This window comes from Podarcis cretensis (genome assembly GCF_951804945.1).
Source record: "Podarcis cretensis genome assembly, chromosome: 12".
Classification (NCBI taxonomy): domain Eukaryota; kingdom Metazoa; phylum Chordata; class Lepidosauria; order Squamata; family Lacertidae; genus Podarcis; species Podarcis cretensis.
In genome coordinates, this window is record NC_137181.1 from 20,969,519 (window position 1) to 21,041,607 (window position 72,089).

At 41.9% G+C, this 72,089-nt stretch overlaps 1 protein-coding gene across 4 annotated transcripts; it reads right to left on the reverse strand.

The window, feature by feature from the left end:
- Positions 1 to 4,674: 4,674 nt before the first annotated feature.
- WAC (WW domain containing adaptor with coiled-coil) lies at positions 4,675 to 51,894 on the reverse strand. 4 transcript variants are annotated; one of them, XM_079946764.1, is made up of 14 exons: positions 51,656 to 51,894; positions 50,999 to 51,035; positions 49,136 to 49,331; positions 22,883 to 22,989; positions 22,033 to 22,148; positions 21,844 to 21,956; positions 19,836 to 20,153; positions 18,288 to 18,533; positions 16,590 to 16,712; positions 14,630 to 14,778; positions 12,922 to 13,040; positions 9,668 to 9,848; positions 6,182 to 6,309; positions 4,675 to 5,694 (listed from the first exon to the last, which is right to left on the reverse strand). In XM_079946764.1, exons 1-14 carry the CDS (start codon positions 51,757 to 51,759, stop codon positions 5,625 to 5,627), a joined length of 2,007 nt encoding a protein of 668 aa, XP_079802890.1. In that variant the 5' UTR covers positions 51,760 to 51,894; the 3' UTR covers positions 4,675 to 5,624. The 4 variants fall into 4 exon arrangements, with proteins under 4 accessions (XP_079802890.1, XP_079802889.1, XP_079802892.1 ...); XM_079946763.1 differs by having other exon boundaries at positions 9,668 to 9,851; XM_079946766.1 differs by lacking the exon at positions 51,656 to 51,894 and adding an exon at positions 51,222 to 51,588 and having other exon boundaries at positions 9,668 to 9,851.
- Between the last annotated feature and the right edge of the window lie 20,195 nt (positions 51,895 to 72,089).

Sequence of the window (72,089 nt, forward strand, 5' to 3'; positions counted from 1 at the left end):
CAGGGAAACCAGGATAATCTCCAGTCATCTCATTTCTACTACACAGATGGCTGGAAAGGTAGTTAAACGAATTTTCATCTTGTGGGCTTCCTATTTGGAATCCCAGTTCACTGACCATTGAATCCTTATGGGATATCTTGCTGTGACGGCCAGTAGATGGCGCAACAACACACACAATCTGTTTAGGCAGAGACCTCATTCATGGATCTGCAACTGGATCACCTCCCACAGGCTTCTTGATAGGACCTGCTCTTGCAGAAGCCACGCTAGCTCTGCTTCAGCAAGGTTTGTTTTTCAATATGCTTGGTTAGTTTATCTTTAACAACATTTTCCACTAGTCTTTCTGGAACAGACATTACGCTAACTGGCCTGTTATTTCCAGGATCCCCCAGATTGGAGTTACATTGTCTGCTTTCCAGTATGGAGGCAGAACTGAGGGACAAGTTACATATTTTAGATAAGCAATTTTACATTTGAGTCCGGTAACTTTTGGATGGATGCCAGCCAGACCTGGTGTTTGTTAGCTTTCATTTTGTCTAGGAGGCCTAGAATGTCATCTCGTCAGATGGCGCTGTGGTCTAAACCACTGAGCTTGGGGGATTGCAGATCAGAAGGTCGGCCGCGCAATGGGGTGAGCTCCCGTTGCTCTGTCCCAGCTTCTGCAAACCTAGCAGTTTGAAAGCATACCAGTGCAATTATTAAATAGGAACAGCTGCTCTTCCCCTGCCCAGAAGGCTGTCTGCCATTCTGAACTCTTAAGCCTTGCAGCCAAAGGCTGGGGTGGGTGGGAATCTATACTGGCACATGCCCCACAGATGTACCTTAACCAGACACTCTGGGAGAAGGGCAGGTGCCATGCTGGACATTCAGCTTCTTTTACCTGTGAGAGAATTTTTCTTCTTTGGAACTAAGGGAAGGGGAAGAGAAAAATAATAATTGGGGATTCTGTTTTTATGAGCTGAACAAAACCCCTTTACTGGGCATCAGGGTGCTTGGTATCCTAGCAACATGACCCTGGATACAGCTACGAGGAGATGCTCATCTTCTGGCACCCTCCTCTCCTTGCTCTTTCATGTCTTAGGGCATCCTTCATGTTTCTTGCTGACAAACTTTCAACTTTGTACTTCACTGGCCTAACAGGTGTTAGCTCACTAAAAACAAACATAAAAAGGAGCATTCTAGTGTATGCAGCGCTGACTGCTTCACATAGGCCAGTTGATTACTCAGCAACCTTTGAATGCACATCACAACATGCACAGCACCAAGCTGCCAGTTAGATTCATGTGTTTTTAAAGCTATGCTACCAAGCAAAGGCTACAAGTCTACTGCAGGGGTGGGGAGCCTTTTCCCATTGAGGACCGGATTCTCTTGGGAATAATATTCTGGGAGGCACATGCTGGCAGTGGACAGGGCACCCCTTTCTTTGCCACTTTTCTCCCGCTCTCCCCCCCCCAACAACATGAAATTAAGTTGGAAGGCCTCAGTTCCCTACTCCTTGTCTACTGATGCTACATTTACCAAACTTCCATCCGTAGCCAGCTAAGTGGTTTCCAAGACTGAAATGTCTCCCAGGTCAAAAGGTCACAATTCCCCTAAAAATAATTGATTGAATTTGCCTCTCAATGACTAGGGAGCACTAACAAAAAAAAATGAAGTGCCCCATTCATTTGTAGGATGAAAATGGGAAATAAAATGAATACTTCATTTATTTGATTTGCTTTCTATTAATTTCTATTGGAATGAGAAACTGAAACTGAAACTGCATGAACAGGTTCTGGGGTTGGAAGCCGGGGAGCACACAAGGAAATTGACAGGCTGGAAAGCTCAGCTGAGTAATAGCTATGCATTTGCTTTTTTCCATTGCCCCTACAAGGGGGAATCCCTCCCCAGAAGTCTGGTTTCTTGAATGACTAGTTTAATACCTGAATATCTCATGCCCATAGGATTAACAAAGGACTTAAGCAGGTAAAACAAAGCCATGTATCCCAATGAAGTCAACAGGAAGCTTATAGGATGAGCACCTTTTTAAATTGCCTATAAAATGGAAATGGGTTTAATCTGTCTGAGATTTGGAAAGTCTTATGCCTTGTGGGAGTAAAATGCCTGAAAAGGACATGCTATTTGGATGGAACGCCACACACCTCAGTGTCAGGTAGTAATATATTGAACAAAACTTGAAACAAATGCAATTCAAACTCATGAAAAACCAAGCGTCTGTAATTTCAGTTTGGTTCGACTTGGCTAATGCAACCATTATTATGGTAGCTTATTGTAATATAATTGTTGCCTGGCCAAGTAGTAAGCATTCTGAAGCTAGGAAAAAGAACAAGTAGAACTCTTTACAAAAAAAATATGTGCTGATTAAAAGGTAAAGGGACCCCTGACAGTTAGGTCCAGTCGTGGACGACTCTGGGGTTGCGGCGCTCATCTCGCTTTATTGGCCGAGGGAGCCGGCATACAGCTTCCGGGTCATGTGGCCAGCATGACTAAGCTGCTTCTGGCAAACCAGAGCAGCACATGGAAACGCCGTTTACCTTACCGCTGGAGCGGTACCTATTTATCTACTTGCACTTTGAGGTGCTTTTGAACAGCTAGGTTGGCAGGAGCAGGGACCAAGCAACGGGAGCTCACCCCATCGCGGGGATTCGAACCGCCGACCTTCTGATCAGCAAGCCCTAGGCTCTGTGGTTACCCTCATAGCCCTTATCCTCTAGGAACAACAGATGAGAGAGAATGCTACATTAGACTCTCCCCCCCTTCCAGTTAAGAGAAAGACAAGGAGATATTTCCAATGTTTTCTACACAAACATCTAGAATGCTTGCTTTCCCCCCAAAACACACACACGCACACACACACACACACACACACACACACATTCAAAACAGGTTATCTGGACAATGTTACTGTCAGTGATGATTCAGTGCTTGCACAGCAAATGTGTGTTTACACAGAATCAGCAAGCGTGCATACACAGACTTAGCTCAGCTGACTACTTTGACATGCATATAACTGCCCTCCCATACATCTGTTTTTGTTAAATTTCCTCCCAACAGTATATAAAAAGCTCCAGCGAACTTTTAACCTGATGATTTGACAAAGCTCATTTCTTCAAGAAACTCATTCAGTGTACCAAAATAAAGCATTGAGTGGCTTACAAGCAGCTCGGAAGCTTTTTAGTACAAGAATATTATCCATGGGTCATGCCAAAGATTCATATAGTCCATGAACACCTGGTATTGGATATTATACAAAGATAGCAGGGAACCCCAAGTTAGACCAGCATTGAGAAAAGCACTGTTAGGTGGAGTACTGTATAAATTCATAGTATTTCTTGGGGGTGACATTTTAAATGTCAATTGCTTTTTAAAAAATGTTTCACCTACAAAACTGAGTTCGTTCAGAGAAAGTGGACAGGTTGGTGAAAGGAGTAACAAAAGGCAAGTCATCAACCCTTGTGGATGTGTAGCCAGCAGCTACTGAAACCAATGGAAGGAAGTTCAACTTCATTTCCTTTGAAACACATGGAGGTTGAGTAGATGCAAAGTGAGGTCTTACACAAATTAAAAATTCCTCACCAATTTCTCAATACAAAACTCTTTTATTATAGGCAGATAAAGGCAAGTTAACAGCATTTAAGCAAGTCACTTACCTGGTTGCCAATGGACAAGTAGTCAGATAGCCAGACAAAATAATTTGGCAGAGTTGGTTCTTTTTCCCCAGGCTCGCAATGTGTCACAAATGATTCAACGTAATGAACTTCCACAATACTAGGCTTATGCTGTAATCTTACTATGTAATGCTAGTATACCACCTTTACCATACAATGCTAAAACTTAGAGGGTGGACATGATTCCTGCATATGGCAGACAACACAAACAAGAATGGGCAGTCCCTAGTTTATCCAGAGGCCTCAAAAGAGAAAACAAAATTGAAATTTATTATAAAATGACAAAAGCAAAGATGTAAGCAGAGATTACTGAAGATAAAAGGCAACAGCATCACAAATCAGGAGGCAAACATATGTATCAAAGCCAGGATTCTAACAAACCTATTAATGAGGTTTCAGCACTTTTGAAGGAGTTTGAAGCAACACATGAACATTAGCAAAGTTTGCAATTCCTTCATCTTTCAGCATTAACAAGAATTCTAAACGGACAAGTTTGGGAATGTACAAAGATTTGTGGCAGTATATTATGACTAACAGTTTTTTGCAAAGAAAACCCAAGTTTATTTTGTAGTAGCAATAGTTTCTTTTTTATTTTTAATATACTTTAGGAAACAATATACAAAGCTGAGCCTTCCCACCATTTTCAAATAGTGAGAAACTCCAATTACACAAAGTCAGCGTTTTGTGATGGCTAAGAACAGCAGTCAGCACCAGACTTGAACAGTTAGCTACAACACAAACATCCTTCGAAATGAAATGTCATAATAGCAAGACAGGTAAAACCAGGAGTTAACATATGACAACTGTTGGGGAGGTGTCAATGATCCTTGCTGAATGTCATTAAATATTTTATACACAATTTTCTGTTTACAATTTTTAAAATAAAGCCTCCCTTGAGGACTTATTTTCAGGTAAGTAAAAAAGTATTCAACAAGAATAGCTTCAGTAAACAAATCCCCAAAGAGGCCAAATTGAATGTTTCGACCAAAGGAAATGAAAACCAGTGTTTCTTTGTTTTAAACATGTTTATTACAACAGATACAATTCACATCTGACTAGTTTTTTTTCCTTCTTTCCCTCCCACAACCATGTTGACATGTTCATTGGGCTGTTTCCTTATAATTTGAAAAAGGGATGTACTTTCAGCACACATGCCCAGCAGTACTACCAGTCCATTCTTACAGGGTGCAAATGGAAATACATTTCAATAATTTATACAAACAAGTGGGTTATGCTCAATCACTGCAATTTTAAGCTACTGTACACAGGAATGAAAAGATTATAGAAAAGTGCCATAGCAACAGTGCTTTAGGAAAGGAGGAAATTAGAATTAAAAAAAACCTGATAAAATCAGATCTAGGATTTTAAGGGGGAAATGAACACAGAAAATGAAAAACACTGCTCTGTAAAACAGAAATGGAGAAGCACTGCTCTTGATTCGGTGCAAGTGTGGAAACAGTTGTTTCATGATATTTTGTACATTACCCAAACTGTTTCAAACTGTTGCAGCCTTGAGACACAGATCGCCTGGCGCTTGCATTGAATTTTAGGAAATGCAAGATTTCTGAATGATAAATTAACTAAAAAAGAGAGAGAGCTAATTTTGCAGACAGGTTTACATGTAAAGGCTAGGTATTTAGCCACCTCAGCATTGATTAGTTTTGGATGTCTAAGCTCTGATACACATGGCTTCCCATGGCTTCACTCTACAAAACATATTTACAACGTGAAGAATACATCTACAAGAAATCTACATTTCAAGGGTTTTACAAATCATCCTCATTTCCTTCCCCTGAATGACACCCCTCCTGTCCCCTTTCCCATGTTATCTTTTTTTATTTTTGCCCAACTCAACGGTCCAAAGTCTACTCAAATGCAGCTCAAAAATGTTAAGACTGGGCAATCAGTTTTACAGTTCCTGTACTCAAAACCCATGTGCAATTATTCACAACTTTTTCACACCATGAAGGAATTCTGATTCTTTAGTTTTTCAAGTTCTTTAATTTGTTGTCTCAAAAATAGTATCCTACAAAGGGAAAAGAAAGCAATTAGTACTGGCATGTCAAATCCATTCTTAGATGAGTAATTTACTCCATGAATTAGTACTTTAATAATGACATGCACATTCTTAAAGTTAGTTATTCAATCTACAATAGGTTGAAGGGATAATACTGTGATAAACACAGTTTTGTATGCGTTTTATTTTTAAAAAGGACAAAATTGCTGGGCCTAGAAATAGTTGACCTACCTTAATGGTACACATAATGGACTAAATAATTGTTCAAGATCCAGGAACACACAAGGGCACCTTCAGTAGTTCAATGGCTGTGGAGGGAGGTATTATTCCTGTTTAAGTCAATATCATCCTATATGTTAAGCTATAACAGTTTTTAGCCCCTGACTGTAAGCTAGGGAAAGTTGCTCAGTAGCTCTTAAGTTTATAAAACATTATGAAACAAAAACACTGATGAAAAGGATTTGGGAAATCAAGATGAGAAACCCAGAATTCTTACCTTTGCTCGCGCAAAGTTGCTTGAATTTCACATACTCGAACTAAAGATCTTAAGTTTTTTAATTCAGTACAAATTTCTGACATGTGGACACTTCCCATGTTATGAGCTTCTTCACGTAATCTTGATGCCTAAAAGAGTTAAGAGGAGGAGTTGGAAAGTGTGTTGCAGCTTTTGGAGTAACTTCTGGACATAAACACAAAGTATGGTATTGGTGTCAAAAGAATCTCAAACCCTCAGTTTCTTGCCATTCATTCAAAATGGTAAAATCCCAGTCCTGTTATATGCCAGCAACATGGTGCTTCTCCTACTTAATTCAAATGGGTATTTAAAGTGTGGTGCTGTCTGTCAGCAAGAACCCAGAACTGTCCATTACAGCAAGTAGTCTGAATGTAAGAAGAGCCCAACAGATCAGGCCAAACAGTCTGTTTGTCCAACACTGTTCTCAAAGTGGCCAACCATATACACATGGGAAGCCCATGGCAGAACCCAAGTTCAACAGCATGTTCCCCACCTGCACTTAAGACATTTAAGACATCTTTTTTAAATACCTAGGTATTTAATGAATTTGTCTGTCTAGGCAAAGTAGCTATACAAAATGTTGTGTCTAAAACTGTCTTTTCACAGGGAATGGGTAAAAATTTACTGGCCTCAACAATTGTAATTTTTATTTATCAGATCTTTGCCCAAATACAGTGTGAGGTAAAAATTTGGAGTTAAAATGCCTTGGAGCAATCCAAAACCAATTATTAAAAGTCCATCTGTGCCTACCAAATGGTACACTGGCTGCAATGTTGCATGTGGAAGTTGGGTTTCCTTCCATCAGAGTGCATAAAGCACTTCTCCTGTACTGGTTACAACTGCAAAAGATGGGCGAGAATCGGTACCCTAAAAGTAGAGCCATCAAATGTGGATTAGGCAACATGAAGAACTGCTATCCTACTAAGATTTAACGGAGTACGCTGACTGAAATTGATTCTGGGATTGGAAAGAGATTGACTGAAAAGTCAAGGATCTGGGCAAGCATTTTCCCGAATATGGAAACTAGAAGAATGAAGTGGGAGCTGCCACAAAACACTACAGCATGGAGTACTCCTGTGATCAAGACCCCAGCCAGTGATGGTCTCTTCTAAACCTCCACTACCTTGTGGCTATACTCATCAGTGAGAAAGGCTTCGGCAGTAAACCTGAGGAAAACCCAGTGCCTTGTGGAACATCTTCAGGAGAAGAAAAGGCTAAGGATCAAATCCTACACAAATCAGGAGTGCAGTGCCTAAGATGGTTTTATGGTGTATTGGACGCCTCCTTCTGTCAACTCCTGCAGCCAAGCCGGGGCCATATGTATTGCTCTGCTTTCCTTTGGACCACATCAGAGAGGCTGAGGAGAGAGTGGGTGTTGTCGTCTGGGCAGCCCAGGACCTCCAAACATACTGCCCAGGCTTGGGAGGCAGCAGTTATGAGTTACCAGTCTTTGCAGCCACAGCAGGTACTGTGATTCTCCAATGGTTTGACTTCACTCCTAGAGGCGCATTCCATTGTCTCTCAAGACAGACTGATACCAACAATGCTCTCTTTCAGCATACGCCATTCCGTATTCCACCACACCGACAAAAAACATTCATTAGCATTCTTACCCCCCTGAGCATATTCAGTCCTCACTGGATTGTTTTTAGAACGCTTCCCTATCCCCTTTCATGGTGTTTTCATCATGTTTTCATACCAACTTTTGCACAAAGCATCTAGATCAGAGATGTCAAACCTGTGGCCCTTCCAGTTGTTGTTGGATTATTAACCTCATTATCCCTGACTATTGGCCATGTTATCTGATGCTGATGGGAGTTGGGAGTCCAAACAGCATCTGGGGTTCCCTATCCCTTATCTAGGTAAGAGATTCATGTTGTATGGCTTTTTGTGAAGTTCATGTGCTCTGGTAAAATATGTTGTCTGACCAGAACAAATTATAAACTAACAGTACTACATTATATATACACTGTAATGAAGTTTCAGTCCTCTCTGCTACAGGATGTTTCTGTTACACTGACTATAGAGTTCATGTTAAAACTGTAATATTTAAAACACTGCATCTGTGCTGCAATGCCTCATCTTACAACATTATCAAGAATTACTATGAAGTCTGAAAGGTCAAAACAGAAAGGCCCAGTTAGCTAAAATTTAAAAACCACAACTAAAAAGAAATTTTATTCTTTTATACTTTACAGTTAACTGGTTATTTTTTCATTCAACTTTATAAAACTGACATGGAGAAAAAGGTTATTGGTTTTGAGAATTACAGAAAACAGCCTTTAACTTTTAATTTGTACAGCATTGGATTGAAAAGTAAATATTTTTCTGAAAGCCTTTCTAAACCTCAACAATGATTTCTAACACCACTGTAATCTTCTCAGCTTCTTTTCTGCTTCAACAGGCATGCAAGTTTGTCTGAAAACAAATGACTGAATCTGAATAGCTAAGGCAGCCTCAACTCTTATTAAGTCATGAAACAAAGGGGGCCATGTCCATGTAACTCTCAACTTAAACTTCCTTCACAAGGTTGCTGGATAATAGAGGAATATATTTTAAACCTGCAAATACACTCACTCATCCTCTGCTCTACTTGCTGTGAACAGGAAGGCTCCTTGCTTCAAACAACAAAAACAGTGACTAGTCCTATTCTCTGCTCTCCATCTGCCCTCCCAAAAAGGGAGAATGGAACCATAAACCTGGAAATAACAGTGCAGTGCTATGTAGCCTGGTACATAGAACTCTCCCCTCCCACATTTTTGCCTTAAAGGGCAAGTAATCTTTTAAAGCAGGAGTGAAAGTGTCACTGAATTTCCAGGTCAGACAGTCCCCGGTCACCAAGGTCAATTGTTCCAGACAACCATGAACCAAGTAACTGACAAATTATAAAAGCTTATCTAATGTAACACTGCCCTAAATCACTGGATTAAAATGAGGAAAATCTAAATAAAACAATATGTTTCTTGGCTAACAGTTTTAAGGTACTTCAATCTTTCAGTATATAAAAAAATCACTATACCTATTCTACAACCTGTTTTCCCCACCAAACTGTTGGGATATCCCAACACAAACTACCTACAACAGTATTACACCCATGCATAAGAACAATTCCAGTGCTTCCAACCTCCATGGAAATTGAAATGCAAGCTGTGAAATATTCACTAGCATTAAATTATTTGCTTTAAAGATCATTGGTGTTCACAAGAATTTGAACAGAGGAAATTTAAAACACATTCAAAAGGACACTAAATTGTTGTAATCCAAAGGGTTGCAAGCAAAAAAGTATTTCATCTCCACCTCCACCTTACTGCAGCCCCCTTATGTACTGTCAAAATCTGCTTCCAAAAGTCTAAGGCAGATTTTGGAGGTGTGCAGGGGATAGGAGAGGAAAGTGAAATCCTATCATGCAAGCGGAAATCTACTCAAACAACACTTGATTCTGCCCAACACTACAAAATGTACACTCACCTGCTTTTCTGCATGATCTGCAGGCCACCCTTGGACATGCTTTATAAGGTTTTCATTGAAATGTGCCGCTAACGTGGGTGTTAATGAACACGTAGGTCGTGCGGATGCATTCTGTGGTGCTGTCGTATTAGAAGCACTTGTATTGGAGGTATGATTTGGACCAGGAGATGGACTTCTCTGACTACTAAAAGAAAAAGAATGAATGAATGTTTGTTGAGTTAGCTTGTCAGGGATGCTTAATCTGCACCCTGCACAGTAGATTCGGCATAGATTGGATTGTTATGTCCAAGGTCCCTTCCAACTCTACGAAGACTATATAGAATAGTTCCAATCTCTTCCATGGGAAAATGCCCACCTGAAAGTTGCATAGCCAGTAATCATGAGATTAAAGGTAAAGGGTAAAGGGACCCTGACCATTAGGTCCAGTTGCGGCCGACTCTGGGGTTGCGGTGCTCATCTCACTTTATTGGCCGAGGGAGCCGGCGTACAGCTTCCAGGTCATGTGGCCAGCATGACTAAGCCACTTCTGGCGAACCACAGCAGCACACGGAAACACCGTTTACCTTCCCGCCGGAGCGGTACCTATTTATCTACTTGCACTTTGAGGTGCTTTCGAACTGCTAGGTTGGCAGGAGCAGGGACTGAGCAACGGGAGCTCACCCCGTCACGGGGATTTGAACCGCCGACTTCTGATCGGCAAGTCCTAGGCTCTGTGGTTTAACCCACAGTGCCACCCGCGTCCCCTAAATAATGAGATTGTCATTTTGCAAATTGTCTGTGAGAAGACAATAACTAAGTCATTAGTGAGGAGTGTTTTCTTCATGGCTCCAATGGATTTCAAACTAATTCTGTCTCAATTGACATGGGTATTGGGGGGGGGGACCAAACTCTCCTGAAGTTTATTTAAAAAGGAAGTTTATTTAATGTCTTCTATGTGCCTCCCTGATGTCATTAGTCCCAACAGCAGGTAACCCCATTCTTTTCCAAGAACACACCAGTAAATTTCTTCCTATAAAAAGCAGGTGCCACGGGTTTTATAAATCACTTCCACAGGCCCACATATTAAGTGTATGTGCCTGGCACCTTTTGTCCTTTACAACCAGTTTCACAATCCCACATCACACTGCCTGTCAATTCCACAAAAGGCATCCTAACAGTTCTGTAAACCAGGACATTATACTAGCATACTGATAGTGGCACCACTTGCATTAGTTCTGATTGCAGAACCCACACCTCATAAACACAGGAATTTTCTTCATATTGGCTAGGGTGGCAAATAGGAACAGCAAACATGGAAAGTTATATTAAGCAACAATTCTTTTAATAGAATTGTTCTCTTCCACTAGTCTACCAGACTCTTATTTCAGGGATTTGCCCAAATTCTCACTCACCCCAAATTGGGAAATGCCTGAAGTGAAATGAAAGGACACCATGCCTAGTATCTATGCTTCTCCAGTGCTCAGTGGTTGAACATTTTTGTACTGAAGACACTTGACTAGTCACCTCTGCAAGTAACAATTACTCCAGGCAACTGGGTTTTGCTCTGATTCAGAACAGAGCTGTACATGTGGCCGGTGGCCTGGGGATCACATGCCACACTAAGTCAATTATGGCTTAGCACACACATGTATTCTACACCAACCAGAAGCCAATCCAACAGTAGGCACAGAGCAGAAAATAATCCAGAGAAGCCACTTGCATAAGGTTAGGAGTTGACATTATGCATCAATAGTGAGCCTTAATTCAGACCAAAGCACAATATTGGGTATACTAGGACAATTTAATGAATAGCATATTCATCAAGTATACATAATTATTTCTGTCAGTTGCAGTCAGTATATTTGTGCACGAGTGTACTTTTCTTCGCATTAAGCACTTCCTGACCCTATGATGGCTGTTGAAACCTTGCCCTGCACACATCAAAACTGTTTTGCTCCTAGTATTTCTTTGGCAACCCTATCCCAGGGGGTGGGAAAAAACACCACCTAGAAACCAAACAACTTTGAAGAAAAGCACTTCCAGAATTTGACTGCCTTAATCTTAACCAACAAATTCAATAATAATTTTATCCCTATTTTTATTTTTTAAACATGATCTTTATGTCATGTAAACACTTACTTTTAGTGTCCAAGCTCTAATTTTTTAAAAAAGCATCTTTTTTCAAGATATGATGCATTCTACTGGACAAAATGTAGCTCAAACCTGAAGATCAAAGCTACGTAAAGAACAATTCAGAACTACCATTATTAAAAATCTGAGCTGATTCGTGTCAATGAAATCATGCACTTAAAAGGAGGGCTCAACAATGACAGATTTCCTTTAATTCAAAATTTTAGTGTGCCTTCATAAGCTTATCTGCTACTATCACACAACCAAGAGAGCCACAACTATTTAAACAGCACCAAGCAAATTTCTGAAATGCAACTGTATTCAAATTGTTTACTTCAAATGGTAACATACAGGTTTTAAAATAATACTAGGAATTCAATATGGAAATTCTGTCCCCGTACCACCTTCTAATAATGGGACTAAGAATTTATCTTTACATTCACCAACAGCAGAGATGTGTTTAAGCCACATTTCTATCTTTTAACATGAATAGCTTATGCTGGCTTCAAAGGCAATACACAAAAAGCCCCCAAGATTTCCATTCATGTCTCAAAACTGAATACACACACTTGTGATGAAGAAGCAGCTTGTGCAGTCCTTCCTGCTTTTCCTGCATCACTTAAGGCAACAGAATTCCAGGATGTACAGGTGTTAGCTCACTAAAAACAAACATAAAACTGAAATCTAGACACTACAGTTAATAGGCCACTAACTCCAATAACTGACCATGTGTAAATAATCTATCCTGCAATTGCACTGAGACTGTAATGTTCTCCCCAACTTTGATTGCAAGAATACTGTACAGTGGTACCTCAGGTTAAGTACTTAATTTGATCCGGAGGTCCGTTCTTAACCCAAAACTGTTCTTAACCTGAAGCACCACTTTAGCTGATGGGGCCTCCAGCTGCTGCCGTGCCGGCGGAATACAATTTCTGTTCTCATCCTGAAGCAAAGTTCTTAACCCGAGGTACTATTTCTGGGTTAGCAGCATCTGTAACCTGAAGCATATGTAACCTGAAGTGTATGTAACCCAAGGTACCACTGTACAAGCAGTATTTGCAGATGAGAGCATGCAGCTCCAAAAAGCAACACTTGGTAGAATAGGTTATGGTGAAGTCAAAAGCCAATACCAATGTAATATATACCTTGAACGCTGAAGACTTCGAGGAGAAGCAGGTTCATGACCTTGTTGTTTGTCAGCAATCACTTGCTGCTGAGATGCTGACTGTGAAACTGGTCCTTGCTTAACACCTGAAGTAGTAACCTGAAAGTTTAAAATTTGACCACATTTCAGTATTACTTCAAATAACCTTAAACTGAAGAGCTATCAATCAGGATTAGAAGTGGGATACCTCCTGCAATTTATTTCAGGCACAGTACACAGAAATCGAAGGAAGGATGTCTTCTAATTTAATTTAACTCAAATTGCATGAACAAAGATACTCAAAACTGTACATACACAACCCCAATACAAAGAAGGTATCAGAAGACTGAGGCTAATCCTAAGGTTTGCAGAAGTACCCCTACAAAAATAAAAACTTTATTACAATATATAAGGGACCAAGAGACAGTTCAGTACAGACTAAGCATGTTCAGTGTTGACAGAATGCTGACCAACTGTTGGGAGGATAAATCTGAAAACTGGAATGGAATAGAGCTGCTTTAAAGGGACAGAGGAAGAGACAGATATATAAAAAGCACAGCGAGTACTTTGCTATTGTTACTGGTAACTTCCTAGTTGAATTACAGCAGGGACCGCCAATAGACACCTTTGCAAACCCCAGAAACTGTTGTGGGCACCACACACACCATAACTGAGCACACACCTCAACCTGTCTATTGGCTAGAGCAGAATGCTTCTTTTAGGTCTAATTTCAGTGGGAGGAGGGAGCCGTATAGGCACCACGTTAGTGCATTATACAAGACTCCAACTTTCAAAACAGCCCATGATCTTCAATTATCCTGTGAACAAGGCTGGCAACATCAATCCTGCCATGTGGGAATCCCTTGCAGACTACTTCAATGCCTGGAGACAGTCAGACCATGGTGCATCTGAAGCACCACAACCACACATCTGCCCTAGCTGCAACAAAACATGTCTCTCTACAGTCACAGCAGATGCTATAACTCTCCAAAATTTGACTTTACCCCCAAAGGTGCACTTCTCCATTGTTTCCCAAGATAGATGGATGCCAACAAGGACAGCTAGATTAAATGGGACTGGCTGATATAATAACATTTATGCTAGTACTTTGTCAAACTGCTCAGAGAATTGTGGGTGGTATGGAAAGGACAGAAGTGAAAGCTGTCTATTAAAATTATTGTAGAGAACTAATAATGTGTGCCTAAACCTCCTCCCACAAAGCCCGATAAGGACTGCGCTCAGTAAGCACAGAATAGAGACTAATATTTTTTTGGAAAAGAAATCCTGCTAACAACATTTAAAGTAGGCCACTATTATTATGCCCAGGTTGAAGGTAGAAGAAGATGAGAGTGGTTTGCTTGAGGCTGCCTACCAATATAATGAAGGCAAGATCTGTACTGGGAATTCCTGGCTCTCTCTTAGCCACTTTGTTACAAAGTCCAACCAGTGACAGTTACAGACTAAAATAATAATAATTAAAGCAACTGGTTTATTCCACCAGAAACTAGAGCATCCACTTAAAGTCATCTAATGAAAACTGTTGAAGTACTAAACACTGAGATTCTTATCATCTGGGTTTCTTGTTTAATACAAGAAAAAGCCGAAAATATTTTTAAAAAATATTTAAAGCATTACAATGTTGGAGTCTTGTGTCTGCTTTAACAAGAGAAGCAGAGCTTTACTCCTGCTGTAACTCATTAAAATCTTACCTTTGGCTGTGAGGATACAGGGGGTGTATTTATCAAAGGTTTCAGAGGAACTGTGTTAGTCTGAGGCGTGCTTATCCTTGGAGATACGTATGACCTTGGTGATGAGGCATCCGATGTTAAAGACATTGGGGATTGATTAGATGGCTGAGCTGTAAATAAGACCATGACAATTTTTTAAAATCTTACTCAATGTAAGTATTTTTTTTTTTAAGTATTCTTAGGAAATAAAGCTTGGAAGACTTAAGCAATGGAAGGGGGAAGAGGAGCTGTGACCAAATGAGAAAGCCAAGAGACATAAAACAGTTGCTCCATGAAGGACTGAAAATTACAAACTCAGCAACTTTTTATGCTGTAACAGGAGTCATATCCAGATGATGCTGTTCTATTGTTTGCTGAAACTAGGTGCTGAAGGGTTTAAAAGCTTTGGACTATCTTTTGCTACTTCAGCACCTAAATCTGTATGGAATTTTCACTGCTGAAATGGTTTTACTTAAAGTTAACTATTTAAAGCCTCACACACCAATTTATATAATCAAGTGTAAATCCTGTACTTACATACACAGATGCTTCAGCCTCAGACTGACCAAACTATTAAACAAGCAATTTAAGTACATACTGTCCTTGTTCTTTTTCACTCCTGTGCCACACTAAGCTAAGTCATGTAACAAACCTTAGCTATAGTTTGTGGTTAGCAAGGAGAGCACTTGACCACAAGCACTGGTTTGGATGCCACACTAAGCCTAATCTTGACTTAGCTTAGCATGGGAATAAAAAGGGTTGGGGAGGAGCAAAACAACTGAACTCCTCTTTAGGAGACCACATATTCATGTGGTCCCAGCGAGCCATAGTCTGGCTTATCACATGGCATGCATAGTTAAATATGAAGAGTCTGAAAATATACTGTATATCATGTGGAAGTACACAAAAAAGCTTACTTTAAAGTAGTAGTCAAGTTGCATATGAATAATAATTGATGGGCATAAGAATTCCCACTTCACACACTGAGCCAGTTTTAGACTGGGGGGGGGGGCGAAGGGATCTTTTAAATGGCAAACAAAATATTTATATACCTGCAAATGCAAAGTGTATTTTCCAATATATATTATTAATTATTCAATTTGTTAGTTGCAGGCTCTAGGTCATGCACTACTTAATTTTTGACATCTACCACTGACCACAGAGCTCTCTTTAAGAAGTTCTAATTTCAGCTCTCAATTTTTTTCAATGAGGGCATTTTGTCCCTAGATAGACCCAGAAGACCAAACAACAAAAACTAAAGAAAGTTAATTTTAGTCAGGATCATTTTCTGCTTATGATTATTATCTTTTAATAGAACTAATCAAACTCCCAATGCTTCCACTAAGTTCAAAGTAATATAGCGCATAGCAGGAGTTTTCTAGATAACCTATTTTAGGTATTCATAGTAAGTACTGCATAGTAAGAACTTGAACTAGATCACTACAGTATTAGCTTTTTTATAGTTGGAATAGATTGGGTTTCCCCTTCCGGAATCTGAATAAGCAATAAAACTTGTTAAGAGAAATAACAACATCTTCACACATGCAGCTCAGTCCAACAGAATGTATGCAGTGTCAATTTTGTTGGCTTTAGTAAATGCTGATTATTTATAATGTTATTATGCTTGACTGGTCCAGAAACATTTGGACTGAATTCACCAAACAACTGAATCTCATCCTCCATAAATGTGTTCAGAATAACAGAACAACAAATTGTTGCTGCAGTGGAAGCTACCAGCTTTTCTGAACACCCTTTAGGAATCTGACTTTAAAGGTTATATCTATATAAGTTAGTTATGCCCATTATTTTAATAGGTCTACTCTGACTAGGACTAACACTTGATACACTTTTCCTAACTGAACCCCTCTACAATAAAATGAACCGAAGTCTCATAGCGTACAAGGAAATTTTACACGGAGACAGAAAGAAGCTTCCAAAATACCTTGTGTGGAAAGCTGTGCTGCTTGAGAAATCAGGGAAGTTATATTAAAAGCAGATGGTCCAGCAGTGAGAATTTTATGAAGTATAGATTGTAGAGAAGCTTGTGTCACAGCAGCTGTAAGAACTAACACACAAATTAAGATTACCACTTTCATTCCCTGAAAAGAAGCAACAGTGTATCTATAGTACTTATTTTTGAAAGAAAATATTATTCCCTAAAACTAAGTTTCTGATCCAGCTTCTCATAAGAACCTAAGAGCACCCCTGCTGCAGCAGACCAAAGGTACTTCTAGTAAGAATCCTGTTCTCTCTGTGGCCAACAAGATGTTTAAAGCGCCAAAGCAGCACATGAGAGCAGCAGTACTCTCCAAATTTCTGTTCTCTATCAACTGATATTCAGATGTATACTGCCACAAACAGTAGAGGCAGAACATAGACATTGTGACTAACAGTCACTGATAGTTAAATGACAAAGTAATGGAGGATAGGACGATGTATTATGCGAAGTGGCACTGTTGTTTTTTTGGTCCTGAATCTTCCAACATTCCATTTCATTGAATGTTAAGGGAGAAAAACTTCTCTCTATCCATTTTCTCCAGTCTACACATTTTTATTCTCCTCTATCATGACTTCCTATCCTTTCCATTTCCCCACAACTAAAAAGTCCTGAACATCTCCTATTTTCCAGGTCTATCTTTTGAGTTGCAGTGACCAGAATTGCACACATTATACCTGTAAGTGCAGCAGCAATAGTAGGAATCTGCTGGGATCTGCAGTAGTGCAATCCTGTGTGTGTTCTACTAAGATGTATGCTACACTGGGTTCAATGGTTAAGTTCAGCACTGCAGTTTAAAATGCACTGTACTAAAATCAAATTTAAGATGTTAATCAACTTTTACTGGCTGAAATGCAAGTACCGTATTTTTCGCCCTGTAGGACGCACCGTCCCATAAGGCGCACGTAGTTTTTTAGGGGGGAAATAAAGGGGGGGGAGCTTCCCCCGACCCCAGCCCCCAGAACAGGCAACTCTCCACAAGCGGTGGGAGCCCAGCGCCGGGCTCCCGCGCCTTGCGAAGAGCTGCGCAAAGCCTGGAGAGTGAGAGGGGCTGGTGCGCACCGACCCCTCTCGCTCTCCAGGCTTCAGTGAAAGCCTGCATTCGCCCCATAGGATGCACACACATTTCCTCTTCATTTTTGGAGGGGGAAAAGTGCGCCCTAAAGGGCGAAAAATACAGTAGTTCCATTTGTTGCCCTCACTTTCCCCTAAGCTCAATGCAAATAGTACATTGAAAATAATTTCCAATTCATTAAGTAATACAGCCAGTCTTGGCTTCATGCAAGATAAAAGGCAGAAAAGCATGGAGGTTCCCAACCCCATTTGTCATATTACACGAATACAGTGGCAGGCATTTATTGCAGGGAATCACCAGCTTGATTCTCCCCTACAAATGCCACTAACTCATATTTTACCAAGTCAGTCTCTACGTCCCTAATTCATCCCTGTAAATCTTTCCTTCCTGCCCATCACCTTAGTAAATGTTCGCTTGGACACATATTTGCAAAGGTAACATTTGTTCTGAAAGCAAGTGCACAATTTAAAGTGCACTTTAAATCTACCTTATGTAGAAGTGTAACTTCTAGATACGTAGTCACTTTGTTCAATACAGTATTAGGACAAACTATTAAAAATCTGTCTTACCTTCATTTATTTTGGATATATCTACACTTGAATTGTTAAGCTGCAATGTGGCTTGAAGAGCAGGTAGTAACTGTCGAAGGAGATTTGGGTCCTGAAGTAATGGAGGAATTGGGGATTGTGAGACAGGTGAAACAGGAACTGTTGAAGCCGATGAAGTTGGTGCAGAAGCTGGATTCAGCCCAGAAGCAGATGATGTGGAAGGAGTTGTGCACGAGTGGGATAGAGACTTGTCCATTGACATAGATTCTGAAGAAACAGAGATATTTATGTTTCTTCCCATCATAACCCACTCATATTCTTTCACATACTTTAAATCCAATAATAAATCATACAAAATTCTGTGGCTGGTTTAAAATTTCTCCCATTATAAAGGGTTTTTTTTTAAAAAAAAAAAAAAAGCATTATAGCATTATAGAACATTTGAATTTCCAAAGTGGTTAACAAGATAAAAACAATGCTACAAAGTAAAAGCAAAGGGTGAGATTTGTGGCAGCCCACTCATGCAACAGCCATTCTACTGGAAGCAGTTCCCTTCTCAGCACATAGCAAATTCAATGGGTGTGTTGTGCTTGTGAAAGATATTGTGCACCCCCTAGGGCATCTGCTAAACTTTGTGCACTGTCAGAAAAAAATATCTATCAAACTCTCAAACATCCCGTGCTAATGTTAGATCTCACTCAAACTATTAATGTTTAACAAAAAAATCTAATAATGCATGTAGACCATGTAACTGATACAGTTCCTGAATTTAAACCCAAAGCCTGTTTCTAATGTCTTTATATCACTCCTGAAAGGGCAAAGCACCACCAATGTTACCTGTAGAAGTGAAACTTACTGGTTTTGGTGGCACCTGCAAAACTTTAATGTATGGGTTTGTACAGTATTGTACGTATACATAATTTGGATGGTATCAGCAAGGAACAGGACACACAGTTGTCAAACAGGTTCAAAATGAGAGTTTATTTGGTCAGGTATCCTGATGTTGGAGAATATCAGAGACTTCAGAATACACAAATGAAATTATGTACGTACAGGTCGAGGGGAGGGCCTGGACAAAAATTTCTCGTTCTCCCCCATTATTGGACACCTGCTGCTGGATCAGACCTTGTGCTTACACAAGAGCACCAATCATATACATCCCACAGTATTCTAAAGTTTCAATGCCAGGTGTCAAGATCTCTTAACACAGTGGCTTCAGAGAGGCTGTGTAGGAATACTAATCACACAAATATGTCAAACAAGCCAGTTATACCACTTATGCTTTCCTGAAAAGGCTTGAAGCAATTTGATGTTTAAGCATACTTTTAAGATATAAGAAAATGAGTAAATCACTGAAAATGTCATGTCAAAGAAAATAAAAATAGCAGCACATGTCAGTGGGTGACAACCAAATATATGAGCTGGAGCTCTAGGTTTTGTACAAGAATTAAAACTCATGGTTAATGTAAACGTCAACTCCTCTGCACAGGGCAAACAGGCTACAGCTCTAAAGGTTGTGTATTCTAGTTATCTGACCTAACAACATGGAGAAGCCAAAAACGTTTTTACCTGACAAACTTTTTCTCTCAGTTTTCTGTGAAGGGATGGAAGAGGTGGGTGTAGGCAGTTTTGATAAGGAAGATGCTCCATTTGCATCAAATGATTTCTTTGGCTGGTGGTCAGACTGTAGAGAAAATGGACTAGGTGGAACAGAACTTGGGGTAGTAGATGGGTGAACCACTGTTTTGATGGGATGCTGTACTGGGGTCGAACTACTGTGAGTCTCTGTTCTTGGCAGTCTGTAGTCTCTGTCGTTGTGTCTGCTTGTCTGAGACAAAATATTCTGTGGGAGCATATTAGCGGCATCACTGGAATGCTTCTCTTCCACTTTTGTTTATCATTCACAATGTTGCAATGAGAAACGGAAAAGACCAAATTAGAGCTCCAATACTGACCAAGTAAATATATCTGCATTTACTGAACTTTAATCCTATTCTAGCTCCAATTGTGAAGAATGAACATTATTTCATAAAATACTCAATGCTGTGATGTACTTATCAAATTTAACTTTTCTAATATTCATATTATATCTACAAATGCCACACTACAAAGGTTTGAGTGTTTCAGTACCAAATTCCATTATTTTTGTTGTTGTTGTTAAATTTATTATCAGTAGGTCCGGGGGGGGGGGGGTTTCACAAAATATAAAATTAAAAACAGTTAAAACAGATTCCAATCACAGGAATAGAGTGGGCCCCAAAAACACACTTATTAGGTGTCAAAGGCACCGCCAAAACAGAAACAGCCAGCGACAAGAAACAAAGACCAGTAGTAAAGAATTAAACAGAAGTAAAACTCTGAGCATAGAATAGCAAAAGATATTTAGCAAGGAGACAAGGGTTGTTGTTTTTACCTCAGTGGAGGACAAATAAAAGGACAGAAACCAAACAGTAAAAAAATGGAGACACCAAACAGTAACAAAGACAGGAAAAAGTATCCTACAACTAAAGAAGAGGAAGATTACTAAGTAACAAAAAATAACAAAGAAAGGAGTTAAAGAGGACTCAGCTGACTAACAGCTAACAAAATAGTGAGAGCTCTGTCCTAGGCAGGAGGAAAAAACTGAAAAGCAGTCTACCTCACACAATTATGTGCTCCTGCCTGAGTCTTTTGCAAGAGGAACAGCCCAATCTGAACACTTCATAATAAATTTAAAAAGTTAAAACAGATTCCAGTTACAGGAAACGCACATCTCAGGTGTCAAAAGGCTAGGGTAATGAGATGTATCTTCAACATTTGCAAAAAGCTACATAGTGAAGAAACCAAATGCAACTGTGGGGAGGAAAGTGGGGTTGCCACAAAGACTGCCCTCTCCCAGCCCTAGCCCCCAACTTCTGAGGGAGGTGCAACTACCATTTCTGGGGACAAGCTGCTAAAATATTCTTGAGAAGCAATGACATTACTGCCTTCAAGGGTTATAGGTAGCTAAACACACTTGCATCTAGTATTCCAGCATGAAATAATAAAAACTAATGACACATCTCTAAATTAATTACTCCAAGTTTGAAAACTCAGAAGCATTTGTATTCAAACCTACACAACATTGAAGTTGTAAAGGGACATAGGAGAATATTTTTAATATAAAAACGAAAGGTTTCATCTTCAGTATGCTTTAATACTGACATTACAATTATGCTTGAAATTCATGAGAAAGGTGGAATGTGCAATATTTATAACAGTTCCTAAACTGACCCATTTTTGAAATTAATAAATACACAAAGCAACCTTGATTCTCAACCCTAACAGAGAACTTTAGACATGCTGGTGAACTTGTCATTGAAGAAAAGGGGGAAAGCACCAGTTTATGGTGCTTTGTGCAAGGGCTGTGGTTACAATTCATGTTCATAAAATAAATCACAGGAACCATTTCAGTGCCTATGCAAGAGTCAGGCACAAGTACATCAAGAAAACACATATAAAGTCAAGCATATCTGTAAAATTTGTTTTGATGTGAAATTACTGACAAAGCATAGAAAATGGATAGGCAGATTTTTTTACTGTATTAAAACATACATACTTCCACTAGCAAACCCACTAGCAGCAGTTGCCTGCATCACCTCTCTCCTGTAATCTCTGTCTTTTGGGAAACTGTTGACAGATATTTTGCTTGCTTCTTTTTGTCTCTGCTCTCTGGAGAGGAAAAAGCAAAGAGTTAAATCATATCAAGTGTACAACACTGCATTTCACCTATTATATTAGTACTTACCTTTCAAGCCATTCTTTTGGTTTTTCCCACTGGGAAACTTCTGTTCGGCAGTTATAGTAGTACTTTTTGCCAGAAGAACTAATGTGCTCAGACCAGTCATCTGCAGAATCATAGGACTTGGGGGAGGGAGGGCAAAAGTGATGGAATCAGCTTAATATATTATACCAAAAAAACCACACCCCTCTTTCCAGTTTGTCCTTTAACATATACTTTAATTTAGTAACAGGAACCCTTGTGTTCATAGAGATTAAGGTCAGTGCAGACAATGCCAACTAGGATTCCAGCACTGGATCATGTTTTTGTGCACACCTTCCCACCTACCTTGGTTTAAGTCATAATTACTTCTAGCTCAATCTGAGGACGATCCAAATTCCGTTTCCAAACTGGGTTGAATCAATGTTGTGAAAAGGAATCTGGGATTGTCCAAATTTCTTTAAATTGGAATTGAACATTCAATCAGACAAACCAAGGGACAGAATGCACAATCCCACAGTCTACTCCCTAAACACACACCAATGTTACATCTGCAATGGGTATAAATATTTCCAACAGTACACCTACATCTTCCTTCATGGCTCTTAGAAATGTTCTATTTGCCAGAGTTTTTAAAACTACTGCCATACCAGACTTGAAGAAACAATGGGTTCAAAACAATATGCAAGAGAATAGCTTTCTGAAATGTGTATTTATCACTTAAATTACATGCTATGAACTCAAATACTGAATGTGGAACACAGTCTGACCAGTCTTGCTCTAATAATTTGCATTAATTGAAAATTAGCCAGAGAAAGCACTGTCTGTGGGTTAAATAAAGTAAAACAAAGTTGCATAATTCACCATAGATACTTACTGCATCTGATGTTTTACTTGGATTATTGCTAGGATTAGAAGAGTGTGAATTTGAGCTATGAAGAGCACTATGGTTATGAGAATTTTCTTGTGGAGAATAACTGGTCCCTAAAAAATAAAATTAAAGGTTTATATTAATTTTCAGATACAAATAAAAATGCTTACTATATCATGTAGCAGATGACAGACCAATATAAAATTATAATCCTGATATGTATTGATTTGAAGTGTTTCCTTTTCCCTTAAAAATGATGCATGGCTGTTAGCTCAGCTAAATAGGATTAGCCTGTAAAGTTGCTATGTAACCAATGAAAAGAAAGGATTTTACCTAAATATAACTCAAACTTCTACAAGACACAAAGAGAAACTTACTCTTCAACCTATATCTATATTAAGGCATTTAAAATCCATTTAACTCTGTTTTTCATACATAATAATATCTGAGACTACCTATTTACAGAGATTTCAAAGTAGGGCATTTTCACATGATCCAGAGTGCTGAGGTATATACATCATTATCCAAAAAACCGCAATTACTATAAAAGTAGGAAATGTGTATTTTTCTCACTCAAAATGGGAGCACCTAATTCAAAAGTAATCCTAGTACCACATTGAGAGCCAAATTACAACAATCCATGAAATACTACTAGGCAACTTATTTGTACAAAAATCCTTCCAAATGAGAAAATACTATGTGTACTTCAAAATGGCCAGGCCATTTCTATTCTGAAAACTAAAAGTTAGCATAAATGTAGGTCAACACATTCACCACTAGAACAATCTAAAAGCGGAGCATTAAAAAATCTGGGAGTCAAATGTAGACTATTAAGTATATCTTAAAGACCACCACTGCAATATAAGTTCAAAGACACACTCACAAATGCTGGGCTGTGAGAATTAGGGTGGATAAAAATGGTGTGTGTTGCTTTTTAAGTGTATATACTAAGGGTGATATTCAGTTGTGTATCTGCCAACGTTGCAGACTTCTGCTTGCACAACACAATTTTCCTTTTCTCTCTTCCCTCTGCAGCCAACCCTAGACACTATGCCTTGTTCAAACCTCTGGAACAGGTGAATGGGGGACTGCAGGCAGACAGAAGAGGAAGGGGTAGTCAGATTGCAAATGCCAACTCACATGGTGTTGGATTTCAGCCAACATTTCTTTTAAATAAGATAATATGAAATATCTAGATATAAACACCACAGTTAATCTCTAAGCCAAATCAAGACCCTCTATCAGATACATTTGAGCCAAAGGACTTTTATGTAAAAGAACCAATTTGATCATTTCTCACATATGAATACTTAGGATTGTATTCAATTTAGTGCTAAGTAGTTTCATCAGCACAAAGCTGTCTGCTTGCACAGAAGAACTATCCCCCTTCTCGTACACCCCTTTAAATCTGTTCTAGATTTTCCCCAACCCCCCAGAGAAGATTCAGGGAAATGGTGGGGTGGTGGGGTGTGCATAGAGGGGGGAGATGGGTGAAGTCTCATTGTGCTAGTGGCAATTCTTATGCTGCTGGAGAAATTGGTAGAATACTGCCCTTACACTGTACCAGCTCAACATAACCACCATCGCCTTGTGAATATAAACTGCTCTAGTCTGCCAGTAATTATCGGTCACTGGTATTTCATTTTTGGTTGCTACTTTGCAACCAAAGGGTTGCAAAGCCAAAGCAAAGTGAAATATAAAGGAGCATAACTAGAAAGAAAATAAAAATAATCTGATAATCAATTGTCATGGCTGCCAGTCATAGGAGAGGCTTGTACAGCAATATTTTGAACGATAGAGGGGTTGTTGTTTTTTAAAAAAAACAGTCTGTAAGCTGTATAACATGAAATAAATAGATGAAAGGCCTGGTTGTAAGAAAATACCATATCTTCTCATGTATAAGATGCCCCCATGTATAAGACAACCCTTATTTTTTTGAACCCAAAATTAAGAAATCAGTATTTTAACTTCAAACAGAGCAACTTCACTTTTTTAATTAAATATTCAAAGCACCAATATATTTACTGCACCCAAACTTGTTGAGCTTTTTTTGGGAGATTGACGGTCTTATCTTATACACAGGTAAAAACAGTAACTATTGTTAGTTGTAAAATAAAACACCATTAAGTTTTAAGAAATATATGCCATATCAGTGGGAACTCCAACTTTTTCTCTTACTGATTTAAATCATTATTTAATTTACATCAATTCACCCTGGTAGAATTCAAGCACTTATCTACAGATTTGAATCAAGACTTGGATTTGGGAAACCTCTGCTCATATTAGCAAAATGCAAGTTTCATTTGCTAGCATATAAAGAATATATGAATAAATTTATAAATAAATATATAATAGGAATGTGAAGCTCTAGGGGTGGGGAAGAGGAAAAACAGGGCAATTCCACCCTGTAATTTAATTCTAGGTTTCTCAAAGCAGTTTATATTGACCTCCTGGGGTAAATGGGACGATGCAGGATGTGAATAAAGACCATGGGGTCGTAAAGGGCAATAAGAACCTAACAACCTGCTGGATCAGGAAAATGATCCATGTAGTCCAGCATCCTGTTCTCACAGTGGCTAAGCAGATGCTTGTGGGAAGCATGCAAGCAGGACCTGAGTCTAACAGCACTCTTATGGGTGTATCATACCCTACATGGTACAGAGCAAAAAAATAAAAACTATTAAGCTCAGAAATACAGTGGTGCCCCGCAAGACGAACACCTCGCAAGACGGAAAACCCGCTAGACGAAAGGGTTTTCCGTTTTGGAGGCGCTTCGCAAAACAAATTTCCCTATGGGCTTGCTTCGCAAGACGAAAATGTCTTGTGAGTTCCTGTGGGGGTTTCCCCCCCCCCCTTTTCTAAGCCGCTAAGCCGCTTATCAGCTGATCCGCTAAGCCGATAAGCCGATAAAAGCCGATAAGCTGCTAATAGCGCTAATCCGCTAAGCCGTCAATGGGCTTGCTTCGCAAGACGAAAAAACCGCTAGACGAAGAGACTCGCGGAACGGATTAATTTCGTCTTGCGAGGCACCACTGTAAAGGGCATGTACAGAATGGCATGGTTTCATCATTATTTTCACTTGTTCTATTTCTCTTTCTTACATTTGATATTCCTAGTAATAGTGATGGATAACTAATAAAAGTTGAATATATACTGTTATTCCTTTAGTTTATTTCCTTTACACTCCTAGTAATTGAAGTGTGGGTTGATGGCAACTTTAAAAGTTCGACAAGGAGACAATGAACTCAGAAGTTCAGAAACCCTGATTTAAATCAATATAAGAAAGGCTCCACTAGACAAAACAGGAGAAAAAGAGGCAACAGTCCAGAAGCTCTTCAACAGCTCCTGTCTTTCTACAGGAAGCTTGCCTATTAACAGGTTCACTCCACCAGTCTCTACTTTTGCTAAAATACAACATATGGATTTAAGAAGCTCACAATACTAAGATGAAGTAATCAAGGCATGAAGACCCAGAAAACAGGCTGGACACTGTGAATTCCAGATTTCATTTACCAAGCACATTCCTTAATATTGAGGAAAATATTAAGAGAATACCAAGTCGCTATCTGATAAGGTACAATAGAAAACACTCTGTGCTCTCCGCAAGCAACAAACATAATCCCCGCCCCCCTTGGTGTACACACCTGATACAGTCAAGCCCATTCCCTAACAGGAGTGGGTTTTCTCATTCCTTCTTAGGATTTCAGCATAATATATAATTAAAAGGTGTATTACACATACAATACAGAGAATTAAGCCCTATACCAAACTATGATTTCACGGTTTTAAAATTGAATTTAAAAGTGTTCGAACTCACCCTGGAACCTGATGATAAAGGGCAGGTAATAAATAGAATTATTATTGTTATTAGTATTCCAGGAGTTCCTTTAGCCAGGGAACTGAAACTCTGGTAAAAAGAGAGGTGATTATGCCACTGAAATGGGTAAGACAGAAGCCTCATGAAAGTTGGGATAAAAACAAGCTCATCTTTAATTTTCACTTAGCAAGGTAACTGCAAGGCGGTTCTTTAGGGAAACCCTTCAAACTCCTCAATAATTCACAATGTAAATTTATTCATTCACCTATTTTGGACTGCAGCTATTCAGAAGAGTAAACTGGGACTCTGTACTGCTACACTTAAAAAATGCTTCCAAATATAAATATCACAGAGGCATTAAAAGAAACCTTGCATCCTCATGAAAACTCATGAGGCAATTCAAATTTGACGGGCACTCTCTAGAGGAACCAACGGGTTCTTTTGCTGTTGCGTTTGGAAACATCCCAGTGGCTTTTGAGGCCCTGGAGGATAGCCAGTCATTGCTCTAATACAGATCCTAAAACTCGAGTGCCTTAAAAAAAAAAAAGCAATAAACTCTCCAGCTAGAAGACTATACAATCTTTCTACCCAAAGTGCTCTTAACCCTGTCTGTTCTGATAGGGAAAGCATCTAACACACAGTTATCCTCTAGTGCAGAGGTTTTCAACCTTTTTGAGTGCACGGCTCCTTTGACCAACTATATTCTTTCTGTGGCACCCCTATGGGACTCAGGTGCCCAGTTATGTCACCCCTTGCCTGCAGAGCTAGCAGCCTCTCACCCTTTTTAGAACACCCTCCCTTGTGGAGTATTCCTTCAGCCTCTGCTCCTCTTCCCTCTCATTGGGAGTCCTCCGGGCAGCTGCTATTACCGTCCCTGGTCTCTGAGCTGCCCTGCCCCTGCCCCAAACAAAGACGTCTCCTCACATTGCCCCACAGGGGCCTGGGACTTGTCTGTCCGCTTGCTTGCTTACTCCTGACAACCAGCACCCCTGGCCAGCCCCCGAGGCACCATTTGCCTGGGGAGCTTGTAGCCAGGGCTGCTGCAACAAACAGCTGTGCAAGCCTTTGGAAGGCAGATGCGTGGAGACTTCCGGGTTAGCGCGATCGGCTAATGGCGGATTCCCTCCGAGCTCCGGAGGGAATCGGCTCTGCTGCAGACGGGTCTCATCGCGACGGCGACGCGGGGACCCTTAGAAACCGCAGGCGCGGAAGCCTGCGGACTTGGTGACTCGGTGGGCACCTCAAGCGCCCCCCCGACCCACGAAGAGCCTTTTTAAAGGCTACGGAGAGGGTACGGAGAGTGGCGTGGTGCTGTGAGTAGACCACTACTGCAGTGGAGCGAAGCCGCGAGCCATGGCCAGAGAGCGCTGACTTTTTTCCCTGAAATTTGGACTTGAAATAACCCGTGAGTAGAATGGAATTTGGACTTTAAAATTTTTACCTTTAAATTCGGTACGACCGGGGGATGTGCTAAAGGGAAGTCCGCACCCCCTCTATTTACAAAAGATTTAAAGCAAGGATCGGAGAACTAAGGTGGAGGGATCTTTTTTTTTGGCACGAGTTAAAAGACATTAATTCCACGAATTTGACAGAAGAAGATTTGTGCTGGAGAGTAAGAGTTGAACTTTAGAAGCTTTTGTCTAACCTCCCCCCCCCCCGACCCGGGAGTGCCCCTGTGTGTGAGCTGGAGGAAAAGGAACAAGTAGTTTGACAGCTGTCAAAGGAGCTGTCAAACGGGCAGTTAAAGTTAAAAAATTTTATTGTTTAACATCTCTCTGGACTAAATTTGCTATATTTGAATTAAAGTGCTTGGGAACAAAGTAGTTACAAATAACAAAGCAACAGATTGTTGGGAAAGGACTATTAAGTAACTAGAACCCCCCTAGGGGAAACTTTGAAACATTACAATGGCTACAGATGGAAAATTACAGGCAGAGATAGAAAGAATGTTTCTTCTCGTGGGAATACTGCAAGAGCAAAGCATGGCTATGAACAAACAACTTATAACCTTGAACTCTAAAACAAGCAACCCTGCTGAATGCATAAAGGATCTGACTGAAACAAAATCTGCAGCTGAACCAGAGGAGACTTTTTTGGAACTGGAGGAGAGGGAAGAAGGAGTTAAGAAACTACAGGAGAGTACCAATCTGAAGCCTACACTGCTAGAACATAAAGAAGAAGACCTTGGGATTACCAATCTGCGAAAGATGCGAAAGTGGAAAGAGGAAGCCCATGGAACACTTGGAATACTGGAACTTAAAAGAAACAAGAAATATGATTGGGGCTTCCTCTTGAGTATGGGAGATCAGTTGGCTTGTTGCAGCAGCTGTTACCAAGTATTTTGGATGGAAGAAAACTTGATGAGACTGTGCCAGAGCTCCTTCGAGAACTGAGGACCAACAAAGAGGGCTACCAACAAAACCGGCAGAGAGAGACTGAGAGAGATTTGAAGGCCTCTGATGTGAGGAATCCAGGCTAAGAATTGTTTTGTGGACATTTATTTGGGAAGGGACAGAAACCGGGGTAGGGAGGGAGGGGAGAACAGAATTTTAAAACTTTTATGACTTTTGTGTTTGGCTATTATGACCTACATTCAATATAAAAAGGGGGAAATTCGTGGAAGGGAATTTGGGTCGACCTTAGAAAAGGACTTAATATTTATAAGAAAATTGGACAAGTAAAATTTGGCCAAGTAATAAGAATTAATTTTAAAAATAACAATAATATGTTAAAGAAGAGAGATAAGAACCTGCTGAGCTAATTATTGGATTTGGGATGTATGAAGTGGGGGGTGGGGGGAAGTCAGGGAGTGGGGTTAAGAAAGTAAGGTTATGAAATTATACTTGTTTTGTTTTTGTTTTCATCTGTGTGTGTTTTTAAAATGTGAAAACCCAATAAAAATTACTTTTTTTAAAAAAAAGGAAGGCAGAGACGTGAGAGCGCATGGGGGGGCGAAGGGACAGGCTAGTGTTGGCCGTGGCACCCCTGACCATCATTCAAGGCACCCCAGGGTGCCACGGCACACTGGTTGAAAACCACTGCTCTAGTGTGACAAAGTTTGAGGGAACCCGTTATAATCTCTCAAGACAACAGGAATACACCAGATAGCACCAATCTCACAGTGTCTATGCTACAGAACTCAGTTGCCTCACTCTTTGATCTAGACCATGGGTAGGCAAACTAAGGCCTGGGGGCCAGATCCGGCCCAATCGCCTTCTAAATCTGGCCAGCGGATGGTCCGGGAACCAGCATGTTTTACATGAGTAGAATGTGTCCTTTTATTTAAAATGCCATCTCTGTGTTATTTGTGAGGCATAGGAATATGTTCATGATTTTTTTTTCAAAATATAGTGCAGCCCCCTAGGTCTGAGGGACAGTGGACTGTCCCCCTGCTGAAAAAGTCTGCTGACTCCTTATCTAGACCCCTGAAATTTGCAAAGTGAAAAAGTTGGGGGTCTTATGCATCACACTAGATTGATTGATTGATGCAATGTCACCGAAACCCTGATTAACACCCATTTCATCCAGCTAATGGATTCTGGGTAAAAGGATTAACAATAGCCATCAAGGCAGGAACAACGGCTGGTCTAGAACAGAAATCTCATTTGCATATACACTGGACACATCTTCTGTAAAGGTGCAGACATAACTAGTTTCTGGAACAGAAATAACTCCTCTTTTAGGCTTTATTTCAGGAAGCCAAACACCTCTATGACATAGATGCAGCAGTCTTCACACCAGAGACTGAGAACCAGGACTGTCATAGCCTTATAAAATGAGAATATGCAATGTTTTACCTGAAAACTGTCTCTTTCTTTCTTTATTTGAAACCATCAACTTCCAGTATTTCTAATGCTGTACTGAGCTGCAAAGCCCCCTGATTGTCTAGAAGCAAACTGCTCAGTATTGGACATACTGGAAAACATTATGCATTTGCAAGACTAGGACAAAATAGCAATGCCTAAGAAGCAATAGAATTCCAGGAAAAGCATTTTAAAGCAGCAAACCATAGTTTAAGATCCATTATGAAGTAGAAGCTCTACTGCTACTCAAAATATAAGCCCGGTATGCATAAAATGCTAAACCATAGTTCAGCATCATATGCATGAACCTCCACAAACCAAGGGGAAACAATCAGGTCCATGCACTTCTCTGCTCCTTCTGCAGGGCTGGGAAGTCTTCTGCAGAGCTTAGTTTCACTTTCAAAGAATCTTGGCTTTAGATCAAGTATGAGCTAAGCACCACAGTTTACATCAAATAATATGTCCTCTATCCGAGAATTTCAGGGCAGGATACACCAAACTTGTAATAAAGCCAACAATGAACTGGGAGTTGATAAAATAAATAATCTTAACATACAATTAACAATCAATACAAATTAATCAGTGAGATTAACAATTACTAAAGCTTAAGCAAATAACCAAGTTTAACCTGGTGAAAACAAGACTAATGCCAGTCAAATATAAGTGAAACAGACGTTCTACAAGCAGGGTGCCACAAGAGAAGGCTCTCTCCCACATCACACTATGTGCAACACACAAAGATGGGATGCTAACAAGGGTCAGAAGCTCTCCACCAATGCTTCCAGGGTGCTTCTTCAGGTATAAGGGCCCCAAGTCATTTATGGTTTTGTAGCTCATTGCCAGAACACTGGTAATCACTGTTAGCTGAAAGCCACAATCCTCAATTCATATGTAACACAAAACCAAATTTCTTTGCAAGTGAATCAAAACTTAACAGAAGACCTACCTTCCAGCCATATGAAAGGACGAAAAGAGCAAGCCAGCCCAAGCTATGATTTAATACCACATACACAAGATGTGATTATTTTTATTAGCTACAAAGCAGCATGTTCAAATAGGAAAAGGAAATTGTTCCTCTTTGTACACTGAAATATATTTCAAGCAAACCTCTTTCTGGTTCTATATCATCTTTATTCTGCACGCACAGTATTCAAATTCTTGTTAGAAAATAAATCCAGTATCACTCCCCTATCACAGCCTTAGCTGCAAGAGATTTATTGGTGCTAATAAAATGGGTAAGGACTACTATCATATATAATAATTAAGCTCAATGTCTGTATTATGTTTCTATGGCCTTAAAAGGTACAACAGTACTAATTCTAACCAATATGAATGGTTGGATGAGAGAGGAAGTGATGTTTTCCAATACTAGCACATCTTAAACTATGTAAAGCAGACGTGGAGAAACTTTGACCCTTAAGATGTTGTGGAACTACAAATCCCATCAGCCCCAACCCTTGAACATGCTTGTTGTGGCAGATGGGGGTTGGAGTCCAACATTTGGAGGGCTACAGATTAGCCACCCCTGGTGTAAAGAGCAACTGGATCTTTTAGAGTTTAGACTTCCCAAATAGTATCAAACTTCATCACTAACAACTCAAATAACTAATGTTGAAAACATTTTGCTTAATTTAAACTTTCAACCACAGATGCTATACAGCGGTACCTCCAGTTATGAACTGAATTCGTACAGAAGTAAAAAGGTAAATGTGCCTGCTTTTGTACAGAAGGTATATAAAGAGTTTTATTAAACATAGCAACCACTAGATAAAAGTCCAGAGAGCACAATGTTGTATTAACTAGCTTGGTTCCCACTGATGCCAAGAAAAAAACACAAGAGTTAGCAGAAGCTTTTGGTGAGTATTCTAGGCCAGAGTCAAGTCAGGTGATCTGTTCAAGCCACATTTTCAAGACTACCAGTTTTTCTTTATTATTTGTAAGCATGTCTAAACAGACTAGTATTTTTAAAATGTTAAGGTATCGTGTTCAAAAACAGAAGTTATAAAAATGAATTTCAGGTAGGTAGCTCTTATATTTCTTCTCCAATAATTACTGGAAATGCTGAATATTAAACCTGCTAATTGCTAAACAACATTACAACACACTGTTACTGAAGCAGTTGCTGAGTCATCAAAACAAAAATACTACAGTATCACTATAATTTCTCAATTCTGCTGCATTAACTGAATACAAGTCAACCATATTTGCTTGCATCTTATTTTCTGTGTTCCTACACAACTTTCATCACATACTTATAGCGGTATTTTTTAATCAAATAACTTAATTAGTCTTGTAATCACCAATATAAAGAACCCAGTTATATGACAGGCCTATCAAATAATCAATTCAATCTCAGTGTAGTGCAAAGGGCTTCACAAGACCCAACGATCAGCAGACTATCAAGTCTTGGGAAGTCTTGCAAAGCTCTCCTCAAGACCAGACAATCAGCAAGCACCTCTGATCAGCAGTGCCTTCAAATCTCATTTTGGCTGAGCCAGACTGTTACTTGCTGCACACCTGATTTGATTGCTGATTCATTGCATTTCTATGCCACTTTCCATTCAAATGAATCCCAAAGCGGCTTAGAAACAGTAAGTAACAGTAACATCCTAGAACATCACAACTACAGCATAAATCATATAATTAAAAAATCATCAGGAAAACAATTGCAATTTGTATTATATTTATATTATACTATTTAACGAACCAGCAACCAAAAAAATAAGCAAAACATCAGAATTACAGCATGAGTCATATTATATGTTTAACAAATCAATAAGACATTTATAATTGGTAAAACATAAGCGAATGAACATACCTCACGTAGCTTATGTTTTCTAATTTTGAATGCCTATCACATGTAAACTACTATTTTGCATTATTTTAGTAAATAGTGTTTGTATTGCAAGCATACATTTCCTAAGATGTGACATCAGGTATAGGGCAAATAGGCATGGCTTGCCCAAAATGGCATTGCAAGTGAAACAGAAAAACCTGGTAGGCCTAATGAAGCCCATAGGCCAGAAGTTCCCTACCCCTGCATTAAGTTATCCAAACTTCTAATTTTATTTTTTACCACCTTGTGTAGTATCCAGAAATGCTTTTATGCTATAAATACAATGGTACCTCTAGATGCGAACGGGATGAGTTCCGGAGCCCCGTTTGCATCCTGAAGCGAACGTACCCCGCATCTACGCGTGCATGGGTTGCAATTTGCCACTTCCGCGCATGAGGTCATTTTGAGCGTCTGCGCATGTGCAAGCGGCAAAACTCGGAAGTAACACATTCCGTTACTTCCGGGTCGCCACAGAGAATAACCTGAAAATGCTCAACCTGAAGCATACTTAACCCCAGGTATGACTGTAAAACAAATGCTTTCTATTGAAAGAATGAGAGCAGCATCTTGAATTCTCTCAAAGTAAGCCAATGCCAAGAACTAGGAGAAAGAACAAAAGCATCCACTCCAAAAGTTTTGGACCTCACCAAATATAGCCTTTGAATGTAATGGCCAACTTGCACCCTGCATGGCATTTAACTTCCACAATCACAGCTTTACACACTTGGTGGCTGGCCAGTTAATATTGCACATATTAAATGCACAAATGTGTGGACAGTTTAAAAGCTCTCCACCTTGCACGGAGGGCAAAGGCCTGTTCAGAACGCCAGCTTCAGAAAGGTAGGGATGCTTGGGTGGGGGCAGATTCAGGGTTATTTCTGCTTTACATGCCATACATGGAAAGTAACTCCCACAGAAGTTGCGAGTCAACTGTATATTAGTAATCCAAACGTAAAACAAAGCACTTATTTTAATACTTAGCTTAATAAGCATCCTCTACAGATGATCACAGCAGTTCTGTTGCACAAGTAAACTTTCTCTTGGTAGAAAAATAGTGAAAGGATACCACTATGTTTTATCAGTGGCCTTAAAGACACCATTTACAGGGCTCAAAATTTGCATTGCTCTGGAAATGTGGGAGCCATAGTAGCACTATGTTTTCCTGTACTGCTGGGTTTTACAAAAATGCCTGAACCATAAATGTCACCTCACCTCGTGAATGCTAACCCAGTTTCCCAAGAGTTGACACCGGCATGGAGAGAGGGCACAGCAAGAGCTCTTAATGCTATTCTATACTGAGGGGGTGGGGAGGGAGAATATAGCGCCTACACTACCATAGTAGTGAGAGGAGAGAGACTTTCTGCAGGCAATGGCTTTTCCATCTGCCTTGCCCCACCCTCCAGCCCTGGGAGTCTATCTGACCATGACTTTTGAGAGAAGCAGAAGCAGCTGGGAAAAGAGGAGTTCAGGGATATTTAAAAAAAGGAATTTTGTAAGTTGTGTGTCCTTGTTTCTCAATTTGATCATTTTACATGGTTTTGTATGTTTTGTTGTATTTTATGCATTGTGATTTGCTGTTATTTTTTATTGATTATAGATTAGTAATTCTTTATTGTAATTGGTAATTATTATGTGCTGATGTTTAATTTTACTATTTACTATTGGATTCTATTGGATTACTAAATACTGCTTTATTTGATATAAATTGTTGTTGTTTTTTAAAAAAATGTTTATTTTAAAGTTACTGTGACTTTTTATATTGGATTAGATTGTTACTATTCATGTTTGATGTTTTATTATTATTTTTATGTGTGTTGGAAGCTGCCCAGAGTGGCTGGGAGAACCCAGCGAGATGGGCGGGGTATATATGCATGCATGTGTGCATGTATGGATAATTAAATAATTGTAATGCTTCTCTCTTCAGGATGGAGACTCCACTTAAACAGTTGTTTAGAAAACACAGTATATTTCTCACAGCAGCATGGGCTTGTTCTTCCCTCTGGCTGTGTACATACATGCTTATAAGAAGTGCAGGGTAAATATTAAGGTTGGGAAGAACTTCAACAGAGAACAGGCAAGGAAACGAAAAGATTCTCCTGAATTATATATAAGAGATATGCTTGGTACAGGCACCTTTGGTAAAGCAAAGGCAACAAATTTTTGCCAAGCATCTTCTAGATAAAGGTAAGAAATACAAGAAAGGAAGAATGCAAGTAGCCCAGTTTCTTTCCCAAGCAGTACTACATATAGTCAAGTAGAAAAATAAGTGACATTTTAGTATTATGCTACCACTTCCTACTTTCAACCATCTTACTCTGTACCAAGTTCTGCCTCACATGCATCTGCTGAAGCATTTCACCTTACCAGAACCCAGTAACATAACTTCCAATTCATGAATGGGATGATTTCACCAACTTCTTAATACTGGTCCCATGGTAACACATGATATGTGTTAAATGTACAAGGCAGGAATACATTCTCAGAATGCTTATTATTTATATTACTGAACCATGCACACAAGGCTGCTTAAACATAACACAGAGATAAAATAATCACTGGCAGCCACAATAAACAAAACCACAGTAGACCATTTAAAAATAGCAGCAAAACACTTGATAAAGTCAGAATCTTACAAAAACTTGCTTAAAATAATCTTCACTGCCCACTGAAAGGGGTGTGGTGAGGTTATTTTGCCAACACCACATTTTCCTGGGTCCTCATGTAAACTATTTCAGACAGCAGCAGAACCAAAAGAAATCTATGGTGTTAAAGTCCCAAACAGGTTCATATGGAAGAATGTGATTCCCAATATACGGTAGTCTGGTCCCACATTATATAGGGATTTTTAAAAGATCAAAGTCAGCACCTTAAACTGAACCTGAAAGCAATATAAACAAGCACTCTGTCAGAATCTGGGCAGCCACATTGTGAACCAATAGTAGCTTTCAGACTGTACTCAATGGCAGCTCCATGTAGAGTGCATTGTAATAATTCAACAGGGTGCTGACAAGAGCATGAATGATTGACACTAGGTCTAATTTCTCCTGGAAATGACAGTCTACATTCAAGACAGAATCAGTAAAGATCACTCGTGGTCACTGCCTGCACCCTAGCATCCAGCACATATCTGAGCCTAAGAGAACTCCTAAACTTCAAACACAATGCTTCAGTGGGACTGCAAGCACCTCCAGAACAGACAGAATACCTAATCCATGATTATTTCATCTTGTCTAGATTGTCAGTTTGTTCACCCTCATCTAGGCCAAAACAGCTGCCTGTCTACAATTCAGTATTTCCATTGCTTCCCTGAGATTAGAAATTAAAATTAGATTAAGAGCCAAGTATCATCTGCTCCTGCCAACCTAGCAGTTCGAAAGCACGTCAAAGTGCAAGTAGATAAATAGGTACCGCTCCGGCGGGAAGGTAAATGGCATTTCTGTGCGCTGCTCTGGTTCGCCAGAAGTGGCTTAGTCATGCTGGCCACATGAACCCAGAAGCTGTACGCCGGCTCCCTCGGCCAATAAAGCGAGATGAGCACCCCAACTGCAGAGTTGGTCACGACTGGACCTAATGGTCAGGGGTCCCTTTACCTTATCATCTGCATACTAATGACACTTTAGCTCAAATTTCTGGAAAGCATCTTCCATCTGTTTCATGTAGATGTTAAAACATGGAAGACAGGCTGAAATACAGTGGCATCCCACAGGCCAATGGTCATGTTAGCAGTCTCCCAGCATGATGTTCTGGAGCACACACTTCAGAAAAGGACTCCCCACTCCTAACCTGGAGAAATAACCCAGAAGGATACAATGGCTGATGGCATCAAAAGCTACCAAGAGGACTAAGGGAATTAACAGGGATACACTTCCCAGGGGTTTTGGGGAGGGGTATATGGGGCATTAAGTGAGAGATATTACCTCTTGTAGGGGACACGTCATGCTCCTTCTGGGGTGTCTAGCTTTGGTTCCTGCCTGGCACTCAGCTCTCACCTCTGGCTCCTAGAAGCTGTCAGCATGTGGCAGTGGCCACACCCCAGGAAACTGCTTCAACAGGCCAGCTAAACCAGATGAACTAGGGACTTCCCCTGCATGCAAAGATAGGCTCCAGTGGATTGAGCGGATGAGACCACTAGTGGGTCCTACAGTCAAGAAGGAGGTTTCTGCAAGTGCTGCAGAGGGAAGTGAGGGGCAGATGGGACTTGTCAACCTGGGAAGGTAAGTCCACCCAGGAGAAGGAAAACTCTGATCCTAAACCTCTGCTTCTTTGTGAGATAACTTTGGAAGAAGAAAAGGCTAAGGAATAAATCCTACACAAATCCGGAGTGAAGTCCCTAAAACAGCTGGACTGCACTTTGTACACCACCTCCTAGCAACCCCTGCAGCCAAGCTGGTGCCAAACGTATTGCTTTAATTCCTTTAGACCACATCAGGGGTTCTGACTTCTGGATAGCTCAGGACCTCTTCCATACACACTGCCCAGTCTTGTGCCCCTAGGTCACTTCTGTGTGGTCTAACATCAACCCTGGAGGTACACTCCATTGTCTCCAGACGAATGCCAACTCCCCACCCCCCATTTTATCACCCAGTAAACAACCACTACCAAGGCAACCAAGCAGTTTCAGTTCCAAAACCAAGCTTGGAAACCAGATTGGAAAGGATCCCAATTATCAGTTTTATCCAAGAAAACCTAGTGTAATATTGTCATCACATGTTCATCACCTTAACCAGGTAAGGAAAATTCAATACACGATGGACCAAAGGTAGATAGGAATTTACTGGTAGATTTCTGGTAATCTGAAGTAGACAATTAGGAGTCAAATCACTGCTAAGCAATGGCTACAAAATGACACACACACAATTATACTGATAACATGAAGAAAAAGCATGTGGAGGGAAGTAAATTATGTGTTAGATGGTTTTTCACTGCAGCCTCCTTCAGGGTCATTAGAACTTGTCCCTCCCACAATAAAGGATTTACTATCTTATCTGAACCAACTGCCTGACAGATTTAATAAGCCAGGAAGGTTTAGGATCAAGAGTACATGTGGTAGCTCTCATCTTTCCAAATAATTTGTCCATATCCTCAGGTTGCACGAGCTGAAAAGTACCCAACAAGACTAACCAGAGAAACCTTTTGTGACCACCTCTCCTGAAATAGTCACTGAATCAAAGTGTGATTATTTGTACTGTTTATTGCAAACTTGGCACAGCCAGACTTCTTCACCCTGCTGGCAAGATGGCAACAGACCTTTTGCCACACAGGACAACTCCTCTAGACAACATAAAGCAGACACAATAGTGTCAGAGATATAGCATGTTATTTGCCATCAGTTTCTTACAGATTTAATCTGTTCTCCATAATTTGCTCTCTAGCCAACAACGTGCTTATTTCTTCACTTTCAAATCCTCAGAACACCAAGATGAATAGGGTTTATAATACAAAAGAGGGCATCTACAAACCATGATTTCCTATGGTTTAACCAAGAGCACCAAGAACATTAGGAAAACCCCAAAATATGTCAGAAAGCAACCAGATCCATAAAACTCATGGGGAAGGCCATCTTAATAGCCCCCCACCGCCATCAGCAGAAGGTAGAGGCTTAAACTTAATCAAGTTCACGAGAAAGGAATGAACTGCAGCTCTAGATTTTTGCTCATCTCTGTTCTAGCTTCTAAAACAGGCAAGGCCCTTGCTTTAAAAATTATTCCAGTTTAGACAGCAAAAATTGTAGATCTGTCTAGCTAGGGCCCTGCAGGACCTGACATCTTTCTGCAGGGCCTGCAAGACAGAGCTGTTCCACCAGGCCTTTGGTCAGGGCACAGCCTGACTCCCTCCTCTGGCAATCTGCACAGAATTTTGCTTAACAGTTGCCATCAATTTGATTTTAATTAATTTTTATAATGAAATGTTTTTAAAATATTGGATTATTTGATTGTTGTTAGCCGCCCTGAGCCCGGCTTCGGCTGGGGAGGGCGGGATATAAATAAAATTTATTATTATTATTATTATTAGCTGTATATTTCTTTATTGTCTATGTCCAACTACAGTGGTGCCCCGCAAGACGAACGCCTCGCAAGACGGAAAACCCGCTAGACGAAAGGGTTTTCCGTTTTGGAGGTGCTTCGCAAAACGAATTTCCTATGGGCTTGCTTCGCAAGACAAAAATGTCTTGCGAGTTCCTGCGGGGGTTTTTTCCTTTCCCCCCCTTTTTCTAAGCCGCTAAGCCGCTTATCAGCTGATCCGCTAAGCCGCTATTAGCGCTAATCCGCTAAGCTGTCAAAGGGCTTGCTTCGCAAGACGAAAAAACCGCAAGACGAAAAAACCACAAGACGAAGAGACTCGCGGAACGGATTCTTTTCGTCTTGCGAGGCACCACTGTATTCTACTATTAAAGGCTCACTCTCATGCAAATTTACTTTGAATTAGTACATTCAACATGGTGGGACTTACTTTAAGGTAAACATGCGTAAGATTGTACTGCTGAATCTGCATGTCTATGCACATTTACATTAATGTATACTCCTAACTCAGCAGGTATTATTTTTATGAAAACCAACACATAGGGGAGATAGAACCCAAGCCAATTAAAATGTCTTTATTCAATATTTGGATTTTAATCATAACTTAATTTGTTTAAATGCAAAACTAAGCAAAATTATTACAGGTACAGCAAGCAACATGTTCCGCCAATCTTTTGTTAATTTTATTCCCCCAATCCATGGCCAAACACCCATGCTTCTGAATGGAATGATGGGAGGATGGCCACAGATGCCAACAGTATAGTTTTTAGGCATTCCTCCTGTTAGGCTGGTGAATGTTGCACCACACCCCTATGTTTCAGGTCCTTTTTAATACCTACGTCTGTACTGCCATTGCCTTTCTCTTGCACAAGATCCCTCCCAAACACAGAAAGATGTCTGTTTTTAGGTTCTTTCTTTTGCCACTGCTAGGGCTCAGCTAAATGGCACAACCTCCAAATATGCTGTTGACAATGAATGACATGTTTTGGACACAACATTAAATGATGGCTTGTTGAAACAAATCAGAATCAAACTGTGGTTTATGATTTGTAACAAAACCATGTTTAATCAGTGTTTCCCCAGTTCAGACATGATGTAGTGCAGTTAGCTTAAAACAGGAAACAGATGCTTCCAATCTCCTTCTCATAGCAATGCTGGAAGAGGGGTGAATTTGTGAGCTTGCAATTTGCTTCTGCTAGTTTATGTAGCACTTAGCATTATGTCCAAAACAACTGTTTATTTTGAGGGCCTGTCTCTTGCTGTCCAGTTAAAATGTCAGGTATCTCCTCCTTCACCCTAGATTCAATGTACGGGCTACGAACTGCCTCTGCCTACTAAGAGCAGGATACAGTTCCCTCCTGACCCAACACAAATGCACACATTGCCAACAGCCTCCATCACCTGGCTGTGCTAGCAATCCAATCCTATGCAGATTAGGTGCACCTAAAGCCGCAGTTCCCAACAGAATTAAAAGAATAATAAAAAATCAAACATTAAAAACCTCCCTAAACAGGGCTGCCTTCACATGTCTTCTAAAAGTCAGACAGTTGTCTATTTCCTTGACATCTGATGGGAGGGCATTCCACAGGACGGGCGCCACTACCAAGAAGGCCCTCTGCCTGGTTCCCTGTAACCTCGCAGGGAGGGAACCACCAGAAGGCCCTCGGAGCTGGACTTCAGTGTCCGGGCTGAAGGGTGGGGATGGAGATGCTCCTTCACGTATACTAGGCCGAGGTTGTTTAGGGCTTTAAAGGTCAGTACCAACACTTTAAATTCTTCTCAGAAACGTACTGGGAGCCAATCTAGGTCTTTCAGGATCGGTGTGGTGATAAGGTCTTAGTGGCCACTCCCAGTCATCAGTATGGCTGCCGCATTCTGGATTAGCTGCAGTTTCCGAGTCACCTTCAAAGGTTGCCCAACGTAGAGCGCATTGCAGTAGTCCAAGTGGGAGATAACTAAAGCATGCACCACTATGGCGAGATATTCTGTCCAATTCTGCATGAAATCAGGCTGCAAGTTTCACAAAACATTGTTTCCTAGTTAAGGAGATGTGGGGAGATCTAATTTACCAAACCGAAAATGTTGCTGGCAAGTGCCTTAGTTCCAAGCCTGGATAGAGCTCACAGTAAGAAGTCACATGTGGCAACTTAACCTTCCTGCCTGCCCAACTGTATTCCCAAATAACCATCTTTTCACATCCATTTTCTCCAAGGGGGGGGGGAGGTGAGTCTGGCAGCTGTATTTTTTTCTAAGTCTCTGGTTTTCAAAGGCAACTCCACATAGACAGCATTACAGTAATCTAGTCTGGAAGTAACAAAACTATGCTATGAGTAACTAATACCAGGCCAACCTTCTTTAGGAAATCATGCTGGTGAGCAAGCTGAAGCTAGGGAAAGGCACCCCTGATAGCCACTGCTACCTGTGCATCCAAGGAAAACGCTGTTAGAGAGTATCCCAAATCTGTACATGAGCTGCTTCAGAGGGACCACAACTCTGCCCAGAACAAGCTGCATATTCTGATACTGCAGGAACCCATGATCACCAGCATCCTGTCCTCCCTGTGTTTAATTAAAATCATACACACTCTACTCTACAGCTGTTCAGCAACTCAAGTGCTAGACACAAGTATTTTATAAGCAGAAGTTTTGATTGCACAGGCAAACCTCGTCTGTTTTTAAGTTATTCTTCAATATAACAATTCAGAAAGAGTTAGTGAAAATCAATAAAAATTTTGAAAAAAAAATCAGAAAAGGATAATTTCAAGACCATTTCTATGGTAGAGCACAAAATGCTTCTGCTCTTGCACTGGGGTGGGTCAAAGTTTTTGGAAAGGGTCTAGATGTCCACTTGCAGGACAAAGAATATTATGTCCTTTTTATTGTAAGTCAAATATGTTCTCCATTATATTGAGATACACATTATAGATCATTGCAAAATGGCAGCTAGCACCAGAGGTAATAAAACATATGCTATATGAAATACTGAGGGGGAAAAGAACCGCAATGGAACCATTCTGCAAATCTGCTAGGCATAGTAATACACTAGATTAGTTGAACAATAAGTGAAAGAAGTTTTGGAAATTAAGGCCATGATTTACCAGATACAGAGATTTCATTGAACCATTTCCAACATATATAGAAGTGATTTTACTACTAGTAATTAAAGAACTGTAAGATGGCAAATTTCTTAATTAAAATCAAACCAACCATCTTCATTTTCAGAAACGTCAGACAAACCAACACGAACTTTTTACTACCGAGACTAAGCAATATAAACACACAGTTTTTATACAGTTACAGTCCACTATGATCCTATTACCTTAAACATATGGGGACAGTCCTGGAAGCCAATTAGTTGAATTTCAATTTGGTTTTGAGCCTTAAAATCCACACGAAATGGTCCAGGAAAGCTTAGGGAACACCTTTTATAATATGAGACTTCTCCGGGATCAAGCCTGTAAACATCCTAACCAGATTCCTATTTTATACATATTGATCTCTCTGTGTATTTAATAACTGGTAGGTTTAATGATGGTTTGGACATTATAATAGTTTTTGCTATATTACATGTTTAATCTCTGGAAGCTGTCTATTTTAATTTTATAGAAAAGCAATACATCCCTACTTCTATCTTGTATAACTTCTGGATTTGGGGAAAAAATGGCAATGATCAATGTTTTGCCAAAGCAACAAATTGGCAGCTCTTCTTTTAGGGAATGCTTTGTAAGGAATATTATTTGAAATTGTCCTTAAGTATATTTAATACTCATACTCTCTTTGCACTGGAGAAGAAAATACTGCTGCTGATCCAAAAACCTTGAAGAATGTGCAGCTATATCCACTGCTGTACTTGCCTATATGACCTAAAATGTGATTAGCAGCAGCCACTCTAAAATTACTCATTACCAGAATGCTTCTCTCTAAACAAGTACTCTTTCACTGCTTTTCTCTCTAAACAAGTGATCAGTCACCATCATATTTGATGGACCAGTAACAATCATTAGTTAGTGCAACAGCACTGTATCCAACACATGTGCCTGCCAGATACAAGGTTTGCACATAGAAGCTTGTTTTTACTCGTGGATCAATACACACACAAGGTTTGCACATAGAAGCTTGTTTTTACTCGTGGATCAATACAAATACACACACACACTTTATGATATTCAACAGCTACGCATCATTTTTAATATAAATGATGAGTTTTAAAACATGAGATTAAAAACCAAACTTGGCATGAGCGTAAACTGCTTCTGCTCTTGCATTGGGGTGAGGGTCAAAACCACATTCCAATAACAGCCCTCCATACATTTTGGGCTGTTGCTCTAGGATGGGCCTCTGAACTTTGTTAGAGGCTTTTTATGTGTATGGATGGCTGCTGCTTGAAAGGAGTCCTAAATTTCCCATGCATATACAGTGGTACCTCGGGTTAAGAATTTAATTCATTCCGGAGGTCCGTTCTTAACCTGAAACTGTTCTTAACCTGAAGCACCACTTTAGCTAATGGGGCCTCCTGCTGGCGCCACACCACCGCAGCACGATTTCTGTTCTCATCCTGAAGCAAAGTTCTTAACCCGAGGTACTATTTCTGGGTTAGCAGAGTATGTAACCTGAAGCGCCTGTAACCTGAGGTACCACTGTACAGATAACTTGAACCTGGAATCTTGCCTTGGGACAAATTATAAAGTTTTTCAAGAGGTCTGCATCATTTCCCAAGATTAAGCAAAAATGTTTAGTTCAATGGCACAAAAAGGAATTGAGGCTTAATATTTCCACATTAATAATTTGTGCAGTAAGAGGGGGAGGCTAGGCTGAGAATATTAGCTGTGTCATAAACTGAATCTTGAGTTTGAGAACTCTCTAATTCTAAAAGTTTAGCTTACAGAAGGGCAATCTCTATGATTCAAACTTTTTAGTCACTAAATGACAATAGCTACAAAACTAAATTTGCCCAGCAGAATTAACTTACCTGATTTACAGAAAGCAAATGCTACATCTATTTTCCTGGCAGAATAATAAAAATACAAATAGCCCAACAAGTGTTAATTTGTCTATTTTGTTTGGTCTGTGCTTATTGACAATTATGTCAATATGAATTTATGAAATTACATTTGTCTTTGTTTTATAAATTTATTAATACTTTATATTTAGTTTTCAATAATATTTAAAGGATGGAGTTAACTGAAGACAATATATTTTTCTTTATGTGTTTATATAATCCATTTTAAAAATTAATTCAACTAAAGCCAAAATCGAAAAATGTCTGACAGCTAAATCCTAAACATGTCTACTCTTACAAATAAGTTCTAACAAGTTCAATGGATATAAAATTAGACTTAATTCATTAAAGTGCAAATGAAGATCAGAACAGCCATGTTAAACAACTTAACATTTCAAACATTTCAACTTAACATTTATCAAACTTTCCTGCCTACTATTATACCTACCATTCTGTTCTAAATAAATTGTGTTAGGAATTATGAAAAATTAAACTAGCATTCAGCTTGGACACTGAGATTCAGCTCCGAGGGCCTTCTGGCAGGTCCCTCACTGCAAAAAGTGAGGTACAAGGGAACCAGGAAGAGGGCCTTCTCAATAGTCGCACCAGCCCTGGGGAACATCCTCCCATCAGATGCCAAGGAAATAAACAACTATCTTACTTTTAGAAGACATCTGAAGGTAGCACTGTACATGTATAGGGAAGATTTTAATGTTTAATGTCTTTGTGTGTTTTAACTTGTTGGAAGCTGCAGAGTGGCTGGGGTTACCCAGTCAGGTGGGTGGTAAGCAAGCAAACAGACAAACAAATTAAATAATTATCATCATCATCGGGAAGCTAATCCACTAGGAAACCGCCCCACGATCAGGCATTCAATTAGTGTCTCTTGTGGTTTTTATATCACACAGAACTTTCAGGGACCCCACAAAGGTCTCCAAGAGGCAGTAACATCAAAGTCCTGCTTTTTTACACCCAACATGGTCACATACAAAGCTTCACACTCATTCCTGTCAACGAGGAAACATGCAAGAGCCCACTTGGGTAGTACTGCACAACCAAATGGATCAATATACTTCTGGAGTGGCTGTTCAACCTAACAGCTTCTGCTACCTTCCCCCAATTTTCATATTTTCAGGTTTATAGCCACCTACCCAGTACAGTACGTTCCTTCCAAGTTCTAGCCAAGGAAAGGCATTTTCAAGAAAGACGTGCCCCTGCTCCAGGTACAAAGTGATCATACCAGTATCTCAGTTTCAAAACGGGGTTCAACATTAAGAGCAAGCCATTTGAATTGTAAGCAACTGAAGTTTAGGCCTCATGTTATTTTCTGGAAAGGATGAATACCCCCAAGATTAAATTTATTCTGCTATTTTTAAAATGACAAGCACACATTTATTACCTTTGAGTTTACTTCCAAGCAAATTGGTCAAGATGATCTGTATCAATTTCTACATGGACTATGGGAGCAAGATGATTCCCACAGTGGTACTATATACAATGGTGACTGCTCACTGATTGAAGGGATCCATCGGCAGAACAGGGAGGGAAGTAATTTTTGGTGATCCTCCTAAATCTGCTCCAGAGAGTTACTCAACTCCCTAAAAATTGTCTCCCTCCCCATTGTACTGATGCTAGTAAAGTCACAATTGCATACCATCCTTTAAAAATGAAGCTCCCCACAGTACAGATAATCTGATGCGGTACTAAGATATTGGCAAATATAACACATTACCTTATATTTTAATACTGCTACCCCTATTTTCTAACCAAAGATAAACAAGTCACTGATATTGTGAATGAAGAATCCATGCAAGTCTAAACATCTAATACCTTGAAGCATGGATCCGTGACACAGGTGAATTTAAAAGGTAAATACTGGAGATGTGCACCTCCAAAATTATAAGTCAAAAAGGGGTGATTTGTGTGAGCTTTTCATAGTCCCAAGTCAAATTGCACTGTTAAGGCACTTTGAGTCAGATGACGGACTCCCTAAAGTTTCAACTCACTTTGTGGACTCAGTTGCCCTTAAAGCACTGCATTTTTAAAGTGCATTGTTGCTGTTGTTGTTGTTGTTATTAATATTATTTTAAGTACAGCAGTACCTCGAGTTACAAACGCTTCAGGTTACAAACTCCGCTAACCTGGAAGAGTTACCTCGAGTTGAGAACTTTGCCCTAGGATGAGAATGGAACTCATGTGCCAGTGGCGCAGCAGCAGCAAGAGGCCCCATTAGAAAAGCACGCCTCTAGTTAAGAACAGTTTCAGGTTAAGAACAGACCTCTGGAACGAATTAAGTTCATAACTAGAGGTACCACTGTAAAGCCAAGCTGACTAGAGAAACACACTAAGCTCAGATGGGGAGGGAGCAGGAGGGCAAGGAGAATCTTTCAATTTGAAGAAGTCGTCTAGATTTTAATCACAATTATTTTCCAGAGCACACCAATTGGGGGGGGGGGGATGTTCAAGAAAACATTAAAAACTGTTGCTCATTTCAATCTATGCTATTTATTTTAACCTATGCTATTTTCCCCCCAATGCCAACACCCCTTCTCTATGCAAGTCAATGGTGATATGTCACAAAAAGAAAAGGCTATATCCCAAAAAATCATTGGTGGGGGCAGAAGCCCACCCCAAATCTACCAATGACCCTAGGTGTAATAAAATCCTTTCAGGGTGATATTTTACCCACTCCAGTCTTTCCTGGGGGTGTTTCTCCATCACAGCTACCATGTTATGATTCCTACCACAACCACCCCAAAATAGTAAAAATCATGGCTTTGAAGGGGAATTACTGCAGCTGAAATTTGGCAATTTCACCCCCACCAAAGCGGGGAGCATGCCTGCAAATTGCAACCACACCTGGCAGAAAATAACAGGATTTTTTTCTTTTAACAAACTTTTAAAATTCCTGGATGCATCTGCCTCTAAATTGGCAGGCTTAATCCACTCTGGATCCATTCTTCAAAGTGTTTTAGAGAGTATCTTAGAGGGTATAATAGTCAATTCAACCTACAAGTAGGAATGAATATATGAGCAGCAGATAACATTAAATAAAGGAAGATTTGAGACGAAATTGGGTGGAATAATAGATTATGCAGCCGACAAAAGACTACCTAGAATGCTATGGAGAGATAGACTGGGAAGTCCGAGGACAAGAGAGTGATAAATATTGTATGATGTATTTACAAGTTGTAAAAATGCATTAAAAAATACAAAAAAATCCACTCTGGGGGGGCTGCTGTGCCTGAAAACCCCATCCACTTATGTGAAGGGGGAGGTGGTTATGGACATTTTTAGATTCCCCATAATAGTTAATAGAAAGAAAAGAGCTTGATTTTTTTATCATATCCAATTTAGTTCTGAGTAACAGAATTGGCCACTTCTCAAAGCTACAGATACAAGTTGAATTTTGTGGCAGTTGCACGCCTCTAGTAAAAACTACTAAAGGCCCATTACTCTTCTATAGTGTGGCAGAAAAGCATCACAGGCCTGTAGGCAGATGCTGTCTTTACCAGATCAACAGCTTCATCACTGCTATTCCAGTACTGGAGGAAAGTCCTAACACTACCCATGAACATCACATGAAAACCTCAGGAACAGAGAGCAAGGGGCAAGGAGAAGGTGGGGACATGGGACACACACAATCCCATACAGTTTCAGAAGCATTAGTGAGAATCTCCAGTGGAGTATTGGAATGAGACTTTCTCTTTTTAGAATCAGACTTCTTGAGATGTAGTTACACTTCATGCAAGATGGCACTGTAGTTGTCCCTTCATCACAACAGCTATAGATAAGAACAGGATTTGGGCTGTCAATTACAACCTTCAAAGTGCAGTGGCGAATATGAAATATAACAGGACCTGAAAAGTTTCTTCTTCTATAGCACTAGGGTTCAGTCATTATCAGAGCATTTAACTACAACAATATGATAGCTGTGTGACTGTAAGGATACCCAACATGATAATTTGTCAAAAACAAAAACCTCCTCACTGTCCCAAGAAACTTAAATGCTGATTTGTAATAGCCTTAGCATGAAAGAAAATGCTTCATGGAATTACTGTTATTTCTATACTTGCAAATCTCAAATAACCACGTAATAGGTTTTATTACAATAACATGGTATATAAATTTTGTTTAATAAAACCAAGACACAAGAACTGTGTTACCTCACTGCATTAAGGTTTTGTTTTATATGTTGTTTACTTCACTAATTGTTCACTTTATCTTATTCATAACATTTGTATCCCTATCTTTCGACATATAGCTCTTTTCAGAGTATTTATGGTAAACCCCATTATCTTCATAATTTCCCTGAATGCAAGGTTTGGCTGGGTGAGATGTGTAGCTTCCCAAGACCATCCAGCAAGCTTTAAGCTTGAGTAAGGGTATCTGAAGCCAGATACCTCCAATACAGGGCCATTACACTACACGGTCTCTCTTGTAAACTGTACTTATCAGGAAGAACAAATTTTATATCAGGCACATGAAGGCCTGCCTACCAAAAGACACAGTATCATTTCCTTCAAACACCACCATGTTAGATTGCACTGGAGGGCAGTTTCTACAAAAAGCCCAGGTTTATGAAGCCGTCCTGACTAGACAACAAAAGCAGCCAGATCTAAAGCCCCCTAACACAGGGATACGGAACCTGTGGCAGTGTTGTGAATAAAGTGAAATAATGGTGAGGTAAATTCTTCACCTCAATGAATGTGCTTTGTTTTGGTGCAAGATTTATTTCAATTACTAGCAGTATTTTGAATACAAATCAGTTAAAGTTTAACTCACCACCATCCCTTTCTCTAACTCTGTGAGTATGCATGCTTTTAGCTTTACTGTGCCCAGTGTTGTCACCATACTTGTTTTCAGGGCTATCAGATCGCCGCAACATTTTATTTGGTGGTGAAGGGTCTGTGGTGTCTCGCATCTTGTCATGCCGGTGATCACCACCACTGGGGTGACTCTTTGATGAGTATTTAAGAGCCTGAAAGAGATAACAAGTACAGATTTCTCAAGCTGTGTTTTGAAATATCTTTTTTAAAAACAGTTTGCCATGCAGCATGGAGAAGCTGCTGTCCAAAATAAATCAAGCTTAGAAATCCTCTTAAGTCATGGAACTAGTTTCACAATTGTCTAGATCCTAACTAGTGCTATGTCATTTTACAAACTTAATAGCACATAATTCTGGGTTTTTCAACCCTACTTCCAATTTATTACAAACATTCTATTTCCAATACAGTATTGGGATTTATTCAGAGTAGTACAATTAACACGATGCCTATCTTCAACCATGTCAAGCTCCTTTTTAATGTGCTACATCATAACTATGTATATTCCCATTGTGTTTAATGGGAGACTATTCTCAAATAAGTCTTAAGTACCACCTTGGCTGAAACACCTTGGACTATGCACACTGTCCAACAGAATTATTTCATCTGCAGGATGCAGAATGTTTTTATTTACTAAATGGAGAATACCTTTTACCATATACAGGTGACACTGAAAAATCTTTAAGGCATTTGATACCAGTTTCAGTAACACATCCTCTCCATTTCCACCCTTAAAAATATATCCCACACAATCTAACCAAATATTAACCAGCGGTACCTCATCTATGAACTGAGATTAACTGTTATGCACTTTAAAGAGCGGGGAGATTTCTGGCAAAAGATGCACAAGGGTATATAGATTTTGTAGTAGTACGAGTGGAATATGCAGCTTTGTAGCATCCACACCACCTTGTGTTATACTAAACACAACAGGGCCTTGTCCAGAACCTCTCTCCATCTGCCCCTTTTCACAAGGCTGTGTGATGAATGTTTACATTAGATGTGCTGTCACTGACTGCAGCCTCCAGTTGTCAAAGCTGCCTCTTTCATCTGATCACTCAGGTATATAAGTGTAGTGGTCAAATAACCCACTGTAAATGACCATATTTACACCTCCAGCCCTCCCGATCCTTTTAACACTGGGGAGATGACAAAGGGAAAGCCTCAAATGTTTTTCCCCCCACACACCCCGCTTCACACCAGCCATTTCCCAAATTTCTTCAGGGGTACCTTCAACATGGTCCCAATTTAAAGTTTTCTCAGTTGACAGAAAGGGTTTGAGGAACTAGAATTCCCCTCGGGCTTTACTACAAGCCCAAGGCCTAGAACCTATCCCGGCTCCTATTTCGTCTCCTACGGGAAGGGAAGACGGTCAGCGGCACTCGGGAAGCCTTTTCGGACTCGGGTTCCGGCCGCTTACCGCCATCCCATGGGTTTCGCTCGGGGGGAAATGAAAAAACGAAAAAACAATGCCGCCCTCCGCCTCCTGCGGCCCGCATCGGGCCTAGGCCTCTCGCTTCCTTGCCCCGCCGCCAAGCGCCTCTCGCCGCCTCAGCTCGCGCTCAAGCCCTCGCGGTCGCTGGGGTAAGAGAGAGAGCAAGAGCCGCCGCCGCCGCCGCCGCCGCCCCCTTGCCCCCTCCCGGCCCGCCGCGCGCGGAGCAGAGCGAAGGGAAGCGGTTGGCTCCCCTCCCCCGCGGCCTGCAGCGGCGGCCGAGGCCTGCGCTCGAGTAGTTTCGCTCGCCCTCCCACACTCCAGTTACTGCCGCCGCCGCCGCAGGGGCCTATCGGTGTGTGGGGCTGCGGCGGGCGAAGAAGTCGGTACCTGGTAGGGCTGCGAGTCCCCCTTGCGGTCGTGACAGCTGGAAAGAGAGGAGAAAAAGACGTTACGTTAGCGAGCGACCGTTACCGGCCGTTGGTATTGAGGGTGGGGGGGGGGGTAGGAAAAAGAGAGAGAGAAGAGAGAGAGTAAGACGGGAGGAGGGCGGAACGAGAAAGGGGGTTATTTACCCATCATTGAGTCTTTGCTTATTCCTCGCATACATTACCATCAATGCCCGGCCTGTGTGTGAGAGACTGAGGGGACCAGGAGGGCGCGGCCGGGCCACGGGCGCCGCCGAGGGGGGAGGGGGAGGCAGCGCTCCGACCGGGGACAGGGAAGAGGAGGAGGAGGAGGAGGAGGAGGGGGAGGGAGGGAGGAGGAGGCGGAGGAGGGGCGGCTCAGGCAGCTCGGCTGTGAGGGGAAGCAGCGCTCACGGGCCCATCTCCTCCTCTCCGCACCAGCGAGAAGGAGAGGCGCCCCCGCAGGACGGACACACGCGCACAGCGGGGCGCGGGAGGCACAAGGCGGCCGCGTCCCCTCCGCTGCTGCCACTGGCCGCCTTCGCTCGCTCGCTCGCTCGCCCTCCGCCACCGCCGCCGCCGCCGCCGCCAACACCTCCTCCCCCCTCCCTTCAGCTACAGCTCCAGCTCCCAACACTACCGCCGTCCGACTACATCCGGGAAACTCGGACGCCGCCGCCTTCGCTTAACGTCGGCTGATATCGGCTCTTTCCGCCAAAGCTCCTCCCATTCCATCCAGTCCATTTTTCTTTTTTGAACCCACCCTCTTTCTTAAGTCTATGCCCCGCCTCCTCCCTTCCGGATGCTAAGGAGCTTTCCTTCGGGAAACATCGGCCATTTCCGTCAGGCTCCGACAAGCCCTCGCCTGGGGTTTTTTTGTTTTTTAGCCTCCCTTCTTCGCTCTCTGTGCGGTCGCTGCAGTTTCGGAAAACATTGGTAGTCTCCGTGCAGCCTGCAGTCCTCGCATTCGGGCGGCACCGGCTGTCTCCGCCACGGATCGCTATCTCCATTTCGACTATTCCCGCAAGGGGAAGGAGAAACGCCGCCACAATCGGTTATTTCCGTAGCCCCCCCCCCCATCTTAATCCTCCGAGAATGAGCTCCGGAAATACGCTCGTAAAGTGGTGGATAAATTCAGGCTAGGTGGCTTGGAGTTTGTCTTTCGTTCCTGTATCCGCTGAACGACGTTCTCTGCTGGGATAACAGAAACGCGTTTTGTTCCACCCCCGACGAAGCCGAAGTTACCGGAGTTATTTAGTGGGAGTTACCGGAGGTGAGGATGGAGAACTAGAAAAATGTAGCTATGAATGGGACTTTCGTAGAATTATAGAGTTGGAAGGAAGCCCGGGGGTCATCGAGTTCAAGCCCAGAACCATTTCTGCACTGTGTGTAGATTGTACAACAGTTTGAATCTGCAAGGAAAGCCTTCTGGGGTGAGGACACGAAAACGTCCTATTTGCATGCCTATCCAGGAGTAAAACGCGTTTAGTTATGCGTGTTCCCAGGTAACTAGGTAGACACGCTTCGCCCAGAGCCCTCTGTGGGCACTTAAGGCGCGGTCCCATCCCGTTTGCCCGATCGCGAGCGCCTTTGGACCTGAATGGGATTTACTCCAAGCTCGAGCGAGCCGAAGCGGGACACAGATTTCCGAGCGAGCCTTTGCAGAAGCTACAGTCCCGGGCGGGGTTATGGAGCAAGAGATCGCCCTAAGGGCGCCATTCCTTCCAAAGAACTAAGCGCCGCGCGGCCCGCGCAACGCTTGGGCGGGGCTGACGCCGCAACGACCCGCCGGGCGTTTGCTTGCGGGAGGGGAAGAAGTAAGGGCCGCCGCGGCCTCAGTGCTCGCAGTGCGCAGCCGCGGAGGTGCTCGCTTCCCTTCCTGCGCGGTCCCCGCGCCGAGGTGCCCAGGGGCTACTGCGGGCCCCGCCCCCTCCCGGCGCCTCATTCCGAGCGATCCGCGGCAGGAAGGAGGGTGACAACGGAGCTATTCTGGGAGGCACGTGGGCGGCCGCTGGTCTATTCTGGGTCCGGGGGAAAACAGCTGCCTGCAGCACGCGGAGGCGAAGCAAGGAGGGCGGGTTGCCGGGGAGGCATCTCCCCCAACTGGTGGCTGGGCGCCGGCGCCGCTTGCCTTTCTTTTGCAGCTTTAGCGGAAGGTTTTGAGGGGAGAGAGAATACAGTGGTACCTCAGGTTAAGTACTTAATTCGTTCCGGAGGTCTGTACTTAACCTGAAACCTGAAGCACCACTTTAGCTAATGGGGCCTCCCGCTGCTGCCGCGCCACCGGAGCCCGGTTTCTGTTCTCATCCTGAAGCAAAGTTCTTAACCTGAAGCACAATTTCTGGGTTAGCGGAGTATTGAAGCGTATGTAACCCGAGGTACCACTGTGCAGCCAGCTCCCTTTCCCCTTTATGGATGTGCAGGAAAGAGCAGGGTTCTTCTCCCTCAAGGGCACTTGAAAAGCGGCGCTTTCAAAAGCCAAACTTACTCCTGGGCAGGTGCCTGTGCTGGAGGATCCCTCTAGCAACAAAATCAAAAGTAGTAGAGTCCCTGTTTGCAGGCTGAGATTGGATGAGTTTGGGGACTGCTCTTGTGGGTTGCACAAGAAGGGGCCTCTCCCTCAAAGGTGAGACGCCTGAGCCCTCCAGACAAAAGTTCTAGTAGCTGGCCTATTTCTCACTCCCCTCCTTTCAACCCCATGGTCAGAATCCTAAGGCAGCCGTTCCGGAAATTGTGGGAGAAAAGTGCCCTGGAGACTTGCTGTATTACCCTAAGTATATTTATTTAGGAGTTAAGCACTGCTGAGCTTCTACTAGTACAGGTAGCCTAAGTGGTGCATTACCTTCTATTACCAGCAAACATACAAGTTAAGCAGGCGCTATAGAGGTAAGGAAGCAAATGCTTAGGCAGGCTTGGATTCTTCTCAGCACCCTCAAACCCTGCAAATCTCCCCAGAAACCTTACTTAAACTGCAGTAAATCAATCCTGGATAGTCTGGTATACATGTTGCCAGTGTATTTACTGTTCTAAGACACCCTATAGCTAGAGAGCACCTTAATGGCCCTATCCTAGGACAAAGGGAGGAGGAGACTTCTTATTATTAACAACAACACCACAATAAAGCAGCATGAGAACCTTGAGAGAGAAGCAGGGAGGGCAAGGGGAGATTAAACTGTCCTTCAGTTCTTTGCCCTATTCTGTTCTTCCCCAGTGCTCCTCTCCCATGCCTATCAAGACATATGCATTCATATAATTTCACCTCTGCATCATTCATACATGAAATTGTGCATCTACACATTCTCTTGCACACAGCACTTAAGTGCACACATTTTAGAGCCGTCTCAAAATATCAGCAGCTTCATAACGTCTTGGAAAAGACCATTGGCCACTTGCATGTCAGAGTGGAAGAAGTTAAAGTAATGGCAAAATAGGATCCTTGGAAACTTACTCAGATGGTTTCCTTAATCACATTTTCAACAATTGCTATTGATGTTTCCATTATGTATGTGCTGGTTTTACCGTGTTGCTCAAAAGCACTTAGCAATTTTTCTTTCTTTCCTCCATTTAAATTATAAAATACAGACAGACGGTGGTGAGATCAGCTGGTGGAAGCAGGGATCATTTCCTTCTCTGAAGGGTGGAGCCAGCAGGATGACTCATCAGGGGGCTGTTCTGCAAGGCTATAATAACGAACTTGTGAAACATATAGAAGACTTGTACATGCAAAGAGAAGAAGTGAGCAAGCAGATAAGGGAAGCGGAAGAGGAAAAGAAAAGGATCCAGGATAAAATCGAGACACTGACAAAACAACTGGATTGTGTGTGTGAAAACTTAGCCAAGAAAAATGCTGCACAGAAGAAACTTGATGAAGTTCTTGCCGAAGCAGCGTTGACTTATGAGAAGATCTTGGAAAGCTCTAGGATGCTGCTGAATGTTTTGAAAGCCGAAACGGGGAATTTAGACAAAACGATAATGCTAAATAGAAATGTGACTGGGGATATTCAAACACTTGGGCTCCAACAAACGCAGCACTAGGCTTGGTGAAAAGTTATATACAAGAAATGTCACTCTCTGATCTTATATTGGTGGGTTTATTAATGTTTTTATTATGTATCAATTGTTACTTTTTATAAAGGATATCATGGAAGCAATAGACAAGTTGAAAATAAAGTTCTTTAAAACTTAACTGCTTATCCTAAGATTGTTTTAGATGCTGCAAGGACTACATGTTAGAGCCAACTGACACATGATCCAAGGAGCCTAGCAGCTGCTGGATCACTGAACAGAGTACTTGGGATTCAGCATACCACGGGCTGTGTTTAAAGCAACAGTGCAGCATCTACTATTTTTGGAACAGAAAGGAAAGAATTGGTTTGTAAAATGTTTGCGGTTCCAGTAATGCGTCTGAGGGCGATGTGGGCAGGATTTAGGACATAACACTTGGGTAAATCCTGCAGGGCTTGTCCACTTTTTTGTTGCAAGCTTTTACTGTGTCCCTTCATAACTAGTACACCAGCAACAATAATTTCCAAAGGAGCTTCTTGGAAGACAGGGACATGCCTCTCTGAGCCAGTGGGTTCTGGGGTCCCAGTCTCAAGTCATTTCAAGCTGTTGGATTACATTATCCCTGAGTGACCAAACTCACCTGTGATCTATGCAAAGTACCCAGCCCTCACCAGCGTTGAGGTATAAGCCGATAGTAAGGCATTACATCAGCAGCTCAGCAACAATGCCCTTCCTTGCAGAAAAAACAACTCTCTGCAAAAAGAGAGAGGGAGAAAAGATGACTATTCTAGAGGAAGCAGTTGTCCTCTTAACAAAGGTGTATATTGTTTGTGTACAATACAATTCATGACATACAATGCAAAATGTTAAATATGTTTTTCAGGAGAAATACCCTGCCCATGGCAATTGTCTTAGTCCTGAATGATGTGATTCTGAATTGGCCCTGCATCTTGAATTGTCCTTGGAGATCGAAAATTGTCCACCCTGGGAAAAGTGTGTGCAACGGTGAATAGGATTGTCCGAGCAATTGTGGTAGCAGTCATGGAATAACCCCACAGTGAAGTCTTGCTTAACAAATGTGAAGAGGATGTTACTGATGCAGGAGGACAGAGTTGACATTCTTGCCTGTACTGAGAAAAGGAATGCTGTATATAGATTAAATCTTAAAATCAGTACGTGAAAAAATGCACATGGAGGCAGCTTTGCACATGATTTGTTTTCTAGGATGTGCACTGAAATCTCAAAACTGAATACCTGTTGATCATGTTTTTGAAGCCTTCAATTCCACAGAGTGTTTTAAGAAAAGTACTTAAACCAACCATTGAAAAAGTTCCTTGCCAAAAAAAGTATGATTATGCATAGATGCCATACACATTTTTATTTAACTCGTAATATATATATATAGGTTATGAAATAGGTTATGAAAAGTTACACACACACACACACACACATATATATAGTAACTTTTCATAATCTATTGCAAAAAAAATACTAAGAACCAGCCTGATTTGTAATTCCCACTTACATGTATTATTGGGAAGACTAACTTGTAAAACACTGGGAGTGGTGGAGGGCAGGGGCAATGAACGTAAGGAGACTGAAATGTCCTCAGATCAGCATATGACAGAGTAAGGGACTTCTGGCTGACGGCTCTGAAAAAACGGAACCTGCTCAAGTCATTCTCGAGGTCCCAACAACTGCAGGAAAAGCTTCTCTCCCTCCCTCCCTATCTCTCTCTCTCTCTCCCTCTCCTCTCCCCCCCCCTCTCTCTCTATATATATATGAATATATACATAGCATTCCAGAATGCCAAATTGCTGCTGTCTGTAATCCTCCAAAATATTGGTAGTTGTGGGCAGCAGCTGTATAAAGAACTGCTGTCTAAATTTCCATTTTCATATTAATTGAAGCTTCATTTTCTGCCTTTCAGGATGATATCTAATTCTAGTAAAATTGTGCTTGTAATTATTGATGTGCCTGACGACGGGCAGTCAGGTTGTGTATCCAGAGCAGTGAGCAGTGAAGAAATGACCGCTGGGAGGAGCGCAGAGAAAATAAATGCCATGGTGCATCTGCAGCAGCAAAATCAGACAGCTTTACCTGCCCCACCGACAATAAAGCATGTGTCTCCCATATCTGTGTCTATAGCTTCAGGCGCTTTAAGTGCTTAAAAAAAAAAAAGATTTTATATATATGTAAGTTATATAGGTTGTTATATTGTGAATCACTTTGGGATGCCTTATGGGAAACAAATAAATGAAAGAAATAAGTTTAAAATAATAACAATAAATAATATGTGCTCTGCTAGCCTGCTGTGGAGCATGAAGTCCTGTTGGCAATGTTGACATAAGAGTCAACTCTCTTCTCTCAACGTCTGGAAAAGGGAGAGCGTCACTTTGTCCTTTGCCTCAGGCAGCAAAATATATTGGTCCGGCACTTTTTGCAGAGAAGCGTTCCTTGAAGGATGGTGACTTAGGTATGCAGCCACTTGATTCACTCAAGGTATATTTTGATCTAATAAGGCACATTTAACCAGCCACTTCAAAACTTTTTGATTGATTGCACCCATCAAATCAAGCAGTTAGGTAACTGTTGGTTTTATTTTCCACTTCCAAGTCTGCTCACAAGGAAGTACCAATAGTGCATAATCCCGAAGTCTGTGATGTCAATTTGAAAACATTTGGTGGGGGTGGGTTTTAGGATAAAATTAAGCCTCTTAAGCCCTTAGGTCTTCTATCTGTCAGTTTCACTCATATCATCTTCCAAAACTAATGTGATAATTCCAGTGATTATTTGCGAAAAAAGTACGGAGTTCCAGCTGCCTAAGCCAAATTTGTCTGCACCATAAATACGCTCTCGGAATCTGCTGCCTACATAAATAAGTCTGTGGAATAAAGTGTACTTACATCACTCATAAGCATCCTGCTGCTCTCTTAAGAAAGCCTTGCAAGACTCAGTTAATTTATCAAGCTAAATGAGGTCATGTTAAGAGTTGCGGCACATGATTACAGCAGCTGTTGAGTATCCCTCGCTGAATGGAGAGAGAAGCCTCTGGCCAACTGTCGTCTTCTCACCCCAAAGAAGACACTTTAGAGAGGGCTCTGCATGCTTCTCTCCCATCAAAGCCCTCTTCATTGCTAAGCTTAACTGTGTTAGCCTAGACTTGCTTCCTCGGAAGTTAGTCCCACGGTAGCTTGCCCCCAGTTAAGCATGCACAAAATTGCAGCCCAATTCAGTCACTTCCATTAGAGCAGGGTTGGGGAACTTGGGGGCTGCCAGATGCTGTTGAAATACAATTCCCACCAGACCCAGCCAGCAAGGGCAATGGTCAGGGATTATGGGAATTGTAGTCCAAGAGCATCTCAAAGACCACTGTGAACTACAGTGAGTCTCTTTCTACAATAAATAGCTATATTTTTTATTTTATTTTTATTTTAAAAGAAGTTTGGGGCATTGAAAGGGTGGCTTGTGTGTTGCAATAAGCTCTGTATCTACCATTTTCCTATACTGTATTCACTCATTAAAAACTACTGCAGGGTGGAGTAGGGCAGGTAAGGTAGATACTGGGCCATTTGCAATTCCAGAGTATTTGTATTTCCAGAGTTTTCCAGACTCGTTTTCAGAAAAAGTATGTGGATCTGTTTTATCAGTAAGCCACTTCCCTGGTCCCTATTATTTCTCCCTGGTTCTTTGTGAGTTTGTTAGTGAATTTTTGAAGTGAATAGTTTGGGCTCTTTGCCTTTCTGGATACGATTTCATGTCCATCCCCAAACCTGGAAAACATTCTCCCCAAACTCAGACATTATAGAGTTGACTACAATCACTCTGGTATGATGAACTTTGCACATGAACAGAGATTGTTGCTTCACATTTTCAGGACTGAGTCATGCATGGCAAATATTTTCTGGTGTGTTTTGTTGTATCCTGACTCAAATGAAACAATCACGTTTTCCCATATTGGTTGGAATACTCTTGTTCTTTAAATTTAGAGGAAAACAATGTTTTGGATAATGAATACTTAGATTTTGGGGGGGAGGAAAACTACATGCAACTGAAAGAAAGCATTTGTTGTGTTTTAAAAGTTATGTTTAGGGGTTTTTTGAGGGCAATGGATGCATAGATGTAAATTTTGAAAACTTATGCTGTGTGTCATGGCTTAATTTCTAAATATGAGATATGGAGTCAATCTTGTCTGGAAATCATACTTGGGCCTCTTACATTGGAGCTGTTTCTCTTTCAATAGATGTGGAGAGAACAATTGGGGAGTGGGATTTAGAGTGGAGAAGACAATGACACTCTGCACATGCGCAATGACTAAATAAGTGCTGTGCAATTTTGTTGAGATGAAAACTGCAACCCTATGAAATCAAAATGTTACCAGCTGCCGCTGCCCAGCCCTGAGCTAAGATGTCAGTGCTCTGGAGTAGTAGGGAACAGATATATGTATTCCATCCTTAGAAGAAAGGCTTGCAAGGTGACAAATCACATTCTTATTTCTAATGGATCTGTGCAGTCTATATAAACAGATATGGAAACAATTCCAGTTTATGAAGCCAGTATGTGTAGATAACATACGTTTTATACACTCTGGGCTCCATAGAATCTGAGATGCCAAAAGAAATGATCACAAATCCAGAGTACAAAGGAGAAAAACATGGGTTAAGAAACTATATTTTATTGAACTAGAATCATCCTGAAACCCAAAGCAGATGTGCAGCATGATTAACGATCTGCCTGACATGATGGAGAGATTAGGAATAAGATAGATGTTGGAAAAGGAGACGATAATCAGAAGAGAAAACCCAGAGAGGTTTAAGAATTTTTGCGACTGAAGAATTCCAGAAGAGAGAGTTCTCTCTTTTTTGCATTGGTTAAGTGTTTTGCATATATCACAAAATAGAAAATTGTGTCAATAAAAGAACAGAAGTAGAGCATAAACTATCAGATATGTTCTGCAAACAGTGTATTCTGTAATTATGGGGAGCAAGCATTGCTGCTTTAAAAATGGGGGCACTGATGGTTAAAGGCAAGAAGAGCAGTGCTCAGATCTGATCCTGAAGATAATCTGTGCACAAAGAGAAGAGAAAATGCAATGGAATATTTTCTTATTTATGCATTTTGTTTGCTATCCTTTTTCCCAAGTATGACACAATTCAGATATGAAGGAATCATCATTATTATTATTATTAAATATATTTATGTCCCACCTCTTAATCATGCACATTCCCAAGGGTACTGCAGAATGTCAATATATGAAACCAAAACACATCAGCAAAGAAATAATCATTCAATCAAAATGCAGAGTGGCAGCAGAATCAGATCATGTTAAAAGCTGAACGGGGCGGGCGGGAAAGGGAAGCATCTTCAACTGCTCTTTCCCAAAGATCTGCAAAGAGTATACGTGCTTTCATTTAATTTTGAACTTTCAGTCTTTGGACTTTTTTCACATCTTCCCCCCATGCAGTAAATACATAGGCTGGATCGAAGGCACTTCAAAGAAGCGCTTCAGTGAAACATGTTGTAAATTTAAACAGGGAAAACAAGTAGAGAAAAACACAGCTCCACAGTGCCATCTGGTGGCAAAATGTTATATCGCATATAAAACGCATGCAAATCGTTTTTTCTTTACCAATGTAGCTGAGTCCATCATTGCTCGCCACACATTTATTGCAGGAGAAATCAAGGCATTATCTCCCAATGTAGCTCTTCTGCTGCATGTTCACATGCTTGTTTCAGCCAAGGGCACCTGCTATTGTTTGCAGGCGCGATGTGGGTTTTTGTCATCTGGGCCCAGGCATTGAACCAGTGAGCTCGTTTCAAAAAAAAGCAAAGCCACTCCATTCCCCTTGAAATGCCCTGCTGCTTCAGGAAATGCTCCCTAAAGGTATGTTAATAGCGCTGTTAGGAACCATATGCTGCCCTGCTTAATGGCTTGGCCGCTGCAACGAGTGCTGGTTAATGGGCAATAATTAACCAATCGAGGCTTGTGGCTTGCAGCAAGAGAACAGAAATGGCTGCCTAGGCCTGTTTGCAGGCGCACTCAAGGATAGGCAGCTGAACAAATCAGCCACACCATATTGGATGTTACTCATCCCTGGTCATTGGCCAGGCTTGCAAGGGCTGATGGGAATTGCAGTTCAGCGACAGCAGGAGGCCCAAGGTTCCCCATGCCTCCCATGGCTCTTTCCCGTGGAATCATCAACCAGAGGCGGATTAATGTGAGAAACACACCCACTACCGACGGCATGTCATTCACACACGTTCCCTGAAACACAGGACTGTTCCATACCGAAGAGCGTCCTAGGCTGCAGGGTGTCTTGCATTCCACACTAAAAATATAAATCATTCAGGAAGTCACTGATGCTTGGATTTCAAAGGGAGGACACGGTCTAGGTATGGCGCCTAGCTATGGCGCATCAGTTTCAGGCAGGACAATGGGATTTGTAGTCCAGCAAAGGGCACCACATTGTCTATCCCAGTTCACTCAGTCAAATTAATATCCTGAACTGAAAATAGTGGGAAGGAAACCTGTCCGGGATATTTTCGCCCCTTGTGTTTAACTTCCATTTATTCTAAATTTACTCCTGAATCATTAGGTAGCGCCATTGATGAGGGTACACTAAGTACATAAAATTTAAACTGTGGGATTATTCTGGATTTAGAGATTGCCACAGCACTGGGATTTTGCTCCTTTGTCTCTTGTGGAAGAAATTCGTCCTGCGTTTATCCAGCAAGTTCTGAGCTGTAGTAGTGGTGTCGTGGGCTTTGAAGACACTCGAACTCAGGATGAAAGGGAGAAACACACTAAGAGGAAGGCACGCTTGGCAAACCTTCACCATGATCAACTCCTTCCCATAAACCGATGTCCCCACTGTGGAAGGATGTGTGGATCCAGAATTGGCCTCCACAGTCATTTATGGACTCACTGTTAAAACCGTGTTTAATGGAAGGCAATGATAATAATCTTTCTTTCTTTCTTTCTTTCTTTCTTTCTTTCTTTCTTTCTTTCTTTCTTTCTTTTTCCCCCATCTAGCTGGGTTTCCCCAGCCACTCTGGGCGGCTCCCAACTGAATACTTGTAGCCAAATCTTACTCGGCTACAAGTGATCACCAAAGAAGGAGGAGAAGAAGTATTCAGAGGAGTTTTGTTGGACCATAGTAGTCCAAGCACATCTGAACGCACGACACTGGCTTGTGTGAATAGTGCCACAGAGAGTATAATTAATAGGCCAAGTTGAGCTGAGCTCACAGCATGCATTGTGGGTAATGTTGACTTATGAGAAGTCCCATTTTTATTGTCTTCACCCCAGACCAATTTTTGTGATGATGACAAGGCAACACCATCTAGGTTTTCTAACCCGGTGAAGTTGTACACCTCACTCCATCCTGGAAGATCCTTGTGATGTGGGGCAAACAAGCATGTGATATATACAGCTGAGGATTCCACCCTTCCATGTGTCATCCATACCAAAATGGTACAGTGGTGCCCCGCAAGACTAATGCCTCGCAAGACGAAAAGCTCGCTAGACGAAAGTTTTCCGTTTTTCGAGGTGCTTCGCAAGACGAATTTCCCTATGGGCTTGCTTTGCAAGACGAAAACGTCTTGCGGGTTTGCTTCCTTTTTCTTAAAGCCGTTAATACCCGGGGAATCCACGCTCTGCAAGACGAAAAAATCGCAAGACGAAGCAACTCGCGGAACGAATTAATTTCGTCTTGCGAGGCACCACTGTATTGGAAAAATAAACTCATCACCTGAAAAAACCATCATGCAAGCTATTCAAGGAGGAGAACTGGGCATAGCTGACACCCTGAGATTCTTCATCTTGCACATTCAATATGAAGATACAGCAATCCCGAGACTCTAACTTGAAAAATAGCTTTCATGTATCATTCTTTGGAAAGGTCAGGCTTTGGGGGACTAAGGTGTCTTAAAAGAGACAGAAAAGTAGAGCTGGAAGGAGGAGAGGCAATTAACCAGGCATAGGCAAACTCGGCCCTCCGGATGTTTTGGGACTACAACTCCCATCAACCCACCACTGGTCCTGTTAGCTAGGGATGATGGGAGTTGCAGTCCCAAAACATCTGGAGAGCCAAGTTTGCCTATGCCTGCAATTAACATTGTTGTAAAATGGGAGTCAAAAATATCTGGCATGAGGCAGAAGTTTTAATGCACAGCAGTGCTGGAGGGATTTGCAAGGGGACAACGAGTCTCTTGTCTCTGCTGACCGAAACCAGACTTGTGGCTTACCATGGGCTGCTGCGCATGCTGTGGTTCCATTCTTTGTGCTTGCGCTGCATGTGGCTTTGGGTCACCCTCTGTGGGCTGCTCCCTTTAAAAGAGCTAATAAGCTGCACATGAGCTAATGAGGTTTCTCTCTTCAATTAACACACGATCATCTTCATTTCCTACTGGCACGCAGCAGCAAAGCCTCCTAGCAAAAGTTGCCCACATTAACACGTCTCTCAGCAGTAATTGCTTATATTTGCAGCAACTTAGGGCCAAACTAGGCTGGATGGGAAATGTGTGCATGCTAAACATGCGTGTGCGCCATTCACATGAAGCAGTGGAGTGTATTTTTACCTAAAATGGAGCGTGCCGGAGAGGGGAGTAAATCCAGCCTCTCCCTCGCCTTTTCCCATTGTACTTTGTAGATTTAGGCACTTTTCTCCTCTTCTGGTATTGGAGTTAGGGCCAGACATAGGCAAACTCGGCCCTTCAGATGTTTTGAGACTGCAATTCCCATCATCCCTGACCACTGGTCCTGTTAGCTAGGGATGATGGGAGTTGTAGTCCCAAAACATCTGGAGGGCTGAGTTTGCCTATGGCTGAGTTGGGCTGTGGCTTGGGGGGGTGCAACTGCTTAACAGGTAGGAAGTGCAACAAGGTAAACTGTGCTCCATTTGGTGTAAACAGCCAAAAGTGGTTTGAAAAAGGGAGCATGAGTTGCTGGAATACACAAGGGTAGGGAAGAGATTTCATCCAGTTTGTATTTAAAGGCAAGCCTACCCAATTGCATTTTCCGAAATGATGTAAGAATTGGAACTCAGACGTCCTTTGAAAATTGCACTTCTCTGATTATAGCAATATATGCAGCTATCCAGACAAGTAATGCATACAAAAATACATATAGCGAGGGGACGTCTGGGTAAAAATGTGTATATTAGTGAAAATAACATACAAAACTGCATTTCATTAGGGTACGTGGCTTTGCAAGAATGTGCCTATTAAGCAAAATTGCATCCTGACATGTATTAATTAGGATAAATTTTGCACTGGAATCCTTATGAAGTTTCATGACGACTTTTTTTTTTAAAAAAAGAAAATCAAACTGGTGTGGCTATGTGGAGAACTGAACCTAAGATTGGGGGGGGGGGGGAGAGAAACAGAGAGAACCCAAAATAGGCAACTTCTCCTAATAATCATTTAAAAGATGCGATAGGTCTTAATCACCTTTACTTGCAAGAAACTCCCACAGAGCTCAAGAAGGAGAAGGAGGAGGAGAAGAAGAAGAAGAAGAAGAAGAAGAGGAGGAGGAGGAGGAGGAGGAGGAGGAGGAGGAGGAGGAGTTTGGATTTGATATCCCGCTTTATCACTACCCGAAGGAGTCCCAAAGCAGCTAACATTCTCCTTTTTCCCTTCCTCTCCCACAACAAACACTCTGTGAGATGAGTGAGGCTGAGAGACTTCAGAGAAGTGTGACTGGCCCAAGGTCACCCAGCAGCTGCATTTGGAGGACCGGAGATGCGAACCCGGTTCACCAGATTACGAGTCCACCGCTCTTAACCACTACACCACACTTCCTGGCAAGTATTCTTAAGAGAGTACTTCACTCCCTCCTCCTCGTCCTCCTCCTCCTCCACCCCCAATTTGCAGTCCCCGGGCTGGTTTTGCAGCTTTTTCATTTGTTTGTTTTTGATGCCTTTGATGGGAAGGGTGCAAAGTAAAGGAAGAACACAAATATTCACATGCCACTTCAAACAACAATTGTGAGCATTTCCCCCTTCCCCTGGTGAATTCACAAGGGGAATGGCAAGAGTAATAGCTGTTCCAGCATTCATTCCCCTTGCTGGAATGCATATCTACAACACTAGCATACCTGGCCATCTGGTGGACCACTGTGAGAACAGGATGTTGGACTAGATGGACCATTGACCCGGATCCAGTAGGGCTCTCCTTATGTTCTTCAGCTGCCTCGTTTGGCCCCGCCTATAATTGAAGAACCTGCTGTGGATTGCAACCTCTATTCCAGAGCTCACTTTCCCTCTTTTTTTCTGTCAAGGCCAATGCTTCTCCTCTCCCAGAGAGATGTTGATTAGGGCCAGATGTTGGGTGAAAGGTTATAGGATCAAATATCAAAGCACCCCATTTCCCTAACCTGGCAGAGTGAAAACAGGAGGCGCACGTCAAATTTATGACTGGCCTCCTCCTTTTGCCCAAAGAGACAGACCCGCTTGAATTCCAGCACTTGGGTGCGGACACATGCTGGCTTTTGTTTCAGTTGGCCGTGGCCTCATTGACCTCCGATTCTGAACAATGGCTGCCGAATGATTAATTGCAATTGCATTCCCAAAACATTTTGGAGGTCTGACCTCTTCACTCAGGGATGGAGCCGCGCTCCATCTTTCCTTCTGCATTCCACAAATCAAAGCCAGATTTGCTTCTCTTCCCCCGCTCTCTGTTGGTATCATTTGTTGCCTACATAACATATTTTCCCTGCTACAGAATGTTGAGAAACACTGGTTTAAACAAAATCTGGAGATGAGGAATAGGTAGTTAAAGACAAAATGGTATTCTAGAACCATATGGGGAGAAGCTGTACCTCAGGCAGATGGCTTACATGCAGAAGGGCCTGACGGTGGGCGATGGTCCATTAGGATGAATGGGGTGCTGCCCCACCAATCTCAGTCTGCCCTCAACCAGTCCCCACCTGCCTGCCCTTCTGAGGTACATTCAGAGGTGGGGAATATTGCATTGCTTTTCCTGATTATAATGTTAGCACCTGCCTTCCCCTTCCCACTTTCTCAGCAGCTTGGAGCCACCATTTAAATTTCCCAGAATGCCTCCCATCTGAGCACAATTCCATGTTATTGTAGGAAATTCAAATGGCAGCTCTTCCCAAGCCATCTGGTATTGATCAGAGTTCTGCTGCTCAGTGTGCCTAGCAGGGCCCATTGACATAAGGGAGTGTCATTTTCCTGGGTGTCTTTTCAGAGCTTGGGCTGGCCCTGATACGTATGTTTGCAAACACATTATCTGTCACATTCACACTTTAATTTCAAGGGTACCCTTAAAACAGTGTCATGTAAGATACACGGTTGCTCCATCCCTTTCCTCTCTCTTTTTATACACAGAGTTTCTAGCTTGTAGAACTCATTTTGTTACTTTAAAAAAGATATTTTCAGTAGGGCTGCCATACATCTTGATTCTCCCGGACATTACTGGGATATCAAAAGAGGAATTGATGTCGGGGGGGGGGATTTCTGAAAGATGACGCTTTTGGGGCATTTTTGTAAAAAACAACAAAAAAACTCAACAACTTGGGGAGCATGTCTCCTGGTTTTTATTTTTCGAAATATGGCAACCCTATTTTCAACCCACCTTTCCAGTATAAAAGCCCTCGAGGCAACCTACAAAATCAGTGAAAACCTGTTAAATAGCAAAAGCAGTTCTGCAATGATGTCATGAGAGCCAAATTGCTGGACCAACATGGGAACAGTCTGTGGTGCCTTCCTAACTGAAAACGTCTTTCAGGTTTTTATAACCCGCAATTATGAACATAGTGATGTTTTAGGCATATCATCCTTAATGGTGAGGTCTTTCCCCCTGCTCAGATCTGCTTGTCAGATCTGTCCTTTGTGTTCTAATCATCAGCGAAACATGATTGATGTGCTGCTTCTAGGCTTTCTTAAAGTGACCTTGTTACTTTCCTCTTCCAACTTACGTCTGAGGAAGCTCTGCTCTTTTGCATCTTAATTGACAGACCCAGCAGGAGAAAGTTTTATCGTTTTAATCAGGACATTTGGGGGGCAGCAAGCCTCTGAGTTAAATCTGATTAGACTATGCAGATAATTTCTTGTTCACTGCAACATGTTGTTTTCTGTAGTGAAATATGCCCATTTACAGTAAACAGAAGAATGTCTGCAGTAAATTAGGTTGTGCAATTGGAAATACAGATGGAATTGTTTGCGTTTCCCTTTCCTAAAAGGACTGGGTTTTCCGTAGGGAAAGCAGAGACTTTTAACCGCTGGGTTTTATTTTGAGAAATTCATTCATCACCCACCATTGCTAATTTGAAGAAAAGAAGTGATTGGTTTTTACAGTAGTTCATTTGCAATCAAGCCAGGAGAGTAGGCACTCCATTTAGCAATATGTTTTGACAGTCTCCTGAATTTAATTTTACAATTTTGGAATTTGCGATTGAATCTGTGGAAAACATGGTGGAAGAAGAAGAAGAAGAAGAAGAGAAGAAGAGGAGTACTAAGACTCTTCTCTTCTGAAGTGTAAAGAATCCCATTTTATCCAGATATCTTTGTTACAAATACAGATATCTTTGTTGCTGTCCCAAGCCTGTGTGGTGGTGTGCGGCACTTTGTTTATTTTAAATGGTACAGTCATGTTCAAGGGACGTGGGTGGCGCTGTGGGTTAAACCACAAAGCCTAGGACTTGCTGATCAGAAGGTCGGCGGTTCGAATCCCCACGACGGGGTGAGCTCCCGTTGCTCGGTCCCAGCTCCTGCCCACCTAGCAGTTCGAAAGCACGTCAAAGTGCAAGTAGATAAATAGGTACCACTCCAGTGGGAAGGTAAACGGCATTTCCGTGTGCTGCTCTGGTTTGCCAGAAGCGGCTTAGTCATGCTGGCCACATGACCTGGAAGCTGTACGCCGGCTCCCTCGGCCAATAAAGCAAGATGCACACCGCAACCCCAGAGTTGGTCACAACTGGACCTAATGGTCAGGGGTCCCTTGACCTTTACAGTCATGTTCAGAGAGAGTATACTTCAGAGTTTTACAGGCTCAGGGCAACAGCAGCAAAAGCGGTCCATCACCTTGATGCCTTGCTTGCATAAAGGTGCCATCAAGCAGGATTTTAGGGCAGATGTCTGGGCAACTGAAGTAATACACAGGACAATCTAAAGAAGTCAGCCCCCTTCCGCCCCATAAGACCCTTTTAGGGTCGCCATTTTTTGAAGAGCAAAAAAGGACGTTATGACGACTCTCATTTTAAATGCCCCTACTATATGGAGGCTATAGAAGCTGTGATATATTGTTGAGGAGGGCAGGAAAAGAGAAAATGAAAGCAAGTCTTCAGCCACTAGTTATGGCTATGTCTCATCCAGAAAGTATAGCCAGACATTTTCGAAAATTAAAAAAATCTGCCCATACAGAGATTTTACCCCTGAAAAAGAGGACGTGTCCTGGAAAAAGAGGACACAGGTTAACCCTACAAGTGCACAGTCTCAGATTACCAGCTGCACCACTGCCTCCTTGGGAGCTTTTGAAGGTGTTCTGCTGGCCACGGTTAGAGGGCTATAGCCAACTCAATTCTACTCAGAACAGACCCATTGAAATGAATCAACCCAAGTTAGCCATGTCCATTAATTGCAGTGGGTCTACCCTGAGTAGAACTTAGCTGGATACAACCTCAAATAATAATGGACCCTTAGTCTGATCCTGAAAAGCTGTTCCTCTGAGCTTAAGCTCCACCTCATGCAGCATTCAGGACAGCATTGTTCATCGCCTGTGCCACATACACTGCAAGTTCTGTGTTCAGAAAGCATAAATTCAGTAGCTCCAGGGGCTGCATTTTGCTCTGCTAGCAATGAATCTAGAGAAGGGATATTCCCCACCTGAGCAGTAAAAAATTCAAGGACTGCTTTTAATTTGTAGCAATATTGTGCAGTAAAACAGCAGGTGGCACTGTAATATCTAGTATGTGCCTGAATCAACAACTAAGACAAATAGGTTGCAGGACACTTTTTCTGTTTGCCTGCATTGAAGGAACCTATCGCCACTTTCTGCCTTTGACTTATGCAGCTTATTATTTGAAAACAGCCCATAATAGTCTGCATAGGAACTCTTTCTTAGTATATCCATGGAAACAGTTACGCTTCCTGAATGTCAGCAGGCAAAGATCTAAAATGCTAAAATATTTTTGTAACCTAAGGATGTAGGCCTCTTTAAAATGTTTAACCACCAAGCTAATCCTCCACCTGCTCTGGCTTGGGAATGTGTACCCAACACCAGCATGAACACCATGCAATGATAGTCAACGTGGCGCCCTCCAGTTGCTGTTGAACTACACCTACCATAACCCCCGACTATTGGCTATAATGCCTGGGGATGATGGGACTTGGAGTCCAACTGCATCTGGAGGGCAGCTCAAGGGCTAATCCTGGCATAAAGAAACTTACGACATGGTCCCATATACGTGGATAATATAATAATAATAATAATAATAATAATAATAATAATAATAATAATAACAACATCCCAACAGGATATTAGAAACATGACAAAACATCAAACATTAAAAACTTCCCTAAGCAGGGTTGTCTTCAGATGTCTTCTAAAAGTCAGATAATTGTTTATTTCTTTGACATCTGATGGGAGGGTGGGTGGGCGCCACTACTGAGAAGGCCCTCTGCCTGGTTCCCTGCAACCTCACCTCTTGCAGTGAGGGAACTGCCAGAAGGCGCTCAGAGAACAAAGGTGGGGAACATTTTGCAGCCTGAGAACTGCATTGGGTAACCTTTTTAGAGGACTGGGTGTGATGGCCTGGGATTCAGACTCAGATGCTGAACCTGAGGGATCCCAGCCTGCACAGGATTCCCTGCCTCCAGAACCAGCTGAGCCAGGGCTGGGGCCTGAGCCTGAAGGGTCCTCACCTGTGCTGGATCCTCAGGTGCAGGCATTAGCTGAGTCTGGTCTGGCTCCTGAGGTGATGGAGGACCCATTGTTGCAGGTGCTCCACTCTCAGCCCCGTCAGGGGAAGCTGAGGTTGCCTCTGGGTCCGGTAACCCTCCAGCCTCTCCTGAGCTACAGAGGCTCAGGGCAGAAGCGGAGGGAACTAAGTTCCCACAGGAGGAGTGCTCGCTTCCAGGCCAGGAGAGGCGAGTCACCAGAGGATCGGGGCCACCCTATGCCTCAGGGGAGATAAAAGCCGGCCAGCCCCAGTCCCAAGTTGTGGGAGCAACATTGTTGGTTGCTAGTTCCTGCCTGAGCTCCTGACCCGCCCTGGCTCCCTGCTTGCAAGCCTGTTCCTGACTTCACCCAACTCCTTGCCCTGCACCCAGCTTCAACTACTACGGACTGCCTCCTCGTTGCACCTTTGACCATGGACCAGACTTGGACCTCACCTCTCGTGTAACCCACGGGACCAGCACACTGTGTTCCTGTGGTGGACAAGGCCAGAGGCAAAAGTTGGGTGGGATAATGGATGTGACTCTTCCCTTTGTACAGAAGTCAGAGAATGATGCAGGCAGGCAAGCAAGCAAGTGGTCTTGTCATGGTTCAGGGCATATGAGGATGCCATGATCGTGATGAAAGACCAGTGAAAGGAGAGACCCAAGGGCTGGACAGAGAGTGTCCTGAGCTCCATACTGCTGTCAGGATCAGTCAGGCTCTGGTGCAGGAGAAGGAAGAGGAAGAAACAATGGTGGGACTTGAAAGGCAGGAACTTGAGTTGGAGAGGGTGGGGATCTCCCCTTTCCACCCCATCTTCTGTCAGCTGGGAAGAAGGAACAGAGATGTCAGTTCTTCCCCCTGACTTTCCTTTGGAGTGGAGAGTCTCAGCAGAGACTCAGAAGGACTTGGAGAAGCCATGGGGGCAGCTGAACCAGAGGCAGCAGCAGCTGAGCAGGAACTTGAAGAGGATGGATCAGTCTTGTCACTTAGAACCAGGCACCGCCTCTGCAGGTGGGAGCAGGCCCACCTACCCTGCAGGAGTGCACATCTGCATTCTTGTAAAGTGAGCAAGCCTTGCAAGTGAGTATGGCAAACCTTGCCTTTAAAAGCTTGGCGGTGAAGGTGTGGAAACTCGTTGGGACAATTTTATTGCTTTCATCCAGTTCTCAGCTTCTTGCCCTGCTCTTGAATTCCTGAACCATGAACCTTGTGCCTGCCGCAGAGCTTGGAGTATTATTTGCCTGAATGAATACCTCATTCTTACTTACAAGTAAGAGCCGCTGCTTGAGGAGGTTTTCTGGCAGTCTTTAGGAAGACAATGAGGCCTAGAACCCTAGGCCTGAGGGTTCCCACCAGAGTCAGTTTTGGGGAAAGTGGAGGATCAGCGCAGGCTTAAGCCTGTATCAAATGTGCCATGAATATCTCCCAATGCTTTTGGAGTTCAACTCCCATCACCCCTGACCATTGGCCATGCTAGCGGGGCCTTGTGGGAGTTGAAGTTCAACATCTGGAGGACAGCAGGCTGGTTCCCCCTGTGCTCACACATTAACCCAGCTGGTTGCCTTGGTAATCCTCCTGGGATGGGAGTAGATACGATTTTACTGTTAAAGAATATGTATTTTAAAAGCAGGAAACATGCCTATACCATGCATGTTTGATGTCTCCTGGTAGCACCCCACTCTCTGAAAACAGTGGAGATGTATCTGGTGCTTCCCCTTGCCTTGTATCAGGCAGTTTAGTACTGGATTCTTAATAATATAACAACATTAACCACAGTAATTAAGCCTCATCTGTGTTCAAATCCCCATAATTAAACACAATCCTGTTATTGTTCTATATAAGCCTTTAACAGGTTTTTGGAAGCTAATAGAATTACTAGTTCCTTTATATTATCTTGGGACGTGGGTGGCGCTGTGGGTAAACCACTGAGCCTCTTGGGCTTGCTGATCAGAAGGTTGGCAGTTCAAATCCCCGCGACGGGGTGAGCTCCTGTTGCTCGGTCCCTGCTCCTGCCAACCTAGCAGCTCAAAAGCACGAAGTGCAAGTAGATAAATAGGTACTGCTCCGGCAGGAAGGTAAACGACGTTTCTGTGCGCTGCTCTGGTTCGCCAGAAGCGGCTTAGTCATGCTGGCCACATGACCCAGAAGCTGTCTGCGGACAAACG

Excerpts from the sequence above, each read along its gene's own strand:
- WAC (XM_079946763.1), bottom strand. The coding sequence starts at position 51,759 with ATGGACTGGATGGAATGGGAGGAGCTTTGGCGGAAAGAGCCGATATCA. Across the intron at positions 22,990-49,135 it reads AGTTAGAGAAAGGGATGGTG|GGACCAGTTATTCTCCACAA; the intron begins GTGAGTTAAACT and ends TTTATTTTTTAG. Across the intron at positions 9,852-12,921 it reads CGAAGTCTTCAGCGTTCAAG|TAGTCAGAGAAGTCCATCTC; the intron begins GTATATATTACA and ends TTTTTCTTTTAG.